At 35.5% G+C, this 72089-nt stretch overlaps 3 protein-coding genes and 4 non-coding genes across 11 annotated transcripts; all 7 read left to right on the plus strand.

Moving 5' to 3' along the window:
• The first annotated feature begins 22554 nt into the window (after positions 1–22554).
• Positions 22555–25473, plus strand: LOC130975582 (ABC transporter G family member 9-like). The gene is made up of 4 exons (XM_057900352.1): positions 22555–22640; positions 23295–24084; positions 24299–24627; positions 24799–25473. The coding sequence occupies exons 1-4, from the start codon at positions 22575–22577 to the stop codon at positions 25471–25473; spliced, it is 1860 nt and encodes a 619-aa protein (XP_057756335.1). The 5' UTR covers positions 22555–22574.
• A 465-nt stretch (positions 25474–25938) lies between these two features.
• TRNAG-GCC (transfer RNA glycine (anticodon GCC)) lies at positions 25939–26009 on the plus strand. The gene has a single exon. It is a non-coding gene; the product is annotated as a tRNA-Gly (tRNA).
• Positions 26010–26016: 7 nt separating this feature from the next.
• Positions 26017–26103, plus strand: LOC130978485 (small nucleolar RNA snoR114). Its single transcript, XR_009086124.1, has one exon. It is a non-coding gene; the product is annotated as a small nucleolar RNA snoR114 (small nucleolar RNA).
• Positions 26104–29900: 3797 nt separating this feature from the next.
• Positions 29901–30888, plus strand: LOC130973749 (BON1-associated protein 2-like). The gene has a single exon (XM_057898402.1). It carries the CDS (start codon positions 30116–30118, stop codon positions 30704–30706), a length of 591 nt encoding a protein of 196 aa, XP_057754385.1. The 5' UTR covers positions 29901–30115; the 3' UTR covers positions 30707–30888.
• Positions 30889–33092: 2204 nt separating this feature from the next.
• On the plus strand, positions 33093–37727 carry LOC130976293 (uncharacterized). 5 transcript variants are annotated; one of them, XM_057901116.1, is made up of 11 exons: positions 33093–33344; positions 33638–33789; positions 34199–34410; positions 34512–34661; positions 34798–35141; positions 35287–35386; positions 35520–35579; positions 36212–36295; positions 36402–36518; positions 37122–37237; positions 37492–37727. In XM_057901116.1, exons 5-9 carry the CDS (start codon positions 34825–34827, stop codon positions 36441–36443), a joined length of 603 nt encoding a protein of 200 aa, XP_057757099.1. In that variant the 5' UTR covers positions 33093–33344; positions 33638–33789; positions 34199–34410; positions 34512–34661; positions 34798–34824; the 3' UTR covers positions 36444–36518; positions 37122–37237; positions 37492–37727. The 5 variants fall into 5 exon arrangements, with proteins under 5 accessions (XP_057757099.1, XP_057757102.1, XP_057757098.1 ...); XM_057901119.1 differs by having other exon boundaries at positions 37122–37227; positions 37444–37721; XM_057901115.1 differs by having other exon boundaries at positions 37122–37227; positions 37492–37721.
• A 16972-nt stretch (positions 37728–54699) lies between these two features.
• LOC130977504 (small nucleolar RNA R71) lies at positions 54700–54803 on the plus strand. The gene has a single exon (XR_009085193.1). It is a non-coding gene; the product is annotated as a small nucleolar RNA R71 (small nucleolar RNA).
• Positions 54804–67261: 12458 nt separating this feature from the next.
• LOC130978507 (small nucleolar RNA R71) lies at positions 67262–67365 on the plus strand. Its single transcript, XR_009086134.1, has one exon. It is a non-coding gene; the product is annotated as a small nucleolar RNA R71 (small nucleolar RNA).
• Positions 67366–72089: the final 4724 nt, after the last annotated feature.

The following is a 72089-nucleotide window of genomic DNA, read 5'->3' on the forward strand; positions in this document are numbered from 1 at the left end:
TTGTACAATGTTATTTTTCAACCAAGTCACACAAATGGAAAGCAAATAACATAACTGAATTTACTATTCAACTATGTCTAAAGTGATGGAAAACATGAAATGAAAATAAAATATGATACCGTCTCTAAATTTGCATATGACTAGTATTTTTGTCCTTGAAATATCACGGGTATATTTTCACCAAAATTAACTATGATGGAATATAAAAAATATTTTAAATACTTAATTGCAATATAAAGTCAAAAGTCATAAATGAAAAAACAACAAATAATAGTAACAACAGAAAAAAAAAATTGCTATTCTGAGTTTGAGAAAAAAATTTTAAATACAATATTGTTGAACTTACGTGTAGGTATGAAGTACTTGCAACAAACTTCCTTCTCTTGCAATTTTTTTTGAGTTCTCACCAATATAAATAAAATACTTTTTCTTTTGAGTCTCTATTAGTCATATTAGCTGATACTTTTCTTTTTCCAAAAGTTTTTCATATTCCTTTCATCAATTTGAAAGCCATTAGACATACTACTTTTCTGTTGTCCTTTCTTTAGTATTATCTTCTTAATCTAGCTTTTTTATACTCAACTTTAATAGAACTCATTCTTTTTCTTCTAATAATAACTGTACAAAAATTATAATGAGTTGAACTAATAAGCCCCAATACCAAATATTAAAGGAAAACACAAAAATTCATAATACAAAGCAATTCATCAAACACATAATATGCAAGAAAATAATGCTAAAGAAAAGCATTATGAATTCATAATACGAAGCAATTCATCAAACATGTAACATGCAAGAAAATAATGCAAAACAAATAATCATTCACTATAATAAATTGAATCAATAAGCTCCAATACCAAATACTAAAGAAAAACATAATAATTCATATTTCATAATACAATGCAATTCATCAAATATGTAATATACAAGGAAGTAATAGTAAACCAAAATATAATGGATTTATAATACAAAGCAATCCATCAAACATGTAATATTCAAGAAAAGAATGTAATATTCAAGAAAAGAAAGTAAAGCAATTCATCAATCCCTGCAATAAGTTGAACCACCAAGTTCTGAAAACCAAATATTAAAGAAAGTAATATGCATTGTGCAAGAAAGTAATACTAATGAATAAAAAGTAATAAGTTGAACCAATAAGCTTCAATTCCAAATATTATAAGAAAACACAATCCTTCAAAATTCATAACACACGAAATTTAAGTTGAATCAAGTAACACTAACAAATACTCAAGAGAAAATATGGTAAAAAAAAAGGGAAGTTAAGTAACAACATAACATTATTAAGTGAACTATTTTGGCTTGAAATTAGTTAATAGTTCACAAAATTGATATTAAAGATTAAAGATTGTTACATCAAACCTCGACAATAAGAGGACATCTATCATCTTTAATCTTTTCCTTCAGGCTCTCCAATGCTATTCTTGCAGCATCTTGTTCAGCAGCCTTTTTCTGAGAGAAAGTCATTTGAGAGGTATAGCTTGTCCCATCCAGTCACATAGTTGTCCTAAACTTTGGTGCATGTTGACTCCCTTCATTAGTCGTTAGATACCCAGGAAAGGGTATATTTGATCTCTGAGCAAACTCTTGTAAGCGATTTTTGTACATTAAATGCTCTAGAGAACCAAACAAAAGTCAATCAACAAAAATTGGTGCAACCATAGTAACCATTACAAGAGACTTTTGAACATTTTAAATTTTTAAGTTGGTGGATGTTGTCTATGTTTAAGACAATAAAGTCAACAAAACTTAACCATTAAGAGTTAAATGTTGAAGACACCATTAAAAAAAAAAAGCCAAATACCAGCTTATACAACAGCTGCATTGGGGTCGCCAGAAGAGAGTACTTGCAAGTAAATCTATAATTTTGATTGAATGACCCACAAGTATGAAGCTTAGACAAATCTTTTAGGGAAAACCAATTATAACAAAGCTCACGAATTAGACAGCATTTTGCTAACACAGATATTGCCGAGAATAATTCATGATTGACACTCCAATCTAAATCTAATTTAGTTAACTTGAACCAAATGGTCAAATACCACCACTCACAAATTTCATAACCATGGTATGTAAGTAATATCTTATCTACCAGTTTTAAGTGTAGAAATGTTAAAAGCTACAAAGTACAAACTTTCATTGCCCATTTTCATAAATCTCAAACAACACAAATTCAAAGAAAAATTTCAACGGAAATTAATATAGTAGAAACTGCAAAATGGACTAGTTGGGAATCCATCTTTCGTACATCAAATTCACATGTAATATTCATATTCTCCCAACCTCAAAACACATACCATATGATCCTAAGACAGATGTCATAGCACCCGAATATAGAAACAACTTGTTCATTTTTTATAAAAAAATATATAAGTTTATTTAAAATTACAACTAAAAAAAATCACAAATTCCTCAAAAGCCCATTAGCTGAAATATAATTGGTAATTTTTTTTCTTAAGAAAATGATTCTTAAACTTTTCATAGAGAAAAATTATAAGCTTATAACTCTTTAGTCTTGGATGTCAGAAACCACAAAAAATTATGAGAAATGGGGAATAACGAGGGACTTACGAGGAAGAGGAGAGGAAGATGGAGACACATGTTGAACGAGAGAGGAAGAGGTTGTTAGGTTTTTTCTCTCCTTTGTGAGGCCCAAGCCCAACTTTTTGGGGGTCTATTCTTGCACCCTAGTTTTTCAACCCTAATCAGATTTTTTGAGATCTTTTGAGAGAGAGAGTATAGCCACCAAAGTGAGAGAGAAGAGAGAAAAATAGAATTCCCGTTTTTATGCGAAGCAGTAAATTGCAAATGGCAGTTTCTCATTTGTTCACCGTTGGATCGGCTTGAAATTTGAACTGCATGTTTCTTTCATCTTGTTCTTTATTCTGGTTGATGGAGATGTTGATTGGAGGTTTGTAATGAGAGAAATTGGCTTCTCAAGAGAGAAAATAGGTTTTCCATTTTTACACAGAGCAGCAACCTTTGAACGGCAGTTTCTCATTTATTCACCATTGGATCGACGTGAAATTTGAACTGTAGATTTTTCACATCTTTTTCTTCATTCTGAACAGTGAAGATTTTATTTGAAGGTCTGTTGTGGGAGAAATTGGCTTTGTCAGCAGTTTTGTTTTTTGGGTACTTTTCATCTTCTTGCTTTTCATTTATGAGCTTTGGTGCTTTGATATTTTGGCTGGCTATATGCACGTTTTTGTGCTTTTTTTGAGATTCTCTTGTATCTCATTTGATTATAATGGAGCTATTTCATTGGTCTGGACGACTCGTGGTAAACTCTCACATTGAGGGGGGTTTTCACGTTAAAATCTCGGTGTGTTCTTGTTATTGCTTTACTTGCTATATTTGCTTGTTCATAGTTACTGCCATATTGTATTGTGAGTGCTTCTATATTGTTCTTGTGTTGGAAATTTGTGTCATTTTCGCTGCTAGGCTCTTTCATACTGGTATCAGAGCTTGTTGGTATTTTTCTAGACTTGTGATTTTGTGAACAATGGAAGCAAATACTTATACTAGTAGGATGATCACTCTTAATGGTTCTAATTATGATTTGTGGAAGTCAAAGATTGAAGATTTGCTTTATGTCAAGAATTTTAATCAACCAGTTTTTGGTACAGAGAAGCCTAATGATAAATCTGATGATGATTGGACTTTGTTGCATAGACAAGTTTGTGGATATATTAGGCAGTGGGTTGACGATAATGTGTTGAACCATATTATTGGAGACACACATGCTCGGACCCTTTGGATTAAACTTGAACAGTTGTATGCTCGGAAAACTGGGAATAACAAGATGTTTTTGATCAAGTAGTTGTTGGCTTTGAAATATACAGATGGGACATCAATGACAGATCACTTGAATAACTTCTAAGGAATAATGATTCAGTTATCTTCCATGGGTATCAAGTTTGATGAAGAGGTTCAAGGATTGTTACTTCTTGACTCCTTACCAGACTCGTGGGAATTTCTCAGAATGTCATTGTCCAATTCTGCTCCTGATGGTGTAATCTCTATGAATCTTGCCAAGAGCAGTGTTTTGAATGAAGAAATGAGAAGAAAGTCACAAGGTACATCGACTACACATTCAGATGTTCTTGTTTTTGAGTCTAGAGGGAGAAACAAAAGTCGAGGTTCTAAAAGTAGAGATCAAAGTAGAAGCAAGTCTCGAGAAAAGTATAAGAATATTGAGTGTCATCATTGTGGTCAAATGGGACATGTGAAGAAATTTTGTTGGCAGCTAAAGAAGGAGAAAGCCAAGGCAAGTAAAGACAAGAGCAAAAATAAAGATGATGGTAGCAACGAAGACAAGGTTAATGTAACTCATGATGATTTTCTTATTGTTGAGGAGTTTGAATCTGTTAACCTTGTTGATAATAGCACTAGTTGGGTGATTGATAGTGGTGCTTCTATTCATGTTACATCTAGGAGGAATTTGTTTACATCTTATACTCCTGGTGATTTTGGTGATGTGAAAATAGCTCATCAAGGTGTTGCAAAATGTGCTGGTGTTGGACGGGTTTGCTTAGAAACCTCCAACAGTACCAAGTTGACTTTGAAGCATGTGAAGCATGTTCCAGATATTTGGTTGAACTTACTTTCTGTTGGTAAGTTGTGTGATGAAGACTTGGATAGCTTATTCTCTCGTGATAGTTGGAAGCTCACCAAGGATTCCATGGTTGTTGATAGAGGTACACGACACTCTACTCTTTATTTAACTCAAGAAAAGATTGTGAAAGATGTTGTTAATGCTGCTGATTTTGTTGATGAAACTGATTTATGGCATAAGAGATTATGTCATATGAGTGAGAAAGGCATGAATATGTTATCCAAGAGAAATCTTTTATCTGGTTGTAAGGTTGCTTTGCAAAAGTGCAACCATTGCTTTGCTGGGAAACAAAATAGAGTTTCTTTCAAAAGCCATCCACCTTCAAGGAAGCCGGAGATACTTGACTTGGTACATTCTGATGTATGTGGGCCAATGAAGACAAGAACACTTGGAGGGTCTATCTATTTTGTAACCTTTATTGATGATTATTCTAGAAAATTATGGGTTTACACTTTGAAGACCAAAGATTAAGTTTTGAATGTGTTCAAGAAATTTCAAGCTTCTGTTGAAAGAGAAACTAGGAAGAAGTTGAAATGCATTCGTACTGACAATGGTGGTGAGTATTCAGGTCCATTTGATGTTTATTGTAAAGAGCATGGTATAAGACATCAGAAGACTCCTCCGAAGACTCCTCAGTTGAATGGCTTGGCTGAAAGGATGAACAGAACATTGGTTGAAAGAGTTAGGTGCTTATTGTCACAGTCTGGATTGGCAAAATCCTTTTGGGGTGAAGCTTTGAGCACTGTTGTTCATGTCTTGAACCGGACACCATGTGTTCCTTTGCAATTTGAAGTGCCAAAGAAGGTATGGTCAGGTAAAGATGTTTCTTATGATCATTTAAGAGCCTTTGGATGTAAAACTTTTGTTCATATTCCCAAAGATGAGAGATCTAAGCTTGATGTAAAGACTAGGCAGTGTATTTTTATTGACTATGGCATGGATGAGTTTGGTTACATGTTTTATGATCCTGTTAGCAAGAAGGTGATTCGGATTAGAGATGTTGTCTTTGTTGAAGACCAAACATTGAAGGATGTTGATAATGCGAAAAAGCCAATGGTTCAGTCTAGTGATGATTTTTCTGACTTGGATATTACTCCCTCTATACCTATGGTGGAAGATGGTAGAGTTGAGGCTCAAAATAATGAGCATGATACAAGTGCAGGTGAAGATGGAACAGTTGATCCGATACTTGAGGAAGTTGGTGATGATGATCAAGATGAAGAACCAGCTTTGGAAATTCCTGCAAATGCACTCAGAAGGTCTACAAGAGAGAGGAAGCCTTCGTCAAGGTATTCTCCACATGAGTTTGTTTTGTTGACTGATGGGGGAGAACCTGAATGCTTTGGAGAGACTGTTGACGATGAAAGCAAAGCTCAATGGCTTGAAGCTATGCAAGAAGAAATGAAGTCCTTACTTGAGAATGATACCTATAAGTTGGTGAAGCTACCGAAGGGTATGCGAGTTTTGAAGAACAAATGGGTACTCGGAATCAAGAATGAAAAACACAATTCTAAGCCTCGGTATAAGGCTAGATTGGTTGTTAGAGGCTTTAGCCAGAGAAAAGGTGTTGATTATGAGGAGATTTTCTCTCCTGTTGTGAGGATGTCATCCATTCGTGCTGTACTTGGATTAGTAGCTTCTCTTGATTTGGAGACTGAGCAAATGGATGCGAAGACAGCTTTTCTTCATGGTGACTTAGACAAGGAGATCTACATGGAGCAACCGGAGGGCTTTATTGTTAAAGGAAAGGAAGATTTTGTGCAAGCTTAAGAAGAGTCTTTATCGATTGAAGCAAGCTCCAAGACAGTGGTACAAGAAGTTTGAATCTGCTATGGGGAAGCATGGTTACCGTAAGACAACTTTAGATCATTATGTATTTGTGCAAAAATTTCTGATGATGATTTTATCATTCTTTTGTTTTATGTGGATGATATTTTGATTGTGGGCAAGAATGCTTTGAAGATTAATGAGTTGAAGAAACAGTTGAGCAAGTTCTTTGCTATGAAGGACTTAGATCCTGCCAAATAGATTTTGGGCATAACTATTACTCATTATAGAGATTCCAAGAAGCTTTATTTGTCACAGGAGAAGTACATAAAGAAGGTGCTTCAAAGATTTGGCATGAATGATGCCAAATGTGTTGCTAGTTATTTTGCTCCTCATTTTAAGTTGAGCACCAAGCAGTGTCCAACCACTGATGAGGAGAAACAAGCAATTGATGAAATTCCTTATGCCTCAGCTGTTGGAAGCTTGATGTCTGCTATGGTGTTTTCTAGACCAGACATTGCTCATGCGGTTGGTACTGTGAGTCGTTTTCTCTCTAATCTAAGTAAGGAACATTGGAATGCTGTTAAATGGATTATGAGATATCTCAAAGGTACAACTAACTTGAGTTTGAGTTTTGGTAGGAGATATTGATTCTCGAAAGTCTACTTCAGGTTATTTGGTCAAGTTTGCAGGGGGAGCTATTTCATGGCAGTCAAGGTTACAGAAGTGTGTTGCACTTTCTACCACAGAGGCAGAGTTTATTGCAGCAACTGAAGCATGTAAAGAATTGTTGTGGATGAAGAAGTTTCTTGCAGCACTTGGTTTCAAACAAGACCGTTATGTGTTGTTGTGTGATAGTTAAAGTGCTATTCATCTTGCCAAGAATTCATGCAAGATCTAAACATATTGATGTTAGGTATCACTGGATACGAGATGTGTTAGATTCCAAGTTATTGGAACTTGAGAAAGTTCACACTGATGACAATGGTGCTGATATGATGACAAAACCATTGTCAAGAGATAAGTTTGAAACATGTTGTTTGATCGTCGGAATGGCGAGGGCCTCCACCTAGTCGAAAAGGGGGAGATTTGTTGGGTTTTCTGTCTCCTTTGTGAGGCCCAAGCCCAACTTTTTGGGGGTGTATTCTTGCATCCTAGTTTTTCAACCCTAATCAGATTTTGTGAGGTATTTTGAGAGAGTGTGTGTAGCCACCAAAGTGAGAGAGAAGAGGGAAAAACAGAATTCCTGTTTTTATGCAAAACAGTAAATTTCAAATGCCAATTTCTCATTTGTTCACCGTTGGATCGGCTTGAAATTTGAACTTCATATTCCTTTCATCTTTTTCTTCATTCTGGTCAGTGAAGATGTTGATTGGAGGTTTGTAGTGAGAGAAATTGGCTTCGCAAGAGAGAAAATAGGTTTCCCATTTTTACACAGAGCAGCAATTTTGGAACGGCAGTTTCTCATTTTTTTACCGTTGGATCAACGTGAAATTTGGAATGTAGATTATTCACATCTTTTACTTTATTTTGATCGGTGGAGATTTTAATTGAAGGTCTGCAGAGGAAGAAATTGGCTTCGACAACAGCTCTATTTTTTGGGTACTTTTCATCTTCTTGCTTTTCATTTATGAGCTTTGGTGCTTTGATGTTTTGGCTGGCTATATGCACGTTTTTGTGCTTTGATTGAGACTCTCTTATACCTCATTTGATTATAGTAGAGTTATTTCATTGGTCTGGACGACCCGTGATTTTTACCTCTCACATTGAGGGGTTTTTTCATGTTAAAATCCCGGTGTGTTCTTGTTATTGCTTTACTTGCTATATTTGCTTGTTCATAGTTGCTGCCATATTGTATTGTGAGTGTTTCCATATTGTTCTTGTGTTGGACATTTGTATCGTTTCCACTGCTAGACTCCTTCAGAGGTGGGTGGTTGTGGTGGTGGTTGAGGCGAAGATGAAGAAGCCTCTATGTATTTGGGGAGTTGAATCTGGGTCGGAAGCTCCATCTGAAACTCGAATCACACAACAAGCAAAGAGAAAGAATGTGTGTCTTGGGAAATGATAGAATTTCACATATTATGGCTCATTTTTTTGGAGGCGTTTCAGGCATGACTTTGTACTATTCTGGAAGTTCAATCTTCCATGGTTTTAAATCATTGAGACTTAATGATAAATATTTGAAGTCTAATGTGAAAACAAAGTCATGTGGATTTATTGGTTCACTTATGACCAGTTCAGTCGTTGAGGAGTGACCAGGCATTGAAAATGTCCATTATACCCAATGTTAAAACTTTCTTTTGCTTTAGCACATGTATACTCTGAAAAAAATAGGCAAGAATGAAATTATTTAATATTAATCAATAAAATAAAACTTTTCAGATAAATAAAAAAATATGTGATCAAATTTGCACCAAGAATAGCTGTAGTATTTATTTAGCATTATGGTAGAAACTTACCTGAGGTCGACTTCACATGAAGTTATTTTTGGATGGATAACACGTGTTACTATTTGGTTTAAAAAATTGATTTATTTTATACAAATAAATTAATTAAAAAATCAATTGATATAGCTATGATGTTAGATTTTTTCATCGTATTTTATTTTAAAAATAAATTGACTAATTTAAATTGAAAAATTATAATTAATTATTTACTGTATAATTTTTTTAACTAAAATTATAATTAAAAATCATTAAAAAAACAAAATTATCGAGTATATTGGACCAGCTCAATGTTAATCAGTTTTTTTTTCTATTATAAAATATAAAAAAAATAATTCTAAAAAAAATCATATTATTTTGTAGGATTTAATTTTTTTATTGTATTTTCATAAAGTTTGCACAAAATTTACCTATCACATTGACTAAACTTATTTATTTACGTAAAGTTTGTTTATAGACTCAGTAAACTTGTTTACGTTTTAATACGATTTGAATTATATTAGTATATTTTTATTTTTTAATCAATTTAATTTTATTTAAATAATTAGAATTTTAAATTATAAAATTTGTATTAGTTTATAATTTAAAATTTAAATAGATATAATTTAAATTAATAATTTATAAAATTGTATGTATTCATATTATTGTACTCATGTGATTAATTATATTTATTCGATTTAAAAAAAATAACGATCGTTGATTTTTAACTAACAAATAAATACACTTATATTATTTTTAAATTAAAATTTTTTAAATAAATATACTCTTATTATTTTATTTTTTAATTTAAATAAACATATTCGTATTATTTTTTAAAATTAATATAAGTAGGTTTATTTAAAATTATAAATCTTAATATTTTAAATAAACATACTCTTATTATTTTAAAATTTTTTAAATTTAAATAAATGTACTCATATTATTTTTAAAATTCTAATTATTTGAATAAAATTAAATTGATTAAAAAATAAAAATATACTAATACAATTCAAATCGTATTAAAACGTAAACAAGTTTGCTGAGTCCATAAACAAACTTTACGTAAATAAATAAGTGTAGTCAATGTGATAGGTGAATTTTACGCAAACTTATATGAAAACACAATAAAAAAAATTAAATCCTAAAAAATAAAATGATTTTTTTAGAATTAATTTTTTTATATTTTATAATAGAAAATAAACCTTAATAATATTGAGTTGGTCCAATATACTAAATAATTTTGTTTTTTAATGATTTTTAATTATAATTTTGCTTAAAAAAATTATATAGTAGACAATTAACTATAATTTCTCAATTTAAATTAGTCAATTTATTTTTAAATAAAATACGGTGAATAATTTAACTTCATAGCTATATCAGTTAGTTTTTTAATTAAATTATTTGTATAAAATAAACCGATTTTTTTTAAACCAAATGATAACACATGTCATCCATCCAAAAATAACTTCATGTGAAGTCGATTGTAGATAAGTTTCTGCCTAATATAAAGACAGAAAAAACAAAAATAGAGATTCTTTACAAGTCTAAGAAAGATATCATAAATGCCAAAATAATTCATCGCAATTTCATGTGATGGAAGACAAAATGTAATTATGATATAATGTGGCCTGGTTGATAGCATGAGCATAGTTGAAATTTTGGCATGATCTTTTTCATCTCGTTGCATGTCTCTTTAGTTGGTAGTGTTATAGTTTATTGTAATGATATGATGGTAATTTAATTGTATGAGTTAAGTCCTTTTTATTTGGTGGGATTTTTTCTGTGGCTATCCTATTCTTGATGGCAATGCCAAAATAAATATTTTTATTAATTATTTTTTTCTTTATATTTTTGGGTCGATTTTATTTTGAAAAATTTTATTAAAAAAATTTTGTTGTAGACAAAATTAATAATATTATGTTCAATTATTTAAGGAGACCAAATTAATATTTTGATTAGATACTTTTGTTTCATTAAAAATAAATTCTAGTTTCATTAAAAATAAATTCTAGTTGGTTAGTAAAAACACAAAAGCGTACATAATAGTGAAATCATAATTCTTAGACAAGTAAATTATCGTCTTATTATCTTAAAAAATAAATTATTTATATAATAATATTAAAAAATTAACAATAATTTGCATGAAAATAGTTTATTAGTAAAATATAAGTTAATTGATTGATTACTGTTACGGTGGGTAACCGGAGACTAATGGACTGGACTGTATTTGGCCGGCCCAATCGTTTGCGGATGGTAGCTTCCGAGCAGGTTTGCACGCTGGAACCTCCTTCCGACTTGTGTACGTGAGCGAATGGGGGGTGGTACCTGCAAACACACTCCGATGCCTAAGTTAGCAAGGGTGTGAGCAGGTTTAGAATGTAGTGAGCCTAGAGATACCTGAAGAGTGTCAGTGTATTTATAGTGGTGATCACATAACCACCGCTGCAGTAGTGCCACCCTTTTAGGGTGATAACCGTCCCTTTATCTTAGGGAGGTTAAGATATGGCTCCCGGAAGTGGTTAGAGAGATTTTAGGGGCAGTTACTCATTTGAATTGATGTTAATCTGCCAACTATTCTCCGTCCCGACTTCTTTAGAGCAAATCGTAGTCAAGACCGACTTCTTAGTACGAAGGTCGGTGCTCAGCAAGGCTCAATCCTCTGAACTAGGCCTTTCGTTTGGACCTGGGCCTTTATTATTGGGCCAGGGTATGAACAGTGCCCCTACTTGAGCCCAAGATCTCTTTAAGACTTGGGTCCGAGTATTTTACTCGGGTCCGTAGCCGACTTTCGTGGAGGGGACGCAGGTTTTTAAACCGACGTGGTTTTTGCGACCTTTTGTTTCTGACAGTTACGTCTATTCAAGCGTCGTGTCCGTTAGGGATGCACCTAGGGATTGATGGCTTTGGTAACGGTGCACTCTTATTAATGACTGCCCCGTTTTTACCATTATGTCCCTAGAATATTTATAAATACTTTTCCCTCTCTTTCATTATCTTCTTTCTGCGGTTTTTCTAATTTTTTCTTCGTTCGTTCTTCATTCGTTCGTGCCACATTTCTGTGTCTCGAAGCCTTTACTTCCTGCAACCTTCGTCTTCAGAGAGAGGTTAGTTTCTTTTTCTCTTTCATATTTTTCATATGCCTTTATTTTGTAGATAAGTAGGTTTGTAGACTTTTGCTTGGTTCCTTTTTCTCCCCTCTAGAGACCTTTGTTTTTGATTTTTTTTTCTTTTCTTTTTCCTTTTGTAGGTTTCCTCATCTTCTTTAGGAAAAGAAAATGGCCTCCGTAGATTGGGTTGATGTTACTGTCCTAGGGGAGGAGCCGTTGGTTGATGTTGAGTTTATTACCCATCTTCGTACTCACCACCGGCTCTGTACCTCGGATGAGGATGAGCCTAAGTATGAATTGCTTATCCCAAGTTCAGAGGACCGAGTTTGCCATGGGAGGGCCAACGGAACGGCCCCTCATTTCTTCTTTATGTATGAATGCATGATCACCCGTCTGGGCGTTTTTCTACCTTTTTCAGATTTTGAGATGTCTGTTTTGCAACACTGTCGGGTTGCCCCTACCCAGCTTCACCCCAACTCTTGGGGTTTTTTGAAAATTTATCAATTTATTAGCCATGCTTTGGAGTTCCCGACCTCTCTGAAAATCTTTTTCCATCTTTTCCATATGACCAAGCCCTTCAGTGGGCTAAACAATAAACAACAATGGGTTTCCTTCCGAGCCATACAAGGTCGGAGAATCTTCACCCTTTTTGACGAATCCTTCCACGACTTTAAAAATTATTTTTTCAAAGTGGAAGCTGTAGAGGGTCACCACCCCTTTTTCCTGGATGATAATTCTTCTCCTCGCTTTCCTTTATACTGGCTGGAGGCCTCTCCTTGTGAGAAATATGGTCTAGATGACCTGGATGAAGTAGAGGCCGCCATTGTGGGGTTCCTCCGAGAAGTGTGGGGGAGGGCTCCATATTTGGACACTAAAAAGTTTCTCCAAGGGTCTCCGACCTTTATCCAAGCACAGCTAGGTAGCTTTCATTTGTTTGTTAGATTCCTGACTCGTTAACAGAGAGTCCAGGAGGCCAAAGCAAAGTCTCGCGCCAGGATCGGTGGTACCAGGGTTATCTCTCCTCCTCCTCCTCCTCGGAACGTTGGGACTCTTTCCAAGCCCATTGTGATTTCTTCTTCAGCTTCCTCTCAACCGCCCCCCGTCGTCCGACCCTCCCCTGAGCCAGAGAAGAAGAAGCACAAGACCTTAGAGTCTGGCTCTTCTGGTGAGGTTAAGGCGGATGCTCTTGCGTTCGTCCGAAAGAACATCTACCCCCATGCTCGTATAAGCATGGATGATATATCTGTTCAGAGCCACCTTACCACTATGGTTGAGGAGAGTCTCAAGACGGCGGGGGTTTACAGCAAACTCTTGGATATTTTTGAGAAGGCTCCTCTCAGCTCTTTAGAGATGACCTCGAGGGTCGAAGAGCTGGAAGGAAGGCTTCGCTCATACCAAGAGCATGAGAGGGAGTTGAAGGAGGAAGTCGCCAAGCTGAAGGAGGAGAGAGATGCCCTCCGGGAGAAGGGGAAGGTTTTGCAAGCCCAATGCAATATGGAAATGGATTTGAGGAAAACAGCGCAGGCCAGCTATTAAAGTTTATTCAATGATCTTATGTCTATGAAGAATGATCTGCTGAATTCTCGGAAGGTATACGATGAGCTGGAGGATTCTATTGCTAATGGCGCCGAGGAGTCTTGGAGGATCTTCCTGGAGCAAGTCAGAGTTATTGCTCCCGACTTGGATCTTTCTCCTTTACATCCTGACAAAGTTGTTATCGACGGGGCCATAGTTGATCCTCCTGTCCCTGTGATCATTTCTGAATCAGAGTTGAAGACTCGAGGGCAGAGGATCATCGAGTCTCCTCCTCATGGAAAGGATGCTCCGAGTTCTTCAGTAGTTCCTCCTATTTCCTCTTCATCTCCTGTGGATGCCTCTCTTCGTGGTCCTGGTGGCGCTCCTCCTGACTCCGGTGGTGGTGATCCGTCTACTCCTCTTCCTAAAAAATGATTTGTGGGCTATTTGGGGGCTCGGCCTGTGAGTCCCCCCTTTTTTAAACTCTTCATATGTTGTTTGTCGGTTTTGTCGAACAATTTCTTTTGGCCTTTTAAGGCCGTAAACAAAATATTTTATAAGTACCCTTTTTTAATAAGGGTTTTAACTTAACAAAATAAATACCCCCTTTTTTGGATAAGGGTTTAAGTTACTTTATACGTGTATGCTTTTCTGATTTTGATCTTTCGAAGTCCCCTTGATCTTTTTCTGAAAACCTTTCCCTTTGGCTTGTCTGTTTTTCTGAGCCTTTTGTTTAAGGACTTTGGGACAGCCTTTAAACTTTTTTCCTAGGTTTTTCAATCTCTTTTTTATTATTCCTTATACTCAACTTTGCTTTAGTGAGTTCTTGTGACTTAGGTTATTTTTGCGATGCGTTTTTCTTCTACTCGGTTCTTCACTCCGATTCACGGGTCAAAGTGTTTCCGAGCTTTTCTACTCGGATTTTCATTTCGACTTATGAGTCGGATTGTTCCCGAGTTTTTTACGATCAACTCATATAACCTCTTTACACCGACTTGTACCTCGTCGTTTTATCCTGACGACCATCTAGATCGGTTCATGGGATTTTCACGTTTTGTCGAGCTTAAGTTGGCGCGTTTCGTAGAAAGACTTAGAAAATAGAAAGGAGTTTTTAAGAGATATTGTGAATGAAAAAAGATCTTTTATTGATTGGGGAGGTACCTTCTTGCTACTAAGGGTTTTTAATAGCCTATTTTCCCTTAGCCTCTACTATGATGCCTCGTTAAAAACCCTTCTTCAGAAAAAACCCTTTTACTTTTGGGAAAAAAATCATGAAGCTGGGAAAAGAGTACATCAGGGAGTAGAGTTCGCTTTTAACTGTAGTACCTTTTCATATTACAAGCATGCCACGATCTCGGTAACTCGGTGCCGTTCAGGTCGGTTACTTTATAATAACCTTTTCCTAAAACTTCATTGACTTTGTATGGTCCCTTCCAATTAGCAGCAAGTTTTCCTTCCCCTGATTTGTTGACTCCAATGTCGTTTCTGATTAAGACCAAGTCATTCGGGGCAAATGTTCTTCGAATGACTTTTTTGTTGTACCTTGTAGTCATCCTTTGCTTCAATGCTGCTTCTCTTATCTGGGCATCTTCTCGGACTTCGGGGAGCAAGTCGAGCTCCTCTTTGTGCCCCTGTATGTTTCCGATCTCGTCATGGAGAATTACCCTTGGGCTTTGTTCATTGATTTCTATTGGTTTCATTGCTTCTACGCTATAGACAAGTCGGAAGGGCGTTTCTCCAGTGGCGGATTGGGGCGTTGTCCTGTAAGCCCATAGCACTTGGGGGAGCTCTTCAGCCCAAGCTCCTTTTGCTTCTTGTAATCTTTTCTTTAGCCCTGCCAGTATGACTTTGTTGGCTGCCTCGGCTTGCCCATTGGCTTGCGGGTGCTCCACCGAGGTGAACTGGTGTTTGATTCTCATACTGGCTACTAAGCTTCTGAAGGTAAAATCGGTGAATTGGGTTCCATTATCTGTAGTAATAGAATAAGGTATCCCATATCTTGTGATGATATTTTTGTAGAGGAACCTCCGACTTCTTTGAGCGGTGATGGTGGCCAATGGTTCTGCTTCTATCCACTTTGTGAAGTAATCTATTCCCACGATCAGGTATTTGACTTGTCCTGGCGCTTGGGGAAAAGGACCTAACAAATCCATTCCCCATTTTGCAAAGGGCCATGGAGAAGTGATACTGATGAGCTCTTCTGGTGGAGCCACGTGGAAATTTGCATGCATCTGACATGGTTGACACTTTTTCACAAATTCTGTGGCATTTTTCTGCAAGGTCGGCCAGTAGAATCCAGCTCGGATTACTTTCCTGGCTAGCGACCTTGCTCCGAGATGGTTTCCGCAGATCCCACTATGTACTTCCTCTAATACCTCGGCGGTTCTTGAGGTCGGTACACACTTTAATAGTGGTGTTGATATCCCCCTTCTGTAGAGAATATTTCTCACCAAGGTGTAGTGTTGTGCTTCCCTTCGGATCTTTTTAGCCTCTTTCTCCTCTTTAGGGAGGATGTCGAATTTCATGTATTCGACCAAGGGGTTCATCCATCTGAGGTTTAAACCGACTACCTCAAGTACTTCTTGTTTTTCTTCTATTTTTACTACCGAGGGTTCCTGGAGGGTTTCTTGGATCAGGCTTCTGTTGTTCCCTCCCGATTTGGTGCTTGCTAACTTGGATAGGGCGTCCACTCTGCTGTTTAGATCCCGAGTTATGTGTTTAACCTCAGTTTCTGCAAAGCGCCCAAGGTGCTCCAGAGTTTTCTCCAAGTACCTCTTCATATTTGGGTCCTTTTCCTGATACTCTCCGCTTATCTGGGAGGTCACCACTTGTGAGTCGCTGTATATCATCACCTTTGTAGCACCGACTTCTTCTGCCAGCTTTAATCCAGCAATCAAGGCTTCATACTCTGCCTGATTATTTGAAGCTGAAAATTCAAATTTTAGGGAAACCTCTATCTGGGTTCCTCTTTCATCTACCAATATTATACCTGCGCCGCTTCCTGTTTTGTTGGAGGACCCGTCTACATAAAGTTCCCATGTAGTTGGTTTTTCCTCCTGATCCCCTGCGTATTCTGCAACGAAGTCGGCGAGGCATTGGGCTTTGATCGCCGTCCGAGTTTCATATCTTAAGTCGAACTCGGAGAGCTCTATTGCCCATTGAACCATTCTCCCTGCAACGTCCGTCTTTTGGAGGATTTGCTTCATGGGTTGGTTCGTACGGACTCTTATTGTGTGAGCCTGAAAGTAAGGTCGTAGCCTTCGTGAGGCTGTTACTAGGGAGTAGGCAAACTTTTCTAGTTTGTGGTATCTTAGCTCAGGGCCTTGTAGAACTTTACTGATGAAATAAACTGGATGTTGTCCGACCTCATCTTCTCTTATCAGGGCTGATGAGAAAGCCTTATCTGCTACGGATAAGTACAGGACGAGGTCTTTCCCAGATACTGGTCAGGTCAGAATAGGAGGTTGGCTTAAAAACTTTTTGAACTCCTGGAACGCCTCCTCGCATTCAGGAGTCCATTCGAACTGGCATCCCTTTCTTAATAAGGAGAACAGTGGAAGGGATTTTAGTGCCGATCCTGCCAAAAATCTGGAGAGGGCTGCAAGTCGGCCATTCAGCTGCTGGACCTCCCTCAAACAAGTCGGGCTCTTCATTTCTAGGATGGCTCTACACTTATCGGGATTGGCTTCAATCCCTCTTTGTGTTAGCATAAATCCTAGAAATTTCCCTGCCTCCACCGCGAAGGCGTACTTTGCGGGATTCAGTCTCATCCCGTGCAGCCTTATGGTGTCAAAGACTTGTGAGAGGTCTGACAAGAGGTCGACTTCTTTTTTGGTCTTTACCAGCATGTCGTCGACGTATACTTCCATTAGACTCCCCAGGTGAGGGGAAAACACTTTATTCATCAACCTTTGATATGTGGCTCCTGCATTCTTCAATCCGAATGGCATGACCACGTAGCAGAAATTAGCTCTGGGTGTGATGAATGATGTTTTCTCCTGGTCTGGCTCATGCATTGGGATTTGATTGTATCCCAAGTAAGCGTCCATAAATGATAAGTATTGATACCCCAAGCTGGAGTCCACTAGGGTATCAATACTTGGTAGTGGGTAAGGGTCCTTGGGACATGCCTTATTTAAGTCGGTATAGTCGACACACATTCTCCATTTGCCATTCTGTTTTTTGACTAGCACTACATTGGCTAGCCATGTTGGGTACTTGACTTCTCTGATGAAGCCAGCTTCCAGGAGCGCCTGCACTTGTTCTTCTACTATTAGGGCTCGTTCTGGGCCGAGCTTGCGCCTTCTTTGTTGTACAGGTCGGGATCCTGGATAAACCGAGAGCTTGTGGGACATGAGCTCGGGATCTATTCCAGACATGTCAGAGGCCTTCCAGGCGAAGAGGTCGGAGTTATCTCTTAGAAGCTTAGTCAATTCTTGTTTTAGGGTTTCCCCTAGGTTGGCTCCTATATGAGTATTTTTTCCTTCCTCTTCGCCGACCTGTATCTCCTCGGTTTTTCCTCCTGGTTGTGGTCGCAGCTCTTCTCTGGCCCTTGCACCGCCGAGCTCTATTGTGTGAACTTCTCTGCCTTTTTCTCTCAGATTTAGGCTTTCATTGTAGCATTTTCTTGCCAACTTTTGATCCCCTCTTACCGTTGCTATCCCTGACGAGGTCGGGAATTTCATGCAAAGGTGGGGAGTGGATACCACGGCTCCGAGTCGATTGAGGGTAGCTCTGTCGATTAAAGCGTTATATGCTGACCCCACATCGATGACTATGAAGTCTATACTCAGAGTCTTTAATTTTTCCCCTTTTCCAAAAGTGGTGTGGAGGGGCAAAAATCCCAGTGGTTTTATTGGCGTGTCCCCTAATCCGTATAGGATGTCGGGGTAGGCTCTTAATTCTTTCTCATCCAGCCCTAGTTTGTCAAAAGCGGGCTTGAAAAGGATGTCCGCCGAGCTTCCTTGGTCTACTAGGGTTCTGTGGAGATGGGCATTTGCTAGGATCATAGTTATTACTACTGGATCATCGTGTCCAGGGATTATTCCTTGCCCATCTTCTTTTGTGAATGAAATGGTAGGGAGGTCGGATGACTCTCCTCCGACCTGGTAGACTCTTTTAAGGTGTCTTTTACGAGAGGATTTGGTGAGTCCCCCTCCCGCGAACCCTCCTGAGATCATATGGATATGTCTCTCTGAAGTCTGCGGCGGTGGGTCTCTTCTGTCGATATCATCTCGTTTCCTCTTCCCATGACTGTCCGACCTTTCTATGAGATATCTGTCAAGCCGACCTTCTCTAGCCAACTTTTCTATCACATTTTTAAGGTCGTAACAATCGTTCGTGGAGTGACCATATATTTTATGGTACTCACAGTAGTCGCTGCGGCTTCCCCCCTTTTTATTTTTGATGGGTCTAGGGGGTGGCAGCCTTTCAGTGTTGCAAATTTCTCTATACACATCCACTATTGAAACTTTTAGAGGAGTATAAGAGTGGTACTTCCTTGGTCTGTCGAGACCGAGTTCTTCCTTCTTCTTGGTCTCCCTCTCCCTCTCTTTTATTGAGGGAGGGTGCCCAGGTCGCCAACTTAGGTCTCTCAGCTTAGCATTTTCCTCCATGTTGATGTACTTTTTAGCTCTTTCCTGCACATCACTCAAGGAGATGGGGTGTCTTTTGGATATGGACTGCGAGAAGGGACCTTCTCTAAGCCCATTGACTAACCCCATTATTACTGCCTCGGTGGGCAGGTCTTGAATCTCCAAACATGCTTTGTTGAACCTTTCCATATAGGCTCGTAAAGATTCTCCGACCTCCTATTTTATTCCCAGGAGGCTCGGTGCATGTTTCACTTTGTCTTTCTGGATAGAGAACCTCATCAAAAACTTCCTTGAGGGGTCTTCAAAGTTGGTAACCGACCTCGGGGGGAGGCTATCGAACCACTTCATTGCTGCTTTCGATAGAGTGGTCGGGAAGGCTTTGCATCGCGTAGCGTTGGAAGCATCAGCTAGGTACATCCGACTTTTGAAGTTGCTCAGGTGATGCTTTGGATCCGTGGTTCCGTCATAGAGGTCCATATCAGGGCTTTTGAAGTTCCTCGGAACTTTTGCCCTCATTATGTCTTCGTTGAAAGGATCCTCCCCACCTAAGGGCGGCTCTTCCTTTTCGAAACGGGAGTTGCGACCTTTGAGGGAGGATTCTAACTTTAAGAGTTTTCTTTCTAACTCTTTTCGTCGTTCCATCTCCTCTTTTAGGCTCTTTTCGGTTTCCTTTTGTCGCTCCCGTTCTTGTTCTAACTGTTCCAGGCGACTGTGGACTAATCCCATGAGTTCAGTTACATGGGATGGTCCCTCTTTTTCTGATTTGCGCCCTTCTGAGGAGTTTACCTTCGGGTTTTTTACTCCAGAGGTACCTTCCCTGTGTTGATTATCAATTTCCTGGTGGAGGGTGAAGTCCACATCGTTATTGCCTGTGTCTAGATTCTCTTGCTCAGAATCTGTCTCCACATGACCTTCTTCGTGGGATCTGTCCGCCATCGGTGGCTGATCTCTCGGGTCCCCGGCAACGGCGCCAATGTTACGGTGGGTAACCGGAGATTAATGGACTGGACTGTATTTGGCTGGCCCAATCGTCTGCGGATGGTAGCTTCCGAGCAGGTTTGCACGCTGGAACCTCCTTCCGACTTGTGTACGTGAGTGAATGGGGGGTGGTACCTGCAAAGACACTCCGATGCCTAAGTTAGCAAGGGTGTGAGCAGGTTTAGAATGTATTGGGCCTAGAGATACCTGAAGAGTGTCAGTGTATTTATAGTGGTGATCTAAACCGCTGCAGTAGTGCCACCCTTTTAGGGTGATAACCGTCCCTTTATCTCAGGGAGGTTAAGATATGGCTCCCGGAAGTGGTTAGAGAGATTTTAAGGACAGTTACTCATTTGAATTGATGTTAATCTGCCAACTATTCTCCGTCCCGACTTCTTTAGAGCAAATCGTAGTCAAGACCGACTTCTTAGTACGAAGGTCGGTGCTCAGCAAGGCTCAATCCTCTGGACTAGGCCTTTCGTTTGGACCTGGACCTTTATTATTGGGTCAGGGTATGAACAATTACCATGAAATTTAATTTAACGATAAATTTGTAATTGAACATATTTTTACAGTTTAATTTAAAATTCTGTTTACAGCTTCATTTGAATTTTGTGTTAGAAAAAAAATTTAGCAACTGAAAATGTAAGTCATGGGAAACAAAAAGTTCATCAAGACATAGAAACCGAGAAAAGAAAAAGACAGATGATACCATTTATGTCATTCCTATAAAAAAAAACGTGAACTTTGTCTCTTTTTCACAATACTAAGTTTTACTCTTTCAAACAAGTTGTATACATATATTGGTGAAAACTCAAGTGCAGTTAACTTCATGTGAAGTTAATAACTGAGAGTTGTTAGATAAAAATTTAGTCAAATCAGTCAAATCATTTCACAACTCCCAGTTATCAACTTCATGTGAAGTCGACTGTACCTGAGTTTCCACCACATATATTTGACGAAAATTAAATAAATAAAAGTTTAAGATAAATTTAAAAAAAAAATTGGTCAATAAGAATGAAGAAGAAAAACGTAACAAATTCATCTGTTAGGAATTTAGGAATAACAGGCAGAAAGAATTGAAATTATTTTAAAGATAGTTATTTGATTTATTCGAACTGATTTTTTTTTAAAAAATTATTTGTATAAAATAGATCTTTTTTTTAAACAATATAGTAACACATATAGTAACACGTGTCAATCATCCAAAAATAACTTCATGTGAAATCGACTACAGAAAAATTTCCACCTTATTTTATAAGAGAACGATGTGGCTCTTGAGTAGTATTGAATTAACTATGTTTTTTAACCCATGCATAAGAGCACTATGTAAGTCAAATTAATATTAGAATAAAATAATAAATAAATTTCTAAAAATTTATATTTTAGATAGATTAATTTTTTAAAAAAAATATTAATAAAATTTTATACAATAATAAATATGAATAAATTAGTTTAAATTAAGATTTTATATTTTAATTATAGAAATTAATTAAAAATAATGTATCTACATCTATTATTTTAAAAAATTTGACTAATATTCTTTTAGAGATTAATCTGTTTAAAGTATAAATATTTAAAAGTTTTTTTATTATTATTTTTTTTTTAAAAGTTTATATTTTTTATTAACATAGTTTATTAACTATGTTCATTCTTCTTTTTATATTTTCACGCTTTACTAAGGAAAAATAATAAAATTTTAAAATCAGTAATTAATTTTGAAATGAGAATTAAAGTAGTGTAATGCATGAAAATGATAGCATAATGGGACCATTTACCATGTTATAGTCACAAAAAATCTGTCACCCATATATATTAAAATATTGTTAAAAGTGTAATAATTTGAGCAGTTGATCAATTTATTGAAAGCATATGTAAAATAACATGAATTTAATACTATATACAATTCGATAAGTTAAAATTAATCTGTTGTGAATCTAAATTCTATTTAAGGTTTTGCTGTTGGCTAATAAATTGCTACATATATAAAATAAAATTCATCCGACATTTATTTAAATAAACTAACAAACTAATCACTAAACTAATTTAACTTAGTTTATAAAATATTTTTTATTATTTTAGAGTACATTACTACGCTAAATTATAATATTATTAATTATTACTTATTCAAATATTAATAAATAAAAATAAAATATTTAAATAATTTTAAAATATATATTAACTATGATTTAAAAATTAATAATACTAAAAAGATAAAAAAATTTAAATTTATTTTATTTAATATTTATTAATTTAAATAATAATTAATAAATATTAAATAAAATAAATATGTGCTGTTTTTGGCTAGTATTAGTATTACAGGTAATTTGCTTGTTATGGCATCTGGGTCCGTTTATAATTTATTACTTTAATTACTTTATAATTTATTTAGCACAAATAGGTACATTGTATCATTCCAGACACAGCTAATTAATACACACAAAACCCATTCTTCATTTTATCTCTTGGTTCTTTTTTTTTAAATCACAGTGCATGATTCTTATATGTGGGGAAATTCAATGTTAAGTCAATGACTCTGAGGGTTGCTAAGAGCATGCATCTCCAGTTAGATATAGAGACTGAAGCTACTCACCATGCAAATCTCCCTGTACTTCTCAAGGTATTGTGATTAAGTCAAATTAAACATAATATTTTATTAATTAATCTTTTTTTTTTAATCCCTGAAACCAACTTTCTTTCCACCCTGCTTTTATTTTTCTCTGTTTCTCTTCTGGAAAATCATCAGTTTTCTCTTTCATGCATGTTCTATGTCTCCACAAATTCCTACCAAATATCATCATCACCATCTCCTTTTTATGGTGAAATGATGAAATCTTTTAGTTTGCAGTTTTTCTCTTTTCCTTTGGTTGTTCAGCAATTTTTAATTATGTAAAATAAGTGAATGTTGTAGTATATAAAATTTTTTCTGCTTCTGTTATTTATGTAGAATATTCTGATAAAATGGAACAAAATAAGTGAATGTTATTAAAATAAGTGAATACTGTATGCTTTCTTTTATATATTCTTTTCTCTTTTTGGTGTGTTTAATTTTGATGATTTATGTAGTAGCCTAACAACTTGTAAACTATACAAATCAAAGAGTTACACTTTACAAGATGGTTAAGGAATATGCATTATATCTGCTTAATTTCCTGATTGTGTGAATTATGCATATCTATACTCATCAAAGGACAAGAAACAAGAGAGAGTAGTGATGGAAACTATGGTAGGATTAAATGGAGTGATGCTGAATTTTGTTTTATTGGTATTGTAGTTCTATGATGTTGTTTATAAAACTAAGCCAGAGAAAGAGAGATTCAAGAACACAAAGGTGGAAGGAAAAACAATACTGAAAGGTGTTTCAGGCATTGTTCAACCAGGTGAAATTCTAGCCATGTTAGGCCCATCCGGGAGCGGCAAAACAACTCTCCTAACAGCATTAGGAGGCAGACTTGGAGGAAAACTCTCCGGAAACATAACTTACAATGGCAAAACTTTCTCGAATGCAATGAAGCGTCTTACCGGCTTTGTTACTCAAGATGATGTTCTGTATCCTCATCTAACTGTCACCGAGACTCTAATCTTCACCGCGCGTCTTAGATTGCCAAGTAGTAGGTTCACCAAAGAAGAAAAAATAATGCAAGCAAAAAATGTGATAGATCAACTAGGCTTAACCGAATGCAAAGATAGCATGATTGGAGGGCCATGTTTGAGAGGTGTTTCTGGGGGAGAGAGGAAAAGGGTTAGTATTGGGCAAGAAATGTTAATAAATCCAAGCTTGTTGCTTTTGGATGAACCAACCTCTGGATTAGATTCGACGACGGCACAAAAAATTGTATCAACTTTGTCTGAGCTAGCAAGTGATGGAGAGAAAACTATTGTGATGACAATACACCAACCTTCTAGTAGGATATACTACTTGTTTCACAAGGTCTTACTCTTATCAGAAGGGAACCTTATGTATTTTGGAATGGGTTCAGAAGCTGTTAAATACTTCTCAAGCATTGACTATGCTCCTTCTATGGACATGAATCCTTCTGACTTCCTACTTGATCTTGCAAACGGTATGCTACATGATCTTTTGTTAATTTTGATTATTTCTATAAACAGCATTTTAATTTTTAAACTTGACTAGTATGTTTTGCCACAAATTATGATCATCATAGTCAACAAATATATTTTGGGGTTAAAAAGAACTTTCTGGATTTCACTTTTTATCTTTTGTTAACCCATTGATAAGCTTGAGACTTTCATTATAAGAGGAGCAAATATTTGCAGGTATATACACCGGTCAACCGAATGAGGACCATACCTTAAACAAGAAGAAACTGATTTCTTCCTACAAGGAACACTTTAGTGACACAATAGAACCAATGTTTCATGAAAAGTGTGACTTTGATAAAAATGAAGATAGATTTGAAGATGAAAAAAGCTTTGGGACTTGGCCTACCAGCTGGTGGCAGCAATTCTTTCTGCTGCTAAGAAGAGATGTCAAAGAGAGAAGACATGAATCATTCTCTTGCATTCTAATTTTTGAAGTTATTGCAGCTGCCATTATTACAGGGCTAGTTTGGTACAAGTCTGATATTTCTCACTTGCAGGATCAGGTAATAATACTAATAATTTCATCAGTGTTTTAAAATTTCAAGTTACACTCCACTTTGTAGTAATGATAATTTGATTAGCACTCCAAATTGACAAGATGATGTGTTGCTTAATTAGGCTTGCAATTGGAAAATTTTAGAAATGTAATTCAACTCTTCTAAATAAACTTGCAGCTTGGACTTTTATACAACATGATTAACTTCTGGTTCGCCTTCCCTCTCTACCGAGCAATATTCACCTTTCCCCAAGAAAGACCAATGTTGGAGAAAGAAAGATCCTCTGGTATGTACAGACTCTCCTCATACTTAATGGCAAAGTCGGTGGCGGATCTTCCAATTGAGCTTGTCCTTCCAACTGCATACCTCATCATAACCTATTGGATGACAGGTCTGAAAGTGAATGCAGTTAACTTCTTGTGCACGCTATCTACCGTCTTACTCCACGTGTTAGTCGCACAAGGGGTCGGCCTTGCCATCGGCGCCATTGTGATGGATATGAAATCTGTGACCACATTGGCTGCAATAATCATGCTAATTTTCATGCTATCAGCTGGATACTTTGTTCAACATTTACCAAAATTTATAGCATGGTTGAAGTATATTTCCCCAAGTTACTACACATACCTGCTATTGATAGGATCTCAGTATAAATCTAGTGAGACATACCCATGCTCTAACAATAATGGTGAGTGTTCAGTTGCAGAATTTCCTATGATAAGAACACAAATGGTGCTTGATATGAAAGAGCAAGCCATGGCTGCATTGGCTCTAGTTATAATGCTTATAGGTTATAGAATTGTGGCTTATATTGCACTATTGAGGATTGGAGTGACAAAGAACAAGGCTTAACTAGTGATTTTCTATCTAATTACATTTTTTATTTTAATTTCTTATAAAATTTTACATAATATTTCTTTTCAAATTTAAAGATTATGCTAGCTGGCATTATATTAGTCACATATTCTCTTCTAAAAATGATTAGAATCAGAGTTTTGATTTTTTTTTTACTTTTTCTTATTTTTATATAATTTAATATTTATTTAATTACATAATTATATTTGTAACCTTTTTCATCCGATCCGTTCATGGATATAGAGGCACAAAAGAAGAAAGGTATAATATAACTTCTATACTAAACATTCAAATGGATAACAAACACTTCTAAGTAATAAAGAGTTGGATTCTCTTCAAATATATACTTCCTCTATCTGAAATGATTGACAAATGAAATGAAGCCGTTTTAACTAAAATTATCCTTTTTCATTTTTATTAAAGTTAGCCATCAAATATATATGTAAATAGAAGAAACATGTAGCACCAGTGGTCTAGTGGTATAATAGTACCCTGCCACGGTACAGACCCGGGTTCGATTCCCGGCTGGTGCATTTACAAGAGCAGTGATGATAACGCTGCACGTTTGTGGTTGTTGGTCAATCACGCTTCATCTACTACTGGGTGAAATCAAGTGCATCTGAGCTCTTTTTTCCAATAAAAAATGTTTATTCTTTTTATGTGAAAAGTATTATATATGATACTGAAATCTGAAATGCTAATGAATCCCCAATGTATAATGATCTATCTCTTCTTCGTTTAGCAGCTTATGTAATTGGGATGACGGCATCATGATATATATGAGTGCGTATATTAATTAATTAAGCTAAGGAAATTCATGGACACATGATACATATGGTGAGGTGAGGTACGTTGGTAATTTCATCGTAGACACCATCAACATCACATTCGTGGTCATGGTTATATTAGTGACTCTATCTAATATTTTCCACACCAAAATAAAATAAAAACTATAAGAAGCTAGCGATGACCTTCACCTTCCAACACAAAATCCACTAACTGAATTTGGGCCAATAAATTTGGGTGGTTGGCGGAAAACAACAGGGATAAGCAGACAAGACCGAATGTTAACCGATCGATTAACTAATCGCAAAATATTCACATGCAAAGTAACGAGACGAAATTTTGTACGTACTAATAATTATTTCTCATTTCTCATTAAAAAAAATAAAAATAAAAAGCGCTTCTAGTTATGCAACAATGTTGCGTTAACTGAAACAAAGGTGTAACTAACATATCAATTGAGTAGTTAATTTATTCATCTGTTTAAAAAATAAGTGTTGGAGATACTAATTTAATTTTTTAACAATTCTTTGGACAGAAATAAACTTTTAAATAGAATTTTAATTCACGATAATTTTTATTTATGTTTATTATTATTGATGTTATGTAAGATATGCTTAAAAAGTTTTGTTCATGAAATTACTTTAAAAAACAAAGACACTTGTAATTTTTTTTCTTGGTTTTCACATTATCTTTTTGTTGGGCAACAAATTACTACATGCATATAGCGTGATTCGAACTCGCAACACTTACTTAAGTAGACTAATGAATTAATTACTAAACCAATCTAATTTGATTAAGACACTTGTAATCATAGTTGTTAGAATCGGACCGGATCAGCTAGTTCGACCGAAAAACCGGTAAATCAGATCCTATGTCGGTCCGGTCCAATATTTGGACCGTGTAAGGTAGAGAACCGGTACGAACCGGTCAAATTCGGTGTGAACCGGTAAAAACCGGTCAAATTCGGCAAAAATCGGACCGGTCAGGGCTGCTTGGTCAACTTTGAAGAGGAATATCTACAATGGACCAACGATCTGCAACTCCACCATGCTCTAAACCCTCCAGCGGGTTCGAACCCCTTCCTCCAGCATAAAGCAAGCATGCTTCTACCACCAAGTTTTAATGTTTCTCATCAATTAATATACTAATTATAATACATATAGCATATTTTTTTCACTTATATTAAATTTATTTTAATTTCAAAGTCACTCATTTTTAAATCAATTACATTTTATTTAACTATAAATTTTATTAAATATATACAAATTAAAAAGATAAACAAAAAATTTAATTAATCACAATTTATTTTTTTATAATAATTATATGATATCTATTAATATTATTTTTTGAATATATTATTTTATTTTTTGTCTTCATATAAGGTTGATAGTTGAAATTGTTAGATGATATTTAGTTAAACTAGTCAAATAATTAAATTTTATATAATTATTTAATTATACCAAATTAACCGGTTCGACCAGTGACCCACCAGTTAAACCAATGACCCAATGACCTAATAACCTCACCGGTTCGATCACCGGTTCGGTTCTGACAACTATACTTGTAATTTTTAACAAGTAATTTTAAGATTTTAGAGCTTACTTACCCCTTCCTACAATAAATATATTTTTCTATTGGTTTAATTTATTGACGATTTAATTTATTTAAAGGGTAAGAAGAGATCAGTTATTATAAAATAAATAAAAAAAATAATATATACTCAGTAAATATTATTTTTTTAATCAGTACATAATTAGTAATAATTTATATTTATAAAAATTTTACATATAAAAATATATAATTTATATTTATATTTATCAAAATTTATACATTTAAATCAATATAATTTATACTTATATTTTTTAAAATTTATATACATCAATTAATAAAATTTATTTATTAAAAATAATTTAATATTTATATTGATTAAATAATAATAAAAATACTAAAGTTGTAAAGTTGTAATTGAGAAAATGGCAGGGGACCACGTAGGGTCCCGTTTCGTGGAAACATCCTAATAAAATTCATCTTGTTTTGAATTTTCTGAACCCTCAACTCTATCTAACGTGCTTAAACCATGTGGAAATTGACACATCCAAGTCAACCACATTTCTACCAAGCACGCACGTATTCTAAATTGGTTTTATTTGAAATATAAAGAACTAATTTATTCTTCATTTTTCCGTAAAATTTGGTTTTTTTATTATGTTGATTTTTAGAGTAAATAATAAATAGATCCTTTAATTTTTATTTTAAAAACAAATAAATTCTTGACTCATTAAAAAATAAAAATATTTTTAATTTTTTAAAATGAGAAACATTTAAATTTTTTAAAGATTGATTTGTTTTTATATTTTTTGGATGAGAAAATTTAAATATCTCATATTTTAAAATATCAAAAATATTTTTATATTCTCAATTAATCAGTAATTTATCTGTTTTCGAATTAAAAAGTTAAAAATTTATACCAAAATTTTAATAAATGTTTACCGTTCAAAAATTTGGAACTGAATTTTTATATTTTAATTTAATTAGATACCGACTAAGTGTTGCCTTTTAAAAAAATACTATAGTTCAAGAATATTTTATAATTAATCTCACATTAACTACAAAAACAAATATTTCAATAATATTTCATATTTGCTAACAAAAAAACAGTTAGTAATGACTTAATTAAAAATTTTTATTTAATATAAAATTTTAATTAGAAACTTTAAATTATAACTATCTAATTAAAATTTTGATTAAAGTATATAAAACAATTAAACCTTAAAAAAATTATGATATAAAAAAATAAATAGATTAAAATTTAAATATTAAAAGGATTAATTTACACTTTTTTATTACAAATTAATTTACCTAATGTTCTAAAACAAAATTTAAAAACCAATTTATCAATTCTTTAAAACTATTTTAAGATATTATTTAAAAAAAAATAACAACAAAAGCCACAGTCAAACAAATTTTAAAGAAAGACATTTAAATAAAGATGTTTAAAATAATTTTTTAAATATATTTTTTAATAATTAAAATTTATCTTATATAATCGATCAAACTGTGTTATTTTTATCAAAATTAGACCAGATAAATTAGTTTAACTGAAAAATTAGTAAACCAAATTTTGAATCGATTTAAATTAATATTTTTTATAGAAAATAATTATAATATTTTTATTAAAAAAATGAATAAAATATTTTTATTATATATATTAATTTTAAAAATTCTAAATCCTAATCCTATGACGACATAGAGAAAAGAGAAGAGTTAAGATTTAGATCGAGTTTTCAATATATATATATATAATAGAAATATTTTAAGTCATTTTTTATAATAGAAATATTGTAATTATTTTTATAAAATATATTAATTTAAATTGATTCAAATTTGATTTACCAATTTTTAGTCAAATCAATTTATCTAATTTAATTTTAATAAAAATAATATAATTTAATTGATTATACGTATTAATTTTAATTGTTAAAAAATATCTTTTTAACAAAAAATATTTTAGATGTTTGTACGTGAATGGTCCCAATTTAGGAAGCTCAAAAGGAAGCAACGCCTTTGTTTCTTTCTACCTTCTCTCTCTCTTACGTTTTTCACATGAACTCTTCCTATATTTATGAACAACAACCACCCGCTTTTCCTTCCCACACACACTTCTTCCACATCTTCTAAATACTCTCCTTTCTTCTACTAACTTTATTGATACAACTCTTTTACTATTCAATTCTTCTAGCTAGTTCTGGTTTTGTTGCTCACAAAATTTTTAAATTTTAATTCTTAATTATTTAAGATAACATAACATACATAAATAAGTTCCAAATTTTATTTTTCTTGTATTTATCACAACATGGATGCAAGGTGCCCAGTAAGAACACTGGAACTCACGGTCCAATCAGTAGAAGGACTCCGACTGGACCGCAAGCCCGCCACCACGAAAAATAATCTCTTCGTGGTGGTTAGGGCAGAGTCCATAAACAGCTACACTACATGCATGGCGAAAGAAGATGATACAAACAACAACCTTACGTGGAATCACAAATTGGATGTCGATGTTCCGTTGCATGCAAGTTCCATAACGTTGGAGGTGAAGTCCAAGACATTGAAGGGTGTCAAAGACGTTGGAATTGCAAGGGTTGCGGTTTCGGAATTCATGGGTGGTTTTGGTAGTGTTCCACAACATTGCTTGCAGTTTTTGAGCTATAGGTTGAGGGATTGGGAAGGAAGGCGCAATGGTGTGCTTAATTTCTCCGTTAGGGTGGTGAATTCACCGGAATATTTGACGGCGGCAGCAGGGAAAGTAGTGAGTCCTTGTGGGTTTAAACTGCGAGGGACTGCTATCGAGGCAACGACTTCTTTTTCTTATTATGGTGGTGGTGTTGTTGTTGGAGTTCCTATTGGGTGGAACAGCTATGGTAGCAGCAGCTATAATAATGTTTGAAATTTTGCAAACTTAGCTTCTTTTTTTCCTTTTCGGATTCGCATAATTGTTGGTGCCAAACACTTCGGATATTTATTATATATTTCTAATTTTACGATTAAAATGTATGATATGTCATTTTTTTATTGTTATTGGAATCATATTTTTTTTTTCTAAAATTAAGAAATTTTTATTTTTTTTTATTAATTTTACAATCAAAATGTGCCACATGTCACTCTTTCATTATAATTGAAATTAAATCTTTTTTTCTAAAATTAAAGAATTTATTCCTTCTCCATACTAATTTTACAACCAAAATGTGATACATGTCATTCCTTCATTATTGCAATTAAAATCAAATATTTTTCTCCAAAATTAAAGAGTTCTCCACTCCTTCACCTTTCTCTATCTCTCACATTCATTCAACTATTCTATCTATTTTATATATCATTATTAATTAATATCAATGACTAATTACTAATTTGCCAATTAAAATCTGTAACATGACATTCTTTAATTGCATTAAAATTAAAATATTAAAATTAAAATTGAAATATACCTAAATTACGTATCATATATTACTATTTAATTTAATAATCAAATGTGTCACATAATGCTCTTTTATTAAAATTGTAAGAAAATATTTTTTTTTTCAAATTAATAAAGTCCCTTCCTAAATTCTCTCCTCTACCTCTCTCTATTTTTCTATTTCTCTCTACTATTTTCACTCTATATATAATTTATATTTTATATTAGTAATCTGACAAATAAAAATATATCATCCGATAATTTTTTTACAATTAAAATAAATTTTTTTCTTCCAAAATTCACAAATTCTCACTCTCACTCTCATTCTTCATCTTTATCTTTCTCTCTCTTTTTTCTCATTCTCTATTTTTCTATCTTTTTGTTCTATAGACAAAATTAACAAAATAATATAATTCAAATAAAAAATATTATTGTTATTATTATGTACATAATTTTTTAGTTTTAAATTTTTACCGCTTATCTTTCTAATTTATATTTTTATTTTTTTCAAATATTTATTACATATAATTTGGAGAGAATACTAATGTTATAATTAGAGTTAAGTACTTTTTTCGTAGCTAAGGTCTTGGGCCAAAATCAAAATCATCTCCGACCTTTTTTTTCTTATTAAAATTATCTTCAACATTACAAAACGTTAAAAAATCGTCCTTTTGTCCAGAAATAAATTTTTTTAGACCATTTTACCCTTACATAAAAATTAAAAAAAAGCTTCAAAAGAAGGGTTCCACCCGTCATCACCAGATCCGTCCCCTTTTCCACGCCACACTCCCTCACTTCCTTCAGAAGCCGCAAGCCCTTCCCTTAACTGTGGCACCTCACGCTCCGGTTACCTTCTACGCTACGACGACGACGTAGGTTCTAGCTCCGCCACAGGTTCCAGCTCCGCAACAACTTCGACAGGGAGAACCGGCCAGGGTAGAAAACAGAGAAGCTCGCGAATCTGCAGAATGAGGCAGAGGCGAAGAAGAAAGAGGCGCTGGTGGAGCTGAAGAGAGTGGTGAAGGACCTGCAGCAAGGAGAGGACTTGGCGATTTATAATTTTCTAGGTGTTTTCGTACTCTTGTAATGGTGGAAAACGGCATCACCAATCCTATACTCCCTCTATCCTCCTCCTCTAACCACATAATCCTCAACCTCTTCGAATCCAAATTCCCTAAACCTGTTTTAGTTCATCAGATGCTCCGAACCCCTAATCGTTCCTCCTGCCTCAATCGTTTCATCTTTGTTCCTCCTCTTTTCGTTCTTCCTATTTTTTGAAGAACATAAATATCATTTTTTAATTCTTTTTAATTTTTGTGGTTGCTAATTTTGGATCTGAAGTTGCGATTGATGATTGTTGTTAAATCTAAAATTTTTAGTAATTTATTTTGTGGATGTTGTTGTTGATTTATTTTATGATTATTGTTGCTGTTGAATTTGTTATCGTTGAATTTGCTGAATTTGGTTGTTGCTGTTGTTGAAGGAGAGAAGAAGAATTAAGGTTTTTTATTTAGGATAAAGGGTTCTGAGAATCGGTATACCAATGTGCTTGTTATGAAGAGTTTATGCAAGCAGGGTAGATTGAATGAAGTTGAAGGATTCTTGTTTGGCTTGATGGATGGTGCCAAGGAGCTTCATACTGTTAGGTTGGTTAGGGAGTTTGGGGATTTAGGCTGTTAGGTTCACTACAGGAAAAAAAATTTTTAGCGACAAGCTTTTAGTGGCCATAATATTATTGCCATAATTTCTCTTTTTAAAACATTTTTTAGTGACAATTATATATTTATCATTAATACTATAAATTTTAATGGCAATTTAAACTATAACCACTAAAAAGAAGCTAAAATTTTAAAAGTACTAACAAACTTAAACTGCTAAATCAAAATTATCTCCACTCTACGTGCCTCGCCACTCTACCTCACACAAGCTACTCTCAATGCTTCATTCCCTCTGAGAACCGCACACCGTTCTTCTTCTTCTTCTTCTCACATCTCCATTATTCCTTCTTCTTCTTCTTCTTCGTCGCTCGAATCTCTTCCAAGTTTTCATCTCAATAATCGCAATCTGAATCATTTCTTGGACAAGCTAGTGCTGATTTTGATTGAAATCTGAATCGCGCTCTAGTCATCAGGTACGAGTTCCTTAATCTTCCTCTCAATTTTGATTCCTGTGCTCCCAATTTATGTTCTATCGCAACCTGGTGTTTTTTTTCCAATTCTTTTTGGTTCAATATACATTGCTAACATTCAATTGTCACGGTTATTCTGAAATATTTATTTGATAGGATGAATTAGGATTATTAGAATAAAAAATTGAGCTTGGCAATATTTGGTTCCACTTTTATGCTTCGATCTTTGTAAATAGGCAGAACAATTAGACCATTAATTAACCCCGAACACCTCTGACACTTTGACGCGTGCACAGATCTGGAGCCGGGGTTTAGTGTTGGGAGTTGTGGTGTTTGCTTTCGTCTTCTTATTTGTCTCTGCAGACGATGTTGTTGTGCCCACCGAAGATAACTTTGAGAAGGAGGTTGGTCAGGACAGAGGAGCACTTGTTGAGTTCTACGCTCCTTGGTAATAAAATAAAATAACCACCAATCCATTTTTGGTTCCTTTGTTGATTCAATTTTTACCTTATCTAGGGTTTAGTTCAGTAAACAGTTCGAATAAAATGTGTTATTGTCCTTTATCTCTTTGATTTTATAGATGAATAGATGTTTAACTTTATATTCTTTGATTTGATTCCTTTAATATAAATTATTAGATGATAAGATCTCTGTATAATTGACACTAGAGACGGTGAGGGTACCGAGACTTTTTTTTGTGCCAATTGAAGGTTCTGAGTTCGTTATATATATATATATATAGTTGCCAGATTTTCACTCTGTCGGGTGATTCATCATGGCGATCCAGCAAAGTAAGATGCACATTTGTTTTCTAATTGTCGATCTATGTTTCTCATACCACTTTTTTGTTACCATAGGTGTGCCTCTTTAGGTGAGATTTTTGGAGGACTTGACATTGCAAGGGATTGCAATGATGCTGAATTCCTCTTGCAAACTCTAGGAAGGTGTTGCTCCTGTGGTTATTATGCTACCGCACAGTGTGCTAGAAGTGGGAAGAGTACTGTTCCAGATGTTCTTTCTACTATTGAAGGGCCATGGGCTATCATCTATTGGCAAGTAACTCAAAGTGGTAAGTTTCTGTTTGTCCAAATTTTGGGCTCTATCTATTTCTTCTGCACGAATCATGAAGTTTGAGGTGGTACCTTCTTTTTTCATTTTGGTCTTTTATAGGATAGCTCACAGACTCTCTGGTTTGGCCGAGATGCATTTGGTAGAAGGAGCCTCCTTGTTCACTGGTCTACACAAGATGACTGCACCTTCCTGCTTTCTTCTGTCTCACCTTCCTCCTTGTTCACTGGCCTACACAAAATTGGACAATGAGTGAGTATCCTTTATAAATGACTTTTCTATGAATCATTTGTCTATAAGTTGTTTTGAACCTAAACAAGCTGATTTTCAAATAAATATTGTATATGATTTTCATGTCGCTTAGACAATTGCTTCTTTGGCTTGCCAGCTGGATTGGAGATTAGCAGATCAAGAAATGGCACAGAGTTCATCAACTTCGTCTTCAGATGATAAGGTGGTAGAAGTTGATAGCACCCCTAACAGAATTTCAGAGGATACTGTTAAGTGCTTGTGTAGCATATTTTTAAGAATCGGAACATCCAATGACTTTTTGATGGAGCCGAGAACGCCGCCATACTCTGACAGGGAAAGCAGCAAGGAAAAAGATCAGTTGTGTGATCCTTATGGTATCTGTTCGGAATCCAAAACAACAGATATTGGTCCATACAAAAATTTTTGTGAGGTTAAAGGCTCTGTTGATCTCAGCAGAACAACAAGTACCCATAGATTAAAGTAAGTAAAGTTGATGTTGCAAGTTACTATCTATCTATCTATCTATCTATCTATCATTTCCTGAATATGTATGCATAATTAAAACTAGACAGTTATTGCGACCGGAGTATCTATCTAATATTCTAATCTTTCCCTACATGATCAGGTCCCTGCTTGGGAAGTTTGTCTCTCTGAATTTGAAGGGTCTTTCTCATCAGGAAAAACTTGCATTCTGGATAAACATTTATAATTCCTGCATGCTCAATGTAAGTAGCCTTTCTTTTTTAAGTCCCTAATTTACTATCCCCATTATTGTGGTAAAGACTGTAGAGATGTCACCTTTGTTTGTTTGTCACAAATCCTCAGTACCGAAAATGCCTTTTGTTTTCAATATTGTAGGCATATTTAGAGCATGAAATACCTGAGAGTCCTGAAATGGTTGTAGCACTAATGCAGAAGGTACAGTGATCTGGCTCAATCTTTTCTACACATATTTATTCTTGTGGAAGGAAAGCTATATTCTCATTCTTGACTACAAGTATAGGAACAAAATAGTTTCTCAGGATTTAATTTAAAAGTTACAAATTCGTTTCTCACCAAATAAATTCATATCGCTGGTTCTTTATCAGAAAAATTCATCTCATCATAAAAATCTTAGACATACTAATCTGTCACCATCTTGAATGGTGAGAGACAAATTCACTTATTTTAAATCCTGATAAATGGCAGAATAAACTCCATCTTTTTTGCATTTCATTTGATTGGAACGAACTACTGGTTTGATCAACCATGCTAAGAGCCAACCATTATTTTGATCTTAAAAAGATTAGTCGTTGTGAGTTTGATATCTATATGGTGATACCCAAGATTGGCTCTTTTACATGAAGCAGTTAGATGATTTGACATGTTTATAATATAATACTTTTTAACTATCAACTTTACATAAAAAAGTGCATATGAGTTTTCACTATTTTGAGAACAAAAACGATGATTTACTTAGGAGTTAGGACTAAAATGAAATGTTATAATTTTTCTTGTGGCACCGGTTAAAATGAAAGAATATTCATAACACATGGAAATGCTTATGCCAGGCAACAATAACAGTGGGAGGCCAGTTACTCAATGCAATTACAATAGAATACTTCATATTGAGATTGCCATATCACCTGAAGTTTGTAAGTGCAATAATCTAATATCTTCTCTTCTGCTTTTTGATGTGATATATAAAGGACAATGCTATAGAAATTAAATCCGTAACTTTCTCACCTTGGCTTGTTACAGACATGCCCCAAAGCGGGAAAAAACGATGAGGTAAAAGCATGAAGCATATTCGGCCTGGAATGGTGTGAGCCATTAGTGACATTTGCACTATCCTGTGGAAGCTGGTCTTCACGTGCGGTATGCTCTCTTATCATTTATCATTATTCTTTCTTAAATCAAGTTAGGATGAAAGTTTAAAGTTGAAAATTATCCGAATGACTGTGAGAACAAGCTATTTGGATTTTGGACAACCAAATTCAAGTAGGGGCATGCAAGATCCGTCTTCATTCAAAATATATTGTTAGATTTGGATTTTCTTGTTATTTTTATCTATGTTTTTTAATGTCAAATTTGGGTTGTGTCGGGTCAACCCAACCCTAACCAAAGTCATATTATATAACTAAAATATATATTTTATAATAAAATTAATGATAAAATATTATATTATTATACTTTAATTAATATTGTTTATATTATATAATATCATTTTTATATTATCATTTTTTTCTTTGGTGGTCTGGATTTTATGATACTTGCAACATTATTAGATTAATGTCTAGATCAAAGTTGTGAGTGCTTCCCAATAAGCTTCATTTGATTTCTTTGCTGTTACTTTATATAATCCTAGTTAGTTAATTATCTGGTTAGAAACACATGGAGTAGAACTAGTTGAGTTGGCATGTTTTTTATTTTGAAGATTTCAACTGAGCTGATTGCTTAATCTTTCTTTTGTGTTGGCAGATCAAATTGATCTACTTAATGTAAGCTTTGATGGTCAGTTTGCTCCAAATAGAATATCTGTCAAGGCTGGGTTAAAAGAACTGAAAAGAGTTGCACCTTCCAGAAGGTATGAAATGGTAACTGAAGTTTTTCATGGGCCTGTTTTACTTTCTGTTTTCTAGTTTCTTGTCAGAAAATATAGTGATAATTTATTGCTTAAGCTTAAGCCTGGTTTTTTCAACTATTTAAAAAGCATGCTAGCAAGATTTAGTGATAATTTCTTGCTTGTTTCTGTTTGTATATATTCTAATATTATATTCTGTTTCTTGTTTTGCTTTTTAAGTATTTATGCATTCTTGGATTGGTGTGACACTCCTCAAATCTATTACAGGCACTAATTGGAGATGTTGGAAAATGAAGGAGATGATGACAAACCTGATTGTTAATTAAAAATTGGAAACTTTGCTTCATTCTCTCTGCTGTATTATTGTATTGCATCTGTGCTAGGTTCTATTTGTTTACTTTTGATCATTAACTATGTGCTAATCATTGATGTAACATAGAATTGTAGTATTTGTATTGTTTAAATTTCTATTATGTTTTATTACTTTTTAAGAGAACTTTGTGTATAAATATTTAATTGAATTTAATAAAATATTTCATTTTGTAATAATTAATTTTAGTATATTTATATTATGTACAATAATAATAATTGTTGGTAAAAATAATTTGAAATTTTAGAAAAATGATAGGTTGTTATTTCTAAAAGAGTGAGTATAATTAAAAAAATCTTAAAAATTTAGCGGCAATAGTAATGGCAACTAAAAGTATATAATATTACAATTTTAGAATTATTTTTAGTGGCCATATAAATTGCCGGTAAAATGAGTTTTGGCGGCAATAGTAATGGCCACTAAAAATGAATAATATTGCAATCGTAGAATTACTTTTGGTGGCCATATAAATTGCCAAAAAAATGGCCACTAAAAATTATATACTTTTTGTGGCCATTAAAAAGGTCTTTACCGGCAAATGTTATAATTGCTACTAAAATCTTTTAGCGACGAAGCATAAGACGGCTAATGTCTAATTACCAGTAAATGTATTTGCGGCTATTTTTATTACCGCTAAAAGCAAAATAAATTGCCGCTAAAAGTGATGTTTTTTTGTAGTGATTGGGATTATACTTATGGGGTTTGGATAAGGAGCTTTGTGCAGGGTGGTAGCCTGGTAGGTTGGATGAAGCCTTGGAATTTTTAAGACAGAAGAAGGAAGATGAAGGATACAGTCCTAGTTTGCTGTTTTATATTAAAGGAAGGTTTTTTTTTTTAATTTTTGTTTAAGGGTAAAATTATCCACAAAATATTGTTCATGGAAAAAAAGATAATTTTTTAACATTTTGTAACATTGGGGATGATTTTAATAAGAAAAAAAAAGTTGGGGGCGATTTTGATTTTAACCCAAGACCTTAGGGACGAAAAAAGTACTTAACCCTTATAATTAAAAATCAGAATCAAGATTCAATTGTTTTTAAAAAAATAATTTTGAGTTAATTTTATAACTATTAGTATAACTTTTTTATGCTAATATCTAATTATATTTTTATATACATAGGAAAAAAATATTATTTTTAAATAACAAGTATAAAAATTAATTATTTGTATTTGTGCAACAGACTTAACACCTAATTAAATGTAAAATTATACATGTTAAATTATTTTAAATTTTAGATAACAAATATTAAAATTAATTATTAATAAAAAATTAGACTTTTTCATATAAAAATATTAACTAAAAATTTTATTATTTGATTTTTTATCTACAGATACCTTGATCTTCTTAGTCAGAGACTTTTTTTAACCTATAACTTTTGGTGTAAAAGTAGTTTGATTTTATAAATCTTTTTTGACATGCATAATCTATATCTATTATATATTTTTAATTTTACAACCAAAATGTACCATATATCACTTTTTTATTACAATTAGAATCAAATCTTTCCCTCCAAAATTAAGGAATTTTCATATATTTCTTACTAATTTTATAGCCAAAATATGTCACATGTCACTCCCTCATTGTAATTAAAATTAAATCTTTCTCTCCAAAATTAAAGAATTCATTCCTTCTCCATACTAATTTTACAACCAAAATTTGCCACATGTCACTCCCTCGTTGCAATTGAAATCAAATATTTTTCTCCAAAATTAAAGAGTTCTCCACTCTTCCACCTTCCTTTCTCTATCTCTCTCATTCCTTCAACAATTCTATTTATTTTATATATCATTATTAATTAATATCAATGACTAATTACTAATTTGACAATCAAAATGTGCAACATGACATTCTTTAATTACATTAAAATTAAAATATTACAATTGAAATTGAAATATACATAGATTATGTATCATATATTACTATTTAATTTTATAATCAAATGTGTCACATAATACTCTCTTATTAAAATTATGAGAAAATATTTTTTTTAAATTAATAAAGTCCCTTCCTAAATTCTCTCCTCTACCTCTCTCCATTTTTCTATTTCTCTCTACTATTTTTACTCTATATATAATTTATATTTTATATTAGTAATTTGACAAATCAAAATATGTCATCCGATATTTTTTTACAATTAAAATAATTTTTTTCTTCCAAAATTAACAAATTCTCACTCTCATTTTTCATCTTTATCTTTCTCTCTCTTTTTTCTCATTCTCTTTTTTTCTATCTTTCTATTCTACAAAAAAAAATTAACAAAATAATATAATTCAAATAAAAAATATTATTGTTATTATTATGTACATAATTTTTTAATTTTTTATTTAGTTTTAAATTTTCACCGCTTATCTTTCTAATCTATATTTTTTTAAATATTTATTACATATAATTTGAAGAGAATACTAATGCTATAATTAAAAGTTAGAATCAAGATTCAATTGTTTTAAAAAATTTAATTTTGAGTTAATTTTATAACTATCAGTATAATTTTTTTATGCTAATATCTAATTATATTTTTATATACATAGAGAGAAAAAATATTATTTTTGAAAGCAAGTATAAAAATTAATTATTTCTATTTGTGCAACAGACTTAACACCTAATTAAATAAAAAATTATACACATTAAATTATTTTAAATTTTAGATAACAAATATTAAAATTAATTATTAATAAAAAATTAGACTTTTTTATATAAAAATATTAACTAAAAATCTTATTATTTGATTTTTTATCTACAAATATCTTGATCTTCTTAGTTAGAGACTTTTGTTAACCTACGACTTGTATTGTAAAAATAGCTAGTTTGATTTTATAAATCTTTTATGATATGCATAATCTATACTATCAGAACAAAATAGATCATAATTTTAAAAAATTTATACTTCTATAATATTATTACAGATAAAAATACTAGTATATATATATATATATATACACTGTTAATATAAAATAATTTTACATAAGTAATTTGAGTTGAATTAATGATTACCTCACTAATTCATTTAAGTAAGACTTTCTTGACAAATTAATCTGTGAAATAAAAATATATGTGGATATCTTATTTGTATTTTATAGTGATATATATGAAATATTCAATAATTGAGGAATAGAGCGAGTTCTCCAAGAATTTAGCTTAAATTGACTTGGTGGATAATATAAGAGAATTGGGATCTAATTTACGATTAGTTTTTGATTTGTCTAAAGAGAATACCATAAAAAATATATTATATTTGTTGCGATAAGAATAATGTGGATGACTATAGGTGATCTCATCTTTTTTCATATTAAAATGTTAAGTTTTTAAAGTCATTACATTTAATGATAGTGAAAAATAAAACCTCATTTCATGTATAAATAGAGGATGAACCTCAGTGTATAACACACATCAATAACAATAATTTTCTTTTTCTATTATCTATATACGAAACTTTTTTTCTCTCTCTTTCTTTCATACGTTACTACTATATATATATATATATATATATATATATATATATATATATATATATATATATATGAATCATCTCTTTTATAATAGTAATTGTAGTGAATATTACTACTAGAGTTATCTAATTATATTTCATATTTTATATTTATTACCTCTTTCTTATTTATTTATTTAGTTATTTTACAACACGTTATCAGCACGAGACTCTGATCAAATTTTAGGAAGACTCCAGGTAACAAATTTTTATTATGTCGAAACTCTTTCATCTTGAATATAATGCTCTTGATATATTTGAAAATAATTATTTATCATGGATATAGATGTTGAAATCCATCTTGATTCAATGGATCTTGAAGATACCATTCAGGCTGAAAATAATACATCCCAAAAGGATAAAAGTCAAGGCCATGATTTTTATTCATCGTCATCTTGACGAATGATTGAAAAATGAATATCCCACATTAATAGATCTTGCAGATCTGTGGAAAGACTTTGAAGAAAGTTACAATCATGTGATATTTCCTCAAACCCGATATGTTAGGGAAAACTTTCTTGACCTTCCATGTCTCGAATGTGCTCCTGCAGCAGCAGTATCGAGAAAAAGAATTTAAAAATATTCTGAGTTAATTTCTTGCTTTCTTGTTGCTGAACGCAACAATGAGTTACTTTTAAGGAATTATGAAGCGCGCCCAGTTGGCGCCGCCCCATTTTCTGAAGTAAATGCGGCATTAACCCTAGAAGAGGTAAATGGCAAGATTTTGATAACAAGAAAAATTATAGAAGGAAAAAAAAATTATGTTCACAAGAAAGATCTCACCAGAAGTGGGATAAAGAAAGAAATAATGGGCAAAGTATATCAATTGAGGATAAATGCTTCCGTTGTGGTGGAAAGGGCCATTGGTCACGTACCTGTCGTACCCCAAGGCACCTAGTTGATCTTTATCAAGCATCCTTGAAAAGGGATGACAAAGAAAAGGAAACAAATTTTGTTTCAAATGATGAAAATTCCACCACTCATTATGATGTATCTAATTTCTTTAAGGATTCTGAAGGTAATATTGGCTATTTGATCCATGATGGAATAGTTTGATATGTGTATGTGTTTGTTAAGTATTCATGTGAATAATTTGACTGTGCATGTACTTCTACTCATTTTATAATTATCATTTGTTTTTAAAGAAAAATGACAATAAGGACATATTCTGAAGATATTTGCCTTGCGGATAGTGCAAGTTCGCACACTATTCTTAAAAGTGATATATATTTTACCCATCTTGTGCCAAAAGAAGAACATGTTAATACTATTATTGGCTCGGGCAATGTGATAGAAGGCTTCGGAAGAGCTATAATTTTGTTTTCTGGAGGAACATAATTCATAATAAATAATGCACTATTGTCTACCAAGTCTCGAAGAAACTTGTTGAGCTTTAAAGATATTCGCCGAAATGGATATCATATTGAGACTATGAATGAGAAAAATCATGAGTACTTATGTATCACAACTCATGATTCAAATAAGAAAGTTATATTAGAAAAGTTGCCCCCACTTTCATCTGGGTTATATTATACCAAGATTAGTGCAATTGAATCACATGCCATTGTAAACCAGAAGTTTACTAGCCCAAATGAATTCATAACTTGGCATGATAGATTGGGTCATCCGCGAACAACCATGATGAGGAGAATTATTGAAAACTCTCATGGACATTCACTAAAGAACCAGAAGATTCTTAAAACTAGTGAATTTTGTTGTGCTGCATGTTCTCAGGGAAAGTTAATTTTAAGGCCATCACCAGTAAAGATTGGATTTGAGTCCCCTGAATTCCTAGAAAGGATTCAAGGTGATATATGTGGACCTATTCATCCACCATGTAGATCTTTCAGATATTTTATGGTCCTAATAGACGCATCTTCGAGATGGTCACATGTGTGCTTATTGTCTTCTCGCAACCTGGCGTTTGCGAGATTACTGGCTCAAATTATTCGATTAAAAGCACAATTTCCAGAAAATCCAATCAAAGCAATTCGCCTTGATAATGCTGGTGAATTTACTTCCCAAGCTTTTGATGCTTATTGTATAGCTAATGGAATGAGTGTTGAACATCCAGTAGCTTATGTTCACAAACAAAATGGGTTAGCAGAATCACTTATTAAACGCCTCCAATTGATTGCTAGACCCTTGCTTATGAGAACAAATCTCCCAACCTCGGTTTGCTAGACCCTTTCATACGCTACTACTATATATATATATATATATATATATATATATATATATATATATATATATATTTAATATATATATGAATCATTTCTTTTATAATAGTAATTATATTGAATATTACTACTAGAGTTATCTAATTATATTTCATATTTTATATTTGTTACCTCTTTCTTATTTATTTATTTAGTTATTTTACAACAATATTTATATTATTAGATAAAGAAATGCTATTGTTAAAAATAGAAAGATGTAATAAAAAAATATTGATTATCATTACTATTGATGTAATTTGTTCTTTCCTATTAGTAAAATAGAAAAGCTCTGCATACAAGCGATTAGGGCTTGTAAGCATTACAAGTCAATTAACCACTAACCCCCCAAAATGCGCTTCTAGTGTTACGTCCCTTACACGCGCTATATAACAGATCCCACGTATATATAACTACCAAATTTAAAAGATTTGTTACCTTCTTCGTTCTCCTTCTTTCCAAATTTCCTCGTTCTTCTTCTTGCACGTCTTTCCCTGCTTTTTCGATCGTTTTTTCCCCTCCTTTCTCACTGGTTTGTTCTTCGTCATTGATGTTAGTTCCTCTCTCTGTAACTCCAGCTTCGTTTTCTTTTCAATTTTTTGGTTTCTGAAATCAAAGTTTGAACTCGTTTTGAAGATTATGGATGATTCAACCTCATATTGTCAGCTGAATCAGGGCAAAGTGGATTATGAATTTGAATCTAACAAAGTTCCTGAGGTTTGATTTACATACGATTACTCTGAATTTTGTTGCAGTTATTTGTATAGCATTGTGTAGCTGAATAATTTGTGAACATTGACTGTAAAATTAACGCGTGAACATAAATCTGTTGATTGAATCTAATGTATTAGTTTTGATTAATTATCTGTAATTTATAGCAGACGCTCGGGTGTAGATCAGAATTTTTTGGGTGTATTTTTGGGGAGAATTGTGGGTGTATTTACAGTTTATGGCTTTTTTTGTTATTTTAGTTGAGTTGTTGTCATTCGGGTGTATTATATTAGACATGATTGGGTGTATTTTTAGTTTTTAACATGGTGTATTCTGCAGTCTCTCTCTGTTATTGATGACCAATTTGTTCCCAAGGTTGGAATGACCTTTACCACCCTTGAATATGCTGGAAAATTTTACAGGAACTACGCCAAGGCTGCAGGGTTTTCTACAAGAGTTTGGAGCACAAATAGAAAGGGAAACGAGATTAAGAATCAATTGATTACATGTAGCAGAGAGGGAAAATTGAAATCTAAAATATCTCCGACCGAGAAGATGAATCTGACAGCCGGTTTAAACTATCCTGCAAGAATTTATATAAACACATTGAAGGATGTTGGTGCTTGGATCATTTCAAAGGTTGTGCTGGATCATTCACACCCTTGCTGTCTAAGTAAAGCAAAAATGCTCAAACAGCACAGGGAACTAAGCATGTCCATTCATCGTACAATAGAGAATAACGAGGAGGATGGTATTAGACCAAGCAAAACTTACCAATCATTTGTTGTGGCTTCCGGGGGTTACCGCGAGTTAAATTTTATTGAAAAGGATGTGAGGAATTACATTACGAGAGAAGTGCGGAATGTTTCTGAACAAGAAGATGCAAAGAAATTCGGGAAATATTTGTTAAGAATGAAAGAGAAGAATCAGAATTTCTTGTTTGAGCTTAAACTCGAGGAGGATCAATCGATTAAGCTGGCTTTTTGAGTCGATACAAGAAGTAGAGCTGCCTTTGAGTATTTCGGAGATGTTATTTCATTTGACACCACCTACAATACAAACAGGTAACAAATTGTCCCTGTTTATGATGCTAAATTAATGTATTTTTATGAATCTGCAGCAGAGGTGTATATTGGGTATTTTTGGGTGTATACAAAGCATTTGTTGGGTGTACGTAATAATTTTTCATTCTGCACTATGGTAATTTGTTTCAGGTATAATTTGGTTTGTGGTTCTTTTGTCGGAGTGAATGACCACGGTCAGTCAACATTTCTTGGATGCTCTTTGATGAAAAACGAAGAAATTGAATCATTCAAATGGTTATTTCAATGTTGGCTTCGTTGCATGGAAGAAAATGCTCTGAAAGGGTTTCTCACCAATCAATGCGCATCAATGAAAAGGGCTTTAGAGGCCTGTATGCCAACAACAATTCATCATTGGTGTATTTGGCACATCATGAAGAAGATTCCAAGCAAATTAAACGGGTACAAGGGACATGCAGAAATTGAACAAGAAATGAGCGAAGTTGTTTGGAACTCTCATAGTAAAGACTCATTTGATAGGAATTGGAATGATTTTCTGCTGAATTTTGTCTTGTGGACAACAAGTGGCTTTCAGGTAATGTTTGTTTAAAATCTACAGCAGAGGTGTAATTTTAATTTTTTCGGGTGTATTTATAGTCTGGTTTTGGGTGTATTCTGCAGATCTCTATGAAGACCGTCATATATGGGTTTCAATCTATCTGGATCACCACTTCTGGGCAGGGATGAGAAGCACACAAAGGAGCGAAAGCATGCATTCATTTTTTAACAAGTTTATTACCCAGGAACAGCTCGCTTATTCAATTTGTCAAACAATACGATAATTGCCTTAGAAGCATGGAGCAAGCAGAGAGAGAATCAGGTGCTGCAGATTTTTATGCGGTCATACCGTGTGCAACCAAATCCTCCATTGAAGCTCAGTTTCAAGATGTGTACACTCATCAAAATTTTAGAGAAGTTCAGGCACAATTCAGAGAAAAAGAGAATTGCATCACTAGATTAATGAATTTTGCTCTAGGCTATTCCGTATACGAAGTTGGAGAACAAGTTTGTGGTTACTTACGACTCAGTAGCAGCCGAGGTAAAATGCCAATGCTTATTATTTGAGTCAACAGGGATATTGTGCCGTCACGCACTAAGCGTGTTAAACTTTGAACGAGTAAGCCAAGTGTCACCTAGATATATACTGGAACGATGGAGCAAGAAGGTAAAGAGGCAACACACACACACATCAAGAGCAGCCACGATGAGCCACTATTGGAACCAAGAAGCAAGAGGTTTGACCAATTGGTTTTTCATTCACAAAATATTTGCGAATTTGTATCAAAATCGGAGGAGCTGACTGCAATTTTGCACCGTGCGTATGATAACGTCATGGTTGAGATGGAATCATTGAAAGCCAAAAGGAAGGGCACATCTTCTTTATCTCACGAAGACGCCAACTTGGAATCCATTAACAAGCTTCAAAGCCTCTCCAAGGATTCGAACAAGAGGACGTCCAAAAAATAGGCTAGGTTCAAAGTTGGATAAACAGATTGCAAATGCCACAAAGAAGAAGAAAACGAAAGGTTTAAACGAGGTAAAAGGGATGTTCTTTAAATATGTGGTGATTGAGTTTATTTTTCTCGTTAATAGTTTAGCTAATATGTGAGTTTGTTATATTCAGTTAAACCTCTCTGATGCTGCATCAGTGATGCATTCAAATTTCAGCCAATATCAAGGACGTGTTATGAATTATCAGTTCAGGGTACCAGCAGCAGCGGATAACTCTTTGGGTGTATAGTTACAGAATATGGGTGTAAAGCACTGTTCTTTTGGGTGTATTTCTGAATTTTCTTGTGTTTCACATTACATATATATACATATATATACTTCAGAATCTTGTTTTTATGTTATAAAATACTGTTTATTTTTTTTTTACAACGGTTTAAGTGTTTTAGGTTTTAGGGTTTAGGGTTTTAGGGTTTACGATTTATGTTTTAGGGTTTATGGGTTAGGGGTTAGGGTTTAGGTTTTAAGTGTTTAGGGTTCAGGGTTTTAGGGATAAAGAATCAGGGGGATAGATTTTTGGGTATATATTCAACTTTCTTTGGGTATAAAAACGGCAGGTTATGGGTGTATACTTGGTTTGATATTTTCCTTCATATTATAGTACCTTTAATTCAGACATTTTGAATACAGCACAGAGAGTTTAATTATTGAAAGAAATTTTACAATAAACTGGATCATAATTGGCAAATTTTTACAGCATGTGTTCAATTTGTTACAAGACTATATAACATTTACATTAACCAATGTCAATATCCTTAGAATCTATCTGACAATATGGACTCAATAACAATGAGGATGACTTGGACAGTCTTATTGCATTACTTCCCCTAATGGCTTCAGCTTTGTCTTTATTCATGACATGGAATAGAATCCGGGAAGCATATTCTACTCTAAAGTGGTCCACCTCGTGCTACAGTTAAAAAGAATATTCTGTTTAATCAACCATGTTAATTGAGTAATGTAATACAGAGTTATTTAGTTTTAAACACATTTACCTGAGTCCAATTGTCCCACTCATACTTCTGCCTTTTAATGTTTTCGGGCTCAAATATCTCAAGCCACTTCATTACGTAGATAACACAGTCATAGCTGAAAACAAAGAAAATAAATTACAAATTACATATAGGAAAGTTTAATTTTCAGAGTGAAAGATTTATACCTTGTCTTTTGGCCCGAGATATTAAGGTATGGTGGTTTAATTTCCTTGTCCTTGTCCCTTGTCTTCAGAGGTGGCCCCCTAGCATATACTTTAATTCGTGAAATTACATATCCCTTAAAACACAAAACAAATCAGTAATACATGAATAATTTCAATAAAGGGATACACTCAAAGGAGCACAAAGTTACACCTTATATTGAACAGAAATACACCCAACTATTAAAATACAGAACACAGAAACAACTTACAATGAATGTATTCAGGGCAGTTTTCTCATCGGGCGGAGATTTCGTGTGATATGGGTCGACTATATAAAATTTCCGCTTTCTTGTATCAGCCAACCATAACCACCAATGTTGTGAATGGCAAACAGGTGCAAAAATCTGAAAAATGTTCAGATTGAACACTGTTTTAGTTTATTTGGCACATAAGTAAAAAATGGTAATAAGAATTTTTAGAAATAAAAACTTACATAACGATGCGATGCTAATTTTTTAAGGTCCAAGAAGGGTATAAACATTGGGTAGTCTTCCACCCTGAACGGCTTATTGTTATTAGGCTGTAAGAATACCCCTTTTGGATGATTTCCAAGGGCCATGTTCTGCAAAAATTGTGAACCACTGGTGCGCGAAATTGTGAACAATACTTTTTCACAACTCTCATAATCCCCGGTCATGAACTCCAAAAACTTGGTAGCTCAATTCCATGGCATTACACAACTTCGCACAACTAACCAGCAAGTGCACTGGGTCGTCCAAGTAATAAACCTTACGCGAGTAAGGGTCGATCCCACGGAGATTGTTAGTATGAAGCAAGCTATGGTCATCTTGTAAATCTTAGTCAGGCAGACTCAAATGGATATGGTGATGAACGAAAATAACATAAAAGATAAAGATAGAGATACTTATGTAACTCATTGGTAGGAACTTCAGATAAGCGCATGAAGATGCCTTCCCGTCCATCTCTCTGCTTTCCTACTGTCTTCATCCAATCCTTCTTATTCCTTTCCATGGCAAGCTTGTGTAGGGTTTCACCGTTGTCAATGGCTACCTCCCATCCTCTCAGTGAAAACGTTTGCAAATGCTCTGTCACAGCACGCGGAATTCAGCTGTCGGTTCTCGGTCAGGCCGAAATAGAATCCATCGATTCTTTTGCGTCTGTCACTAACGCCCCGCCTGCTAGGAGTTTGAAGCACGTCACAGTCATTCAATCATTGAATCCTACTCAGAATACCACAGACAAGGTTTAGACCTTCCGGATTCTCTTGAATGCCGCCATCTGTTCTCGCCTATACCACGAAGACTCTGATCTCACGGAATGGTTGGCTCGTTTGTCAGGCGAGCACTCGGTTGTCAGGCGATCAACCATGCATCGTGCAATCAGGAATCCAAGAGATATTCACTAGAGCCTTGGTTGCTTGTAGAACAAAAGTGGTTGTCAATCACCTTGTTCATAAGTGAGAATGATGATGAGTGTCACGGATCATCACATTCATCAAGTTGAAGAACAAGTGATATCTTAGAACAAGAACAAGCGGAATTGAATGGAAGAACAATAGTAATTGCATTAATACTCGAGGTACAGCAGAGCTCCACACCTTAATCTATGGTGTGTAGAAACTCCACCGTTGAAAATACATAAGCATAAGGTCTAGGCATGGCCGAATGGCCAGCCTCCCAATGATCTAAGATAGCATAAAACACGAAGATAGCTACCCCGATATCTCAATACAATAGTAAAAGGTCCTACTTATAGAAAACTAGTAGCCTAGGGTGTACAGAGATGAGTAAATGACATAAAAATCCACTTTCGGGCCCACTTGGTGTGTGCTTGGGCTGAGCAATGAAGCATTTTCGTGTAGAGACTCTTCTTGGAGTTAAACGCCAGCTTTTATGCCAGTTTGGGCATTTAACTCCCATTTGGGTGCCAGTTCCAGCGTTTAACGCTGGGATTCCTGAGGGTGACTTTGAACGCCGGTTTAGGCCATCAAATATTGGGTAAAGTATGGATTATCATATATTGCTGGAAAGCCCAGGATGTCTACTTTCCAAAGCCGTTGAGAGCGCGCCAATTGGGCTTCTGTAGCTCCAGAAAATCCACTTCGAGTGCAGGGAGGTCAGAATCCAACAGCATCTGCAGTCCTTTTCAGTCTCTGAATCAGATTTTTGCTTAGGTCCCTCAATTTCAGCCAGAAAATACCTGAAATCACAGAAAAACACACAAACTCATAGTAAAGTCCAGAAAAGTGATTTTTAACTAAAAACTAATAAAAATATACTAAAAACTAACTAGATCATACCAAAAACATACTAAAAACAATGCCAAAAAGTGTATAAATTATCCGCTCATCACAACACCAAACTTAAATTGTTGCTTGTCCTCAAGCAACTAAAAATCAAATAAGATAAAAAGAAGAGAATATGCAATGAATTCCAAAAACATCTATGAAGATCAGTATTAATTAGATGAGCGGGGCTTTTAGCTTTTTGCCTGTGAACAGTTTTGGCATCTCACTCTATCCTTTGCAACTCAGAATGATTGGCTTCTTTAGGAACTCAGAATCCAGATAGTGTTATTGATTCTCCTAGTTAAGTATGATGATTCTTGAACACAGCTACTTTATGAGTCTTGGCCGTGGCCCAAAGCACTCTGTCTTCCAGTATTACCACCGGATACATACATGCCACAGACACATAATTGGGTGAACCTTTTCAGATTGTGACTCAGCTTTGCTAAAGTCCCCAATTAGAGGTGTCCAGGGTTCTTAAGCACACTCTTTTTGCCTTGGATCACAACTTTATTCTTTCTTTTTCTTTCTTTTTCTCTTTCCCCCTTTTTTTTCGTTTTTTTTTGTATTCACTGCTTTTTCTTGCTTCAAGAATCATTTTTATGATTTTTCAGATCCTCAGTAACATGTCTCCTTTTTCATCATTCTTTCAAGAGCCAACATTCATGAACCACAAATTCAAGATACATATGCACTGTTTAAGCATACATTCAGAGAACAAGAGTATTGCCACCACATCAAACTAATTAAACTATTATAAAATTCAAAATTCATGCAATTCTTTCTTTGTTTTTCAATTAAGCACGTTTCTATTCAAGAAAGGTGATGGATTCATAGGACATTCATAACTTTAAGGCATAGACACTAAGACACTAATGATCACAAGACACAAACATGGATAAACATAAGCATAAAATTCGAAAAACAGAAGAATAAAGAACAAGGAAATCAAAGAACGGGTCCACCTTAGTGATGGCGGCTCTTTCTTCCTCTTGAAGATCCTATGGAGTGCTTGAGCTCCTCAATATCTCTTTCTTGTCTTTGTTGCTCCTCCCTCATGATTCTTTGGTCTTCTCTAATTTCATGAAGGATGATGGAGTGTTCTTGATGCTCCACCCTTAGTTGTCCCATGTTGGAACTCAGTTCTCCTAGGGAGGTGTTCAGTTGCTCCCAATAGTTTTGTGGAGGAAAGTGCATCCCTTGAGGCATCTCAGGGATCTCATGATGAGTGGGGTCTCTTGTGTGCTCCATCCTTTTCTTAGTGATGGGCTTGTCTTCATCAATGGGGATGTCTCCCTCTATGTCAACTCCTACTGAATAACAGAGGTGATAAATGAGATGAGGAAAGGCTAACCTTGCCAAGGTAGAGGACTTGTCCGCCACCTTGTAGAGTTCTTGGGCTATAACCTCATGAACCTCTATTTCTTCTCCAATCATGATGCTATGGATCATGATAGCCCGGTCTATGGTAACTTCGGACCGGTTGCTAGTGGGAATGATTGAGCGTTGTATAAACTCTAACCATCCTCTAGCCACGGGCTTGAGGTCATGCCTTCTCAATTGAACCGGCTTTCCTCTTGAATCTCTCTTCCATTGGGCGCCCTCTTCACATATGACTATGAGGACTTGGTCCAACCTTTGATCAAAGTTGACCCTTCTAGTGTAAGGATGTTCATCTCCTTGCATCATAGGCAAGTTGAACGCCAACCTCACATTCTCCGGACTAAAATCCAAGTATTTCCCCCGAACCATAGTAAGATAATTCTTTGGATTTGGGTTCACACTTTGGTCATGGTTCTTGGTGATCCATGCATTGGCATAGAACTCTTGAACCATCAAGATTCCGACTTGTTGAATGGGGTTGGTAAGGACTTCCCAACCTCTTCTTCGGATCTCATGTCGGATCTCCGGATATTCACCTTTTTTAAGTGAAAAAGGGACCTCGGGGATCACCTTCTTCAAGGCCACAACTTCATAGAAGTGGTCTTGATGCACCCTTGAGATGAATCTCTCCATCTCCCATGACTCGGAGGTGGAAGCTTTTGCCTTTCCTTTCCTCTTTCTAGAGGTTTCTCCGGCCTTGGATGCCATAAATGGTTATGGAAAAACAAAAAAGCAACGCTTTTACCACACCAAACTTAAAATGTTTGCTCGTCCTCGAGCAAAAGAAGAAAGAAGAGAGTAGAAGAAGAAGAAATGAGGAGAAAGGGAATGGCTTTGTATTCGGCCAAGGGGAGAGAGATGGTGTTTAAGGTGTGTGAAAATGAAGGAGTGAAGGAGGGTTGATATAGGAGAGAGGGAGAGGGATGGTCGGCCATTTGAGGGTGGGTTTGGGTGGGAAAGTGGTTTGAATTTGAATGGTGGGGTAGGTGGGGTTTTATGAAGGATGGATGTGAGTGGTGAAGAGAAAGAAGGGATTTGATAGGTGAGGGGTTTTTTGGGGAAGAGGTGTTGAGGTGATTGGTGAAGAAGAGAGAGAGAGTGGTAGGGTATGTGGGGATCCTGTGGGGTCCACAGATCCTGAGGTGTCAAGGAAAAGTCATCCCTGCACCAAATGGCATGCAAAATCACGTTTTGTGCCTTTTCTGGCGTTAAACGCCGGGCTGGTGCCCATTCCTGGCGTTTAACGCCAGGTTCTTGCCCTTTTCTGGCGTTTAACGCCAGTCTGGTGCCCCTTTCTGGCGTTAAACGCCCAGAATGGTGCCAGACTGGGCGTTAAATGCCCAACAGCTAACCTCACTGGCGTTTAAACGCCAGTAGGTGCGTCCTCCAGGGTGTGCTATTTTTCTTCCTGTTTTTCATTCTGTTTTTGTTTTTTTCATTAATTTTGTGACTTCTTATGATCCTCAACCTACAAAAGACATAAAATAACAAAAGAAAATAGTTAATTATAAAACATTGGGTTGCCTCCCAACAAGCGCTTCTTTAATGTCATTAGCTTGACAGAGGACTCTCATGGAGCCTCACAGATACTTAGAGCCATGTTGGGACCTCCCAACACCAAACTTAGAGTTTGAATGTGGGGGTTCAACACCAAACTTAGAGTTTGGTTGTGGCCTCCCAACACCAAACTTAGAGTTTGACTGTGGGGGCTCTGTTCGGCTCTGCTTTGAAAGAAGCTCTTCATGCTTCTTCTCCATGGTGATAGAGGGATATCCTTGGGCCTTAAACACCAAGGATTCTTCATTCACTTGAATGATCAACTCTCCTCTATCAACATCAATCACAGCCTTTGCTGTGGCTAGGAAAGGTCTACCAAGGATGATGGATTCATCCATGCACTTCCCAGTCTCTAGGACTATGAAATCAGTAGGGATGTAATGGTCTTCAACTTTAACCAGAACATCCTCTACAAGTCCATAGGCTTGTTTTCTTGAGTTGTCTGCCATCTCTAGTGAGATTTTTGCAGCTTGCACCTCAAAGATCCCTAGCTTCTCCATTACATAGAGGGGCATGAGGTTTACACTTGACCCTAAGTCACACAAGGCCTTCTTGAAGGTCATGGTGCCTATAGTACAAGGTATTGAAAACTTCCCAGGATCCTGCCTCTTTTGAGGCAGTTTCTGCCTAGACAAGTCATCCAGTTCTTTGGTGAGCAAAGGAGGTTCATTCTCCCAAGTCTCATTTCCAAATAACTTGTCATTTAGCTTCATGATTGCTCCAAGGTATTTAGCAACTTGCTCTTCAGTGACATACTCATCCTCTTCAGAGGAAGAATACTCATCAGAGCTCATGAATGGCAGAAGTAATTCCAATGGAACCTCTATGGTCTCATTTTGAGCCTCAGATTCCCATGGTTCCTCATTGGGGAACTCATTGGAGGCCAGTGGACGTCCAGTGAGGCCTTCCTCAGTGGCGTTCACTGCCTCTTCTTCCTCCCAGAATTCGGCCATGTTAATGGCTTTGCACTCTCCTTTTGGATTTTCTTCAGTATTGCTTGGGAGAGTACTAGGAGGGAGTTCAGTGATTTTCTTGCTTAGCTGACCCACTTGTCCTTCCAAGTCTCTAATGGAGGACCTTGTTTCAGTCATGAAACTTTGAGTGGTTTTGATTAGATCAGAGACCATGGTTGCTAAGTCAGAGGTATTCTGCTTAGAACTCTCTGTCTGTTGCTGAGAAGATGATGGAAAAGGCTTGCTATTGCTAAACCTATTTCTTCCACCATTATTGTTGTTGAAACCTTGTTGAGGTCTCTGTTGATCCTTCCATGAGAAATTTGGGTGATTTCTCCATGAAGAATTATAGGTGTTTCCATAGGGTTCTCCTAGGTAATTCACCTCTTCCATTGAAGGGTTCTCAGGATCATAGGCTTTTTCCTCAGATGAAACTTCCTTAGTACTGCTTGGTGCATTTTGCATTCCAGACAGGCTTTGAGAAATCAAATTGACTTGTTGAGTCAATATCTTGTTCTGAGCCAGAATGGCATTCAGAGCATCAATCTCAAGAACTCCTTTCTTCTGATTAGTCCCATTGTTCACAGGATTCCTTTCAGAAGTGTACATGAATTAGTTATTTGCAACCATTTCAATCAGCTCTTGAGCTTCTGTAGGCGTCTTCTTCAAATGAAGAGATCCTCCAGCAGAGCTATCCAAAGACATCTTGGATAGTTCAGAGAGACCATCATAGAAAATACCTATGATGCTCCATTCAGAAAGCATGTCAGATGGACATTTTCTGATCAATTGTTTGTATCTTTCCCAAGCTTCATAGAGGGATTCTCCATCCTTCTGTCTGAAGGTTTGGACTTCCACTCTAAGCTTACTCAATTTTTGAGGTGGAAAGAACTTTGCCAAGAAGGCATTGACTAGCTTTTCCCAAGAGTCCAGACTTTCTTTAGGTTGAGAGTCCAACCATGTTCTAGCTCTGTCTCTTACAGCAAAAGGGAATAGCATAAGTCTGTAGACCTCAGGGTCAACCCCATTAGTCTTGACAGTGTCACAGATTTGCAAGAATTCAGCTAAAAACTGATGGGGATCTTCCAATGGAAGTCCATGAAACTTGCAATTCTGTTGCATTAGAGAAACTAATTGAGGCTTAAGCTCAAAGTTGTTTGCTCCAATGGCAGGGATAGAGATGCTTCTCCCATAGAAGTCGGGAGTAGGTGCAGTAAAGTCACCCAGCACCTTCCTTGCATTGTTGGCATTGTTGTTCTCGGCTGCCATGTGTTCTTCTTCTTTGAAGAATTCGGTCAGGTCCTTTAAAGAGGGTTGTGCTTTGGCTTCTCTTAGCTTTCTCTTCAAGGTCCTTTCAGGTTCAGGATCAGGCTCAACAAGAATGCTTTTGTCTTTGCTCCTGCTCATAAGAAAGAGAAGGGAACAAGAAAATGTGGAATCCTCTATGTCACAGTATAGAGATTCCTTGAAGTGTCAGAGGAAAAGAAGAGTAGAAGACAGAAGTGGAAAATTCGAACTTATCAAAGGAGATGGAGTTCGAATTTTGCATTAAGGAATAGTGTTAGTCCATAAATAGAAGGATGTGAGGAGAAGGGAAGTAATTTTCGAAAATTAAGTGAAAGATTTTGAAAACATTTTTGAAAAACATTACTTAATTTTCGAAAATGAAAGTGGGAGAGAAATAAAATGATTTTTGAAAAAGATTTTGAAATTAGAAATCAAAAAGATTTGATTGAAAACTATTTTGAAAAAGATGTGGTTAAGAAGATATGATTGGTTTTTTTTTTTTTTAAAAAATGTGATTGAGAAAATATGATTTGAAAACAATTTTAAAAAGATTTGATTTTAGAAATTAATAACTTGGCTATCAAGAAAAGATATGATTCAAACATTAAACCTTTCTCAACAGAAAAGGCAACATACTTGAGATGTTGAATCAAATCATTAATTGATAGCAAGTATCTTTTAAAAAATGGAAAGAAATTGATTTTGAAAAAGATTTGATTGAAAAATTGATTTGAAAAAGATTTGATTTAGAAAAGATTCTGAAAACTTAAAAAAATTTGAATTGAAAACAAAATCTTCCCCCTTTAGCCATCCTGGCGTTAAACGCCCAGAATGGTGCACATTCTGGCGTTTAACGCCCAAAACTATACCCTTTTGGGCGTTAAACGCCCAACCAGGCACCCTGGCTGGCGTTTAAACGCCAGTCTGTCCTTCTTCACTGGGCGTTTTAAACGCCCAGCTTTTTCTGTGCAATTCCTCTGCTGTATGTTCTGAATATTCAATTCTCTGTATTATTGACTTGAAAAGACACAAATTAAAAATATTTTTGGATTTTTAATAATAAAGAATAATCAAAATGCAACTAAAATCAAATAACAATGCATTCCAGACACCAAACTTAGTAGTTTGTATACTACTGACACTAATGAGAATGCATATGAGACACACAAAACACTTCAAGTCAATAGAATTCAAAGATCAGAGCACGGAAATCATCAAGAACATCTTGAAGATCACTAAGACACATGAATGAATGCATGCAATTGACACTAAACTTAAGATGAGACACTAGACTCAAACAAGAAATTTTTGGGTTTTATGATTTTTTATGATTTTTTTGTGTTTTTCGAAAATTAAGTGGAAAAAGGTATCAAAATTCTTAATGAGAATTCCAGGAATCAGTGCAATGCTAGTCTAAGACTCCGGTCCAGGAATTAGACATGGCTTCACAGCCAGCCAAGCTTTCAAAGAAAGCTTCGGTCCAAAACACTAGACATGGCCAAAGGCCAGCCAAGCCTTAGCAGATCACTGCTCCAAAAGCAAGATTGATAAAAATCAACAAGCTCTTGTGATGATAAGTTGAAACCTCGGTCCAATGAGATTAGACATGGCTTCTCAGCCAGCCAAACTTCAACAAATCATCATGAAACTCTAGAATTCATCTTCAAGAATTTCGAAAAAAAAAATACCTAATCTAAGCAACAAGATAAACCGTCAGTTGTCCAAACTGAACAATCCCCGGCAACGGCGCCAAAAACTTGGTGCTGTTGCCGGATTTTGGCACTGATGTTACCGGACAAAGAGCTTGCTCAAAACTTGAACAATCCCCGGCAACGGCGCCAAAAACTTGGTGCGCGAAATTGTGAACAATACTTTTTCACAACTCTCATAATCCCCGGTCATGAACTCCAAAAACTTGGTAGCTCAATTCCATGGCATTACACAACTTCGCACAACTAACCAGCAAGTGCACTGGGTCGTCCAAGTAATAAACCTTACGCGAGTAAGGGTCGATCCCACGGAGATTGTTAGTATGAAGCAAGCTATGGTCATCTTGTAAATCTTAGTCAGGCAGACTCAAATGGATATGGTGATGAACGAAAATAACATAAAAGATAAAGATAGAGATACTTATGTAACTCATTGGTAGGAACTTCAGATAAGCGCATGAAGATGCCTTCCCGTCCATCTCTCTGCTTTCCTACTGTCTTCATCCAATCATTCTTATTCCTTTCCATGGCAAGCTTGTGTAGGGTTTCACCGTTGTCAATGGCTACCTCCCATCCTCTCAGTGAAAACGTTTGCAAATGCTCTGTCACAGCACGCGGAATTCAGCTGTCGGTTCTCGGTCAGGCCGGAATAGAATCCATCGATTCTTTTGCGTCTGTCACTAACGCCCCGCCTGCTAGGAGTTTGAAGCACGTCACAGTCATTCAATCATTGAATCCTACTCAGAATACCACAGACAAGGTTTAGACCTTCCGGATTCTCTTGAATGCCGCCATCTGTTCTCGCCTATACCACGAAGACTCTGATCTCACGGAATGGTTGGCTCGTTTGTCAGGCGAGCACTCGGTTGTCAGGTGATCAACCATGCATCGTGCAATCAGGAATCCAAGAGATATTCACTAGAGCCTTGGTTGCTTGTAGAACAAAAGTGGTTGTCAGTCACCTTGTTCATAAGTGAGAATGATGATGAGTGTCACGGATCATCACATTCATCAAGTTGAAGAACAAGTGATATCTTAGAACAAGAACAAGCGGAATTGAATGGAAGAACAATAGTAATTGCATTAATACTCGAGGTACAGCAGAGCTCCACACCTTAATCTATGGTGTGTAGAAACTCCACCGTTGAAAATACATAAGCATAAGGTCTAGGCATGGCCGAATGGCCAGCCTCCCAATGATCTAAGATAGCATAAAACACGAAGATAGCTACCCCGATATCTCAATACAATAGTAAAAGGTCCTACTTATAGAAAACTAGTAGCCTAGGGTGTACAGAGATGAGTAAATGACATAAAAATCCACTTCCGGGCCCACTTGGTGTGTGCTTGGGCTGAGCAATGAAGCATTTTCGTGTAGAGACTCTTCTTGGAGTTAAACGCCAGCTTTTATGCCAGTTTGGGCGTTTAACTCCCATTTGGGTGCCAGTTCCAGCGTTTAACGCTGGGATTCCTGAGGGTGACTTTGAACGCCGGTTTGGGCCATCAAATCTTGGGCAAAGTATGGACTATCATATATTGCTGGAAAGCCCAGGATGTCTACTTTCCAACGCCGTTGAGAGCGCGCCAATTGGGCTTCTGTAGCTCCAGAAAATCCACCTCGAGTGCAGGGAAGTCAGAATCCAACAGCATCTGCAGTCCTTTTCAGTCTCTGAATCAGATTTTTGCTCAGGTCCCTCAATTTCAGCCAGAAAATACCTGAAATCACAGAAAAACACACAAACTCATAGTAAAGTCCAGAAAAGTGATTTTTAACTAAAAACTAATAAAAATATACTAAAAACTAACTAGATCATACCAAAAATATACTAAAAACAATGCCAAAAAGTGTATAAATTATCCGCTCATCAACCACCAAATGAATACAGAAAATAAACCCAAACGAATCCAAAAAATATACCCAAACGAATACACAACTTACACCCAATTGAACACAGAAAATACACCCAAATGAACACATAAAATACACCTAATTTAAGACAAAAAATACAATCGAAGGAATGCAGAAAATACACCCAAAATTCATTGAAGCAACCCTTACCACAATATCAGGGGGAGACACTATACTTCTTCTTGAAACCTTTTAATCTTTTGCTGGTTTAGGATGAAGCACATGGCAGAGACAATCTAGAAAAAGATGCCGAAATCAATTTTACATCAATCAGCATTGCAGTTAATTTTGGTGATAAAAACATTAATGTTATTGTAATATTACCTCAACTTCTATATGTGTTTCAGGCATGAGTGATGCAAGGTGGAGTTTTGACAAAGTGTATCTATCTTGGGCTTGGAGTCTGCACACGGTGTCAAACTCATTAGTTAGTCTATCTGCGTATGTCTTCACTCGTATGGCCCAGAGGTAGCATTTCTGTTTCATGTCAGAAGTATTTTCATTCGTCCTCGCAGGAGTTTCAAACTTCTCAAAACTCTCTCCGCCACTCTCTTTTTGAATTTGTGGAATTTTTTCTTTTGTTGTCACCCCACCACTTGCACTTTTTTCTACCAGATCCCCTAATTGTTCTAGCAATTTTGGGGTTTCGGGTGTTTTTGCCCTCTCTCCATCTTGCGTTGACGCTCCCTCCTGCGTTGCTGCTTCTTCTTGGCTTGAATCACTCAAGCCAATGCTGAATGATGGCATTGGATCTATTTTAGGAACATATGATGTAGTCCGTGCCATCATCATCAGCGCAGCAGCGTCTTCTGGGGCTGAATTAATGCGTGATCATGTATAACGTATTATAAGAATAAGAATATACGAATGATAACGAAACATTGATTTTACTCTGATGAACTTACATTTTAGAAGGAGCTGGGGGAAGCGTGGGTGTGCCTTCTTCAAGTTGTTGGGGGGGGGGGTTCAGGAGTGCTGCACGATTACATAAAATTAATCATGTTATAAAAAAAACTAGTCAGGGATCAATCATGAAAATATACACCCCAACAGGGGCGATATACACCCAAACTGTAACCAAATACACACCAAACACTATTTCTTACCTTTTTGTAGTTCCTTCAATTTGTAGCACAGGGGTTGGTTCATTTTCTGTCTCAGGTGCTTGTTCAATTTCCGGCATAGTGGTTGTTTGGGACAATGGTAGACAAACTTGAATCGGAACTCTAAACAAGAAGAAAAATAAAAGGTTAACAAAGCCTCCGAAAATAAAAAGGTTATAAGGTTGAAATATTTTTGAAAAACTCACATTGCAAGCGCTTCGGATGGTGTCTCTTCCCTTACAACCATCATATTCTCTTCAGCCGGCTCACTGGATCACTCTTCAACTAGACTCAACCTAAAATACACCCTAAGAAAGTCAAAAATACACCCGAACATTTCAAAAGAAAGACATGCTTTGTTTTTTGAGAACTTACATACTTGCAGTTTTTGCTTTTTTTCCTGCCTTTTTTTCTCGAATAAAACAATAAAGGGCTTTTTTTCTAAAAAAAATATATACAGAATTAGAAGTAGAAGGTAATAAAAGAATAAAAGCAACGGTTATTTCAAAGAGAAATTACATGCTCTCTGCGGGTTTGTTTACGCTACTTTGGTCTGTCTATCCTTGAGAGGAAGGATCATCACTTCCCAAGTTTACGTCCAGTATTCTAAACATAATAGAGTACATGTTATTCACAAAAAATACCATACTGTTAAATCAGGATAACAAGATTTTATCAAATAAAGCTTCTTACGTTTCAGATGAGACATAGTGACCTTCCGTCGATCGCAAGACGGCTTCCTTCTCCCTGCGAAACAAGAAACAATTATTAGCAAAGAAAATACCCTAAAATCTGAAATATACACCCCAACAAGACATACCCCTGTGCAGCAGATTTTTCATTGTTTTCCCTTAAGAATTCATCTAAATCTTCAGTTCCAATTTTAGATCTGACAGTACATGCATAAAAGAACATGTTAACAAATATAATTTTGATGATAGACAGTAATATAGCTTAGAAAGTACTGTACCCATGATAGGATTGAGCTTGCTCAGGAGATGAATCCTCCACAATGACCTTTTTCTTCTTGGATTATGTCCTGGGGGAAAAAACAAGTATAAATCAGAAATACAAAATTAATTTGATCACAAAATACTATCCAAAGAAGTGCTTACTTTTTGATGTTCTCTGAGTCTTTTTCTTTGTTTTTTGCTTCTCCACTAGTGATGATTCTTCGCTTCTATAAGTTAATAAGAGACACTCTGTTAATACATGAAATCTTGATAATAAACCCAAAGAAAAGGAGTAATAATTTCAGAACATTACTCATCAGTTGATTCGGATTCTGAATCAGAATCCTCCTGAATCTTCTTTCTTTTTTTGGACTCCATTATGGAAGGCAAACAATCATTATTTAAAAACATACTAAAATGAATGCACAAAATACACCCAACTTGATAAACAAAATACACCCAACTGGATAAACAAAATACACCCAACTTGATAAACAAAATACACCCAAGTATGTTACTTTTTGGCTTTTCGGGTGGGTTATTTTCTTGTTGAATCCTCTGAGTCTTCTTCAGTCTCAGACTCAGAGGTAGAATGGTCACTTTCAGTTGTTTCAGTCTCAGATGATGATGTTGAACTTGCCTTCCTTTTTTTTTGTTTTTTTGGTTTCTTCTGTTTTTTATTTCTTTTTTCTTTATTTCTTTCATTTTTTCCTTTGTGTCGGCCATCTTTATAATCCCCTGAAACATTAGAAATTTTAGTTAGCAGCATTCAGGTAAATAAAATACACCCAAGATATTTTGTTCACTTACTATATGTTCCTCCATTTCTGCCCTCATTCTTTCGACCAACTGCTCCTTAGTCCAGTTGGCAATCCAGGGTTTTGGAGGTCTGGTGCACGAAATTGTGATCTCTAACAATGGCGCTCAACTTGGTATGCGCGTTTATAATCTCAGCACTTTCTTCACAACTTCGCATCACTAACCAGCAAGTGTACTGGGTCGTCCAAGTAATAAACCTTACGTGAGTAAGGGTCGATCCCACGGAGATTGTTGGTATGGAGCAAGCTATGGTCATCCTGTAAATCTCAGTCAGACGGATTCTAATGGTTATAATGGTTTTCAAAAATAAAGATAAATAAAGCATAAAATAAAGATAAAGATACTTATGTAATTCAATGGTGGGAATTTCAGATAAGTGTATGAAGGTGCTGTATGGCTCTTTGAACGTTTGCTTTCCAGCTGTCTCCATCCAATCGTGTTTATTCCTTTCCATGGCAAGCTGTATGTTGGGGGATCACCGTTATCAATAGCTACCGTTCATCCTCTCAGTGAAAATGGTCCAGGTGCTCTATCACAGTACGGCTAATCATCTGTCGGTTCTCGATCATGCTGGAATATGATCCATTGATCCTTTTGCGTCTGTCACTACGCCCAACACTCGCGAGTTTGAAGCTCGTCACAGTCATTCAATCCCTGAATCCTACTCGGAATACCATAGACAAGGTTTAGACTTTTCGAATTCTCAAGAATGCTGCCAATAGATTCTAGCTCATACCACGAAGATTCTAGTTAAGGAATCCAAGAGATACTCATTCTAGCTTATTTGCTTGTAGAACGGAAGTGGTTGTCAGGCACGCGTTCATAGGTGAGAATGATGATGAGTGTCACATAATCATCACATTCATCAAGTTCTTAGGTGCGAATGGATATCTTAAAATATAAATAAACAAGAGTTGGATAGAAAAACAGTAGTACTTTGCATTAATTCTCGAGGTACAGCAGAGCTCCACACCTTAATCTATGATGTGTAGAAACTCCACCGTTGAAAATACATAAGAACAAGGACTAGGCATGGCCGAGAGGCCAGCCTCCAAAACATGATCAAAGGATCAAAAGATAATCCAAAGATGTAAATAAAATAGTAAAAAGTTCTATTTATACTAAACTAGTTACAAGGGTTTACAAAAATAAGTCTAAGTATATAAATCCACTTTCGGGGCCCACTTTGATGTGTGCTTGGGCTGAGCTTGAGCTTTACACGTGCAGAGATTTCTCTTGGAGTTAAACGCCAGGTTGTAACGTGTTTTTGGCGTTTAACTCTGGTTTGTGACGTGTTTCTGGTGTTTTACTCTAGGATGCAGCATGGAACTAGCGTTGAATGCCAGTTTGCATCATCTAAACTTGAATGAAGTATGCACTATCATATATTACTGGAAAGCTCTGGATGTCTACTTTCCAACGCAATTTGGAGCACGCCATTTGAAGTTCTGCAGCTCCAGAAAATCCATTTCGAGTGCAGGGAGGTCAGAATCCAACAGCATCAGCAGTCCTTTGTCAGCCTCTTATAAGATTTTTGCTCAGATCCCTCAATTTCAGCCAGAAAATACCTGGAATCATAGAAAAATACACAAACACATAGTAAAGTCCAGAAATGTGAATTTTGCATAAAAACTAATAAAAACATCCCTAAAAGTAGCTAGATCCTACTAAAAACTACCTAAAAACAATGCCAAAAAGCGTATAAATTATCCGCTCATCACAACACCAAACTTAAATTATTGCTTGTCCCCAAGCAACTGAAAATCAAATAGGATAAAAAGAAGAGAATATACTATAAATCCCAAAATATCAATGAATATTAGTTCTAATTAGATGAGTGAGACTTGTAGCTTTTTGCTTCTGAACAGTTTTGGCATCTCACTTTATCCCTTGAAGTTTAGAATGATTGGTGTCTCTAGGAACTCAGAATTCAGATAGTGTTATTGATTTTCCTAGTTTAGCATGTTGATTCTTGAACACAGCTACTTTACGAGTCTTGACCGTGGCCCTAAACACTTTGTTTTTCCGTATTACCACCGGATACATAAATGCCACAGACACATGACTGGGTGAACCTTTTCAGATTGTGACTCAGCTTTGCTAAAGTCCCCAGTTAGAGGTGTCCAGAGCTCTTAAGCACACTCTTTTTGCTTTGGATCACGACTTTAACTACTCAGTCTCAAGCTTTTCACTTGGACCTACATGCCACAAGCACATGGTTAGGGACAGCTTGATTTAGCCGCTTAGGCCTGGATTTTATTTCCTTGGGCCCTCCTATCCATTGATGCTCAAAGTCTTGGATCCTTTTTACCCTTGCCTTTTGGTTTTAAGGGCTATTGGCTTTTTCTGCTTGCTTTTTCTTTTTCTTTTATTGATTTTTTTTTCACTATTTTTTTTTGCAAGCCTTTTATTCACTGCTTTTTCTTGCTTCAAGAATCAATTTTATGATTTTTCAGATCATCAATAACATTTCTCTTTTTCATCATTCTTTCAAGAGCCAAAAATTTTAACATTCATAAACAACAAGATAAAAAATATGCACTATTCAAGCATTCATTCAGAAAACAAAAAGTATTGTCACCACATCAATACAATTAAACTAATTTCAAGGATGAATTTGAAACTCATGTACTTCTTGTTCTTTTGTATTAAAAACATTTTTCATTTAAGAAAGGTGAAGGATTCATGGAATTATTCATAGCCTTAAGACATATACGCTAGACACTAATGATCATGTAATAAAGACACAAACATAGACAAACATGAAGCTCAAAAATTGAAAAACAGAAAAATAAGAGCAAGGAGATTAAGGAATGAGTCCACCTTAGTAAGGGTGGCGCCTTCTTCTTGAAGAACCAAAGATGTTCTTGAGCTCCTCTATGTCTCGTTCTTGCCTCTGTTGCTTCATCCCTAGTGATTTTGGTGCTCCTATCCTTAGTTGCTCCCAATAGTTGTGTGGAGGAAAATGTATCCCTTGAGGTATCTTAGGGATTTCTTGATGAGGTCCATGAGTGGGCTCTCTTGATGTGCAGTTAAATGCTCTATTACTGAGCTATGGACCCTTGAGATGAATCTCTCCATCTCCTATGACTCAGAGGTGGAAGCAATTGCCTTCCCTTTCCTCTTTCTTGAGGTTTCTCTGGCCTTAGGTGCCATCAATGGTTATGAAAAAAAAAACAAAAAAGCTATGCTTTTACCACACCAAACTTAGAATTTTGCTCACCCTCGAGCAAAAGAAGAAAGAATAAAAGAAGAAGAAGAAGATATGGAGGAGAGGGAGAGAGGTGTGGTTTCGGCCAAGGGGGAGAAGAGAGGCTTATGTTGTGTGAAAATGAAGAAGGATGAAGGGGTTTATATAGTGGAAGGAGAGGGGTTTGGGTTCGGGTGGGAAAGAGATTTTGAATTTGAAGGTAGATGCGGATCCTGTAGGGTCCACAGATCCTGAGGTGATCCTGTGGGGTTCACAGATCCTGAGGTGTCAAGGATTTCTCATCCCTGCACCCTTTAGGCATGAAAAATGCCCTCTATATGCAATCCTGGCGTTTAACGCCAGACTGTAGCTTGTTTCTGGTGTTAAACGCCCAAATGTAGCTTGTTTCTGGTGTTAAACGCCAGCTTGGTGCTTATTTCTGGCGTTTAAACACCAGATAGCTCTTCCTCCAGGGTGTGCTTTTTCTTCTGCTGTTTTTGATTCTGTTTTTAATTTTTGTAATGTTTTGTGACTCCACATGATCATAAACCTAATAAAACATAAAAGAACAATAGGAATATAGATAAATAAAAATTGGGTTGCCTCCCAATATGCACTTCTTTAATGTCAATAGCTTGACAGTGAGCTCTCATGGAGCGTCACAGGTATTCAGAGCATTGTTGGGACCTCCCAACACCAAACTTAGAGTTTGAATGTGGGGGTTCAACACCAAACTTAGAGTTTGGTTGTGGCCTCCCAACACCAAACTTAGAGTTTGACTGTGGGGGCTTTGTTTGACTCTGTATTGAGAGAAGCTTATCGTGCCTCTTTTCCATGTTTACAGAAGGATAACCTTGAGCTTGAAATACAAGGTAGTCCCCATTCAATTGAAGGACTAGTTCACCTCTCTCAATATCAATCACAGCTTTTGCTGTGGCTAGGAAGGGTCTTCCAAGAATGATGGATTCATTCTCATCCTTCCCAGTGTCTAAGATTATGAAATCAGCAGGGATGTAAATGCCTTCAACCTTTACCAACACGTCCTCTACTAATCCATAAGCTTGTTTTATTGACTTGTCTACCATCTCTAATGAGATTCTTGCAGCTTGTACCTCAAAGATCCCCAGTTTCTCCATTACAGAGAGTGGCATAAGATTTATACCTAACCCCAGGTCACATAGAGCCTTCTCAAAGGTCATGGTGCCTATGGTACATGGTATTAAGAATTTACCAGGATCTTATTTCTTTTGAGGTAAAGTTTACTAAGCCCATGTATTTAGTTCACTAATGAGCAAGGGAGGTTCATCTTCCCAAGTCTCATTACCAAACAACTTGGCATTCAGCTTCATGATGGCTCCTAGATATTGAGCAACTTGCTTTTCAGTTACATCTTCATCCTCTTCAGAGGAAGAATAGTCCTGAGAGCTCATGAATGGTAAAAGGAGGTTCAATAGAATCTCTATGGTCTCTAGGTGCGCCTCAGATTCCTTAGCTTCCTCAGTTTGGAACTCCTTTTTGTTCAGAGGACGTCCCAAGAGGTCTTCCTCACTGGGATTCACGTCCTTCTCCTTCTTTGTGCATTCGGCCATATTGATTATATCAATGGCCTTGCACTCTCTTTTTGGATTCTCTTCTGTATTGCTTGGGAGAGTACTAGGAGGAATTTCAGTGATTTTCTTACTCAGCTGGCCCACTTGTGCCTCCAAGTTTCTAATGGAGGACCTTGTTTCATTCATGAAACTTAAAGTGGCCTTAGATAGATCAGAGACTATGTTTGCTAAGCTAGAGGTACTCTGCTCAGAATTCTCTGTCTGTTGCTGAGAAGATGATGGAAAAGGCTTGCTATTGCTAAACCTATTTCTTCCACCATTGTTAAAACCTTGTTGAGGCTTTTGTTGATCCTTCCATGAGAAATTTGGATGATTTCTCCATGAGGGATTATAGGTGTTTCCATAGGCTTCCCCCATGTAATTCACCTCTGCCATTACAGGGTTCTCAAGATCATACGCTTCTTCTTCAGAAGATGCCTCTTTAGTACTGTTGGATGCATTTTGCAATCCATTCAGACTCTGAGAAATCATGTTGACTTGTTGAGTCAACATTTTATTCTGAGCCAATATGGCATTCAGAGCATCAATTTCAAGAACTCCCCTCTTCTGAGGCGTCCCATTACTCACAGGATTCCTCTCAGAGGTGTACATGAATTGGTTATTTGCAACCATGTCAATGAGTTCTTGAGCTTCTATAGGCATTTTCTTTAAGTGAATGGATCCACCTACAAAATGGTCCAGTGACATCTTAGAAAGCTCAGATATACCATCATAGAATATATCCAAAATGGTCCACTCTGAAAGCATGCCAGAAGGACACTTTTTGGTCAACTGCTTGTATCTTTCCCAAGCTTCATAGAGGGATTCACCATCTTCTTGCTTGAAGGTCTGAACATCCACTCTAAGCTTGCTCAGCTTTTGAGGAGGAAAGAACTTAGCCAAGAAAGCCGTGACCAGCTTATCCCAAGAATCCAGGCTATCTTTAGGTTGTGAGTCCAACCATGTTCTAGCTCTATCTCTTATAGCAAAAGGAAAAAGCATGAGCCTGTAGACTTCAAGATCTACTCCATTAGTCTTAACAGTATCACAAATCTGCAAGAACTCAGTTAAAAACTGATAGGGATCTTCTGATGGAAGTCCATGAAACTTGCAGTTCTGTTGCATTAGAGCAACTAGTTGAGGCTTCAGCTCAAAATTGTTTGCTCCAATGGCAGGGATTGAGATGCTTCTTCCATAAAAATTGGAAGTAGGTGTAGTATAATCACCAAGCATCATTCTTGCGCCTCCACCATTGTTATTGGGTTCGGCCATGTCTCTTTCTTTTTCGAGATTCTCTGTAAGGTTTTCTCTGAATTGTTGTGCTTTAGCTTCTCTTAGCTTCCTCTTCAGAGTCCTTTCAGGTTTAGGATCTGCTTCAACAAGAATGTCCTTGTCTTTGCTCCTGCTCATATGAAAAAGAAGAGAACAGAAAAGAAGAGAAATCCTCTATGTCACAGTATAGAGATTCCTTTATGTGAGTAGAAGAAGAAAAGAATAGAAGAAGAATGAGAAAAATTCGAACATAGAGGATAAGAGAGAGTTCGAATTTTTAGATGAAGAGAAGAGTGTTAGTAATTAAATAAATAAATAGAAGAAGATGAGAGAGAGAGGAATTCAAAAATTGTTTTTGAAAACTAGTTAGTGATTTTCGAAAATTGAGAGAAGAAGTACTATTAAAATTAAAATTTGAAACAATTAGTTAATTAAAAGAATTTTGAAAAAGAAGAGGGAATTTTCGAAAATTAGAGAGAGAAAAGTAGTTAGGTGGTTTCGAAAAAGATAAGAAACAAACAAAAAGTCAATTAGTTAGTTGAAAAAGATTTGAAAATCAATTTTGAAAAGATAAGAAGTTAGAAAAGATTTTGAAATCAAATTTTGAAAAAGATATGATTGAAAAGATATTTTGAAAAAGATTTGAAGAGGAAATTAAAAAGATTTGATTTTTTTTTAAAATTAAAATTGATTACTTGACTAACAAGAAACTAAAAGATATGATTCTAGAATTTAAAGATTGAACCTTTCATAACAAGAAAGTAACAAACTTCAAATTTTTGAATCAATCATATTAATTGTTAGCAAAGTTTTCAAAAATTTGAAATGAAATTAAGAAAAAATATTTTGAATTTTTTTAAAATTTTCAAAAATCATAAAAGAAAAATGAAAAAGATTTGATTTTTGAAAAAGTTTTGAAAAGATAGGATTTTTAAAATTAAAAATTTGACTTGACTTATAAGAAATAGCTAAGTTTTAAATATTTTTGACTAAGTCAACTCAAATTTTTGAAATTTATGAGAAAAAAAAGGACAAGATATTTTTTTATTTTTTGAATTTTTAAAGAAGAGAGAGAAAAACACAAATATGACCCAAAACATGAAAATTTTAAATCAAAACAACTAATGCATGCAAGAACACTATGAATGTCAAGATGAACACCAAGAACACTTTGCAGATCATGATGAACATCAAGAACTTATTTTTGAAAAGTTTTCAAGAAAAGAAAAACATGCAAGACACCAAACTTAGAAATTTTTCATGTTTAGACACCATGAATGCAAGAATGCATATGAAAAACAACAAAAGACACAAAACAAGAAAATGTGAAGATCAAACAAGAAGACTTATCAAGAACAACTTGAAGATCATGAAGAACACATGCATGAATTTTTCGAAAATTTTAAGAAAATTAAAAATATGCAATTGACACCAAACTTAAAAATTGACACTAGACTCAAACAAGAAACACAAAATATTTTTTATTTTTATGATTTTATTAATTTTCTTGGTTTTTTTTTTTGAAAATTTCTTTTTAAAAAAACGAAAATAAAATAAAATTTTTGAAAGATTTTTCAAAACTTTTTGAAAAGAAAATTACCTAATCTGAGCAACAAGATGAACCGTCAGTTGTCCAAACCCGAACAATCCCCGGCAACGGCACCAAAAACTTGGTGCACGAAATTGTGATCTCTAACAATGGCGCTCAACTTGGTATGCGCGTTTATAATCTCAGCACTTTCTTCACAACTTCGCATCACTAACCAGCAAGTGTACTGGGTCGTCCAAGTAATAAACCTTACGTGAGTAAGGGTCGATCCCACGGAGATTGTTGGTATGGAGCAAGCTATGGTCATCCTATAAATCTCAGTCAGGCGGATTCTAATGGTTATAATGGTTTTCGAAAATAAAGATAAATAAAACATAAAATAAAGATAAAGATACTTATGTAATTCAATGGTGGGAATTTCAGATAAGTGTATGAAGGTGCTGTATGGCTCTTTGAACGTTTGCTTTCCAGCTGTCTCCATCCAATCGTGTATATTCCTTTCCATGGCAAGCTGTATGTTGGGAGATCACCGTTGTCAATGGCTACCGTCTGTCCTCTCAGTAAAAATGGTCCAGGTGCTCTGTCACAGCACGGCTAATCATCTATCGGTTCTCGATCATGCTGGAATAGGATCCATTGATCCTTTTGCGTCTGTCACTACGCCCAACACTCGCGAGTTTGAAGCTCGTCACAGTCATTCAATCCCTGAATCCTACTCGGAATACCACAGACAAGGTTTAGACTTTCCAGATTCTCAAGAATGCTGCCAATGGATTCTAGCTCATTGGTGCACGAAATTGTGATCACTACAACTTCGCACAACTAACCAGCAAGTGCACTGGGTCGTCCAAGTAATACCTTACGTGAGTAAGGGTCGATCCCACGGAGATTGTTGGTATGAAGCAAGCTATGGTCACCTTGTAAATCTCAGTCAGGCAGACTCAAATGGGTATAGTGATAAACGAATAAAGCATAAAGATAAAGATAGAGATACTTATGTATATCATTGGTGTAAGAGCTTCAGACAAGCGTATGAAGATGCCTTCCCTTCCGTCTCTCTGCTTTCCTACTGCCTTCATCCAATCCTTCTTACTCCTTTCCATGGCAAGCTCGTGTAGGGTTTCACTGTTGTCAGCAGCTACCTCCCATCCTCTCAGTGAAAATACGTCCCTGATGCTCTGTCACAGCATAGGCTAATCATCTGTCGGTTCTCGTTCAGGCCGGAATAATATCCATTGATACTTTTGCGTCTGTCACTAACGCCCTAGCCTGCTAGGAGTTTGAAGCACGTCACAGTCATTCAGTCATTGAATCCTACTCAGAATACCACAGACAAGGTTTAGACCTTCCGGATTCTCTTGAATGCCGCCATCGGGTCCTGCCTATACCACGAAGATTCCGATTAAAGAATCCAAGAGATATTCACTAAGCCTCGAATGCTTGTAGAACAAGAGTGGTTGTCAGTCACTTTGTTCATGGGTGAGAATGATGATGGGCGTCAATCATCACCTTCATCAAGTTGAAGAACAAGTGATATCTTGGACAAAGAACAAGCGGAATTGAATAGAAGAACAATAGTAATTGCATTAATACTCGAGGTACAGCAGAGCTCCACACCTTAATCTATGGTGTGTAGAAACTCCACCGTTGAAAATACATAAGCATAAGGTTTAGGCATGGCCGTGAGGCCAGCCTCCCAATGATCTAAGAACTAGATGTCCCAAGATTCCAAATACAATAGTAAAAGGTCCTATATATAGAGAACTAGTAGCCTAGGGTGTACAGAGGTGAGTAAATGACATAAAAATCCACTTCCGGGCCCACTTGGTGTGTGCTTGGGCTGAGCATTGAAGCATTTTCGTGTAGAGACTCTTCTTGGAGTTAAACGCCAGCTTTTATGCCAGTTTGGGCGTTTAACTCCCAATTAGGTGCCAGTTCCGGCGTTTAACGCTGGGATTTCTTGAGGTGACTTTGAACGCCGGTTTGGGCCATCAAATCTTGGGCAAAGTATAAACTATCATATATTGCTGGAAAGCCCAGGATGTCTACTTTCCAACGCCGTTGAGAGCGCGCCAATTGGGCTTCTGTAGCTCCAGAAAATCCACTTCGAGTGCAGGGAGGTCAGAATCCAACAGCATCTGCAGTCCTTTTGAGTCTCTGGATCAGATTTTTGCTCAGATCCCTCAATTTCAGCCAGAAAATACCTGAAATCACAGAAAAACACACAAACTCATAGTAAAGTCCAGAAAAGTAAATTTTAACTAAAAACTAATAAAAATATAATAAAAACTCAACTAAAACTACCAAAAACATACTAAAAATAATGCCAAAAAGCGTACAAATTATCCGCTCATCACAACACCAAACTTAAATTGTTGCTTGTCCTCAAGCAACTGAAAATCAAATAAGATAAAAAGAAGAGAATATACTATAGACTCCAAATTATCAATGAAACTAAGCTCCAAATTAGATGAGCGGGACTAGTAGCTTTTTGCCTCCGAACAGTTTTGGCATCTCACTTTATCCTTTGAAATTCAGAATGATTGGCTTCTTTAGGAACTCAGAATCCAGATAGTGTTATTGATTCTCCTAGTTAAGTATGATGATTCTTGAACACAGCTACTTATTGAGTCTTGGCCGTGGCCCAAAGCACTCTGTCTTCCAGTATTACCACCGGATACATACATGCCACAGACACATAATTGGGTGAACCTTTTCAGATTGTGACTCAGCTTTGCTAAAGTCCCCAATTGGAGGTGTCCAGGGTTCTTAA

The sequence above is a fragment of the Arachis stenosperma genome, chromosome 4, assembly GCF_014773155.1.
Source record: "Arachis stenosperma cultivar V10309 chromosome 4, arast.V10309.gnm1.PFL2, whole genome shotgun sequence".
Classification (NCBI taxonomy): Eukaryota; Viridiplantae; Streptophyta; class Magnoliopsida; order Fabales; family Fabaceae; genus Arachis; species Arachis stenosperma.

What these genes read in the sequence shown, in the direction of transcription:
- LOC130975582 (XM_057900352.1), top strand. Translation starts at nt 22,575, where the DNA reads ATGCATCTCCAGTTAGATATAGAGACTGAAGCTACTCACCATGCAAAT. An exon ending in ATCTCCCTGTACTTCTCAAG is followed by an intron (nt 22,641 to 23,294) that starts GTATTGTGATTA and finishes TTGGTATTGTAG; the next exon opens with TTCTATGATGTTGTTTATAA. An exon ending in CCTACTTGATCTTGCAAACG is followed by an intron (nt 24,085 to 24,298) that starts GTATGCTACATG and finishes AAATATTTGCAG; the next exon opens with GTATATACACCGGTCAACCG.
- LOC130973749 (XM_057898402.1), top strand. Translation starts at nt 30,116, where the DNA reads ATGGATGCAAGGTGCCCAGTAAGAACACTGGAACTCACGGTCCAATCA.
- LOC130976293 (XM_057901116.1), top strand. Translation starts at nt 34,825, where the DNA reads ATGGCACAGAGTTCATCAACTTCGTCTTCAGATGATAAGGTGGTAGAA. An exon ending in ATAATTCCTGCATGCTCAAT is followed by an intron (nt 35,387 to 35,519) that starts GTAAGTAGCCTT and finishes TCAATATTGTAG; the next exon opens with GCATATTTAGAGCATGAAAT. An exon ending in TGCCATATCACCTGAAGTTT is followed by an intron (nt 36,296 to 36,401) that starts GTAAGTGCAATA and finishes GGCTTGTTACAG; the next exon opens with ACATGCCCCAAAGCGGGAAA.